Source organism: Silene latifolia, chromosome 10 (assembly GCF_048544455.1).
Source record: "Silene latifolia isolate original U9 population chromosome 10, ASM4854445v1, whole genome shotgun sequence".
Lineage (NCBI taxonomy): Eukaryota > Viridiplantae > Streptophyta > Magnoliopsida > Caryophyllales > Caryophyllaceae > Silene > Silene latifolia.
The window spans coordinates 45,674,629-45,746,717 of NC_133535.1; the positions used below are offsets into that span (position 1 = coordinate 45,674,629).

General features: G+C 38.6%; 2 protein-coding genes and 1 non-coding gene across 3 annotated transcripts; all 3 read right to left on the reverse strand.

The window, feature by feature from the left end:
• Positions 1-31,718: 31,718 nt before the first annotated feature.
• LOC141610134 (small nucleolar RNA R71) lies at positions 31,719-31,825 on the reverse strand. The gene has a single exon (XR_012528031.1). It is a non-coding gene; the product is annotated as a small nucleolar RNA R71 (small nucleolar RNA).
• Positions 31,826-50,387: 18,562 nt separating this feature from the next.
• LOC141607534 (uncharacterized) lies at positions 50,388-51,218 on the reverse strand. Its single transcript, XM_074426891.1, has 2 exons — positions 50,958-51,218; positions 50,388-50,852 (listed from the first exon to the last, which is right to left on the reverse strand). Exons 1-2 carry the CDS (start codon positions 51,216-51,218, stop codon positions 50,388-50,390), a joined length of 726 nt encoding a protein of 241 aa, XP_074282992.1.
• Positions 51,215-51,769, reverse strand: LOC141607535 (protein FAR1-RELATED SEQUENCE 5-like). Its single transcript, XM_074426892.1, has one exon. It carries the CDS (start codon positions 51,767-51,769, stop codon positions 51,215-51,217), a length of 555 nt encoding a protein of 184 aa, XP_074282993.1.
• Between the last annotated feature and the right edge of the window lie 20,320 nt (positions 51,770-72,089).

A 72,089-nucleotide genomic window follows, 5' to 3' on the forward strand; every position in this document is an offset into this window, starting at 1 on the left:
AGAAAGTTTCAAAAACGCGTGTTTGCTTTGCTCTTCGTCGACGACGGCCTCTCGAGATAAAATCTACCATCGATTACGACCCAAGACGGTGTCAACGATACATGTAGGTTGAGGGTGCATCAAATCCTCCTCTTCTCCCTTTTATTTCGTTTGTTTTATGCTCGTTTTTTATTGTCTTTTTTTGTTTGTTTTTTCGTTTGTTTATCGATTGTTTTAATTTAATTATGAAACTAGTTAGTCCGAGTATGAGTTAAAGTACCACCATGAACACCCGCGTTGACTTGAGATGGGAAAAGAAACCGCTACTTCTGTCGGTCGTACACCCCCGTCTCATTTACATATCCTCGTGTTCAAGGTAGGGCATAAATAAAACAAGTTGTCTAACTTCGCTCTTCGCTTTTGACCCCCTTATTGTTTCGGCCAAATCGACATACCCTAGGACCCGTTGTATGTTAGTTTAACCTCTGATTGTTAACCTATGACGTATTTAGATGACATTAAATTAATTTAATAACCTAATTAGACACATTAGGGTGCATCGACATAGCTTTAAAAATCAACTAACAATTCTGTAAATAATTGAACGCATCTTTCTTATCACTTGATTTCTCGCTAGCATAGGAGTGCGTGATTAGCACCTTCCTATTGACACTCGACAAGTAAGCGTTAATCTTATGATATCTGACCTAATTGGACCTTTAGGCCGTGTAGAATAACATACTTTGCGCGACAATCAATCAACTTTGTTTCTAACTCGTTTTCTAACTTGTTTCCTATCCCTTTTCGCAAACATTCGATCTAACCAATGAACTTAACTTAGGAACTAGGTTGGCCTTGTCTTGGCCGTGAGGTTGCCGTGGGTTTGGGCCGTGAGTTGGCCGTGGGTTTTGTCTTTCCTATTTCGTTTCTCTTTCCTTGTTTGTCATTCGTTCTTTGTTTATTTTGTAGCTTGTAATTTATCGTTGTTTATTGAGTTATAATTTTCGAGTTTGTTTTACTTCTTTTGAGTCAAAACCTCGTCAAAAACCTTGGTCTTGTTTGGTTAGACGGTTGTTCCCCAATGCTTGTAGGAGCGTAGTAAACCGCATGTTGTTTAAGGCAACATGGCCCGGTTTATGCTAATGCATGCTTTGGTGCGTAGCCTTATGTCTAATTCGATGAGATTAAGCGCGAGCACGCATTACGAGGAGTGACCCAAGGACCGTGGGTCATGTGAGCCGTGGGCCACCCTCTTGTGCACGGTTTTCTAGGCCAAATGGCCGTGTGTGTTGTCGTGTATTGCGTTGTATGTAGCGATTGTATATAGATCGAGTTGTATCTTTAATTTGTTGTTGTGTCGGCATGAAATGCCTGGTTTGTAATAGGTAGATCCCAACGGCTCCCCCATTCCCCATCAAGCCTTGTTTGTTTCGTTTGAATGTTGCTAGATCAATCAACCCACATGCTAAATTACAACTTTGACAAAGTTAGTTTAGTTGCATCTAAAACGACATAGAAATTGTTGTCACATGATAGGGTTAAAACAACGTTTGCATATCATACATCGTAGTAGCTATGACCTTGTTTGAAATCCATACTTGACTTAGTAGAGGCCGTTATCGACGGGCGGGGTTGGGTGTCCTTATGGGCTTCCCAACACGTACCCTCACCCCTTACTCAAGATCTTTGGTTTGTGGATCCATCTAAATACCATTGGATTACGAGAGTCATTCAAATCGAGTGATATAGGGTACAAGTCTTTATCTTTAATCACTCGTAGTCGATGGGCTTTATGCTTTTCGATGAAAGGTGTAAAGTTGACTTGAACGGTTCCAAGTTCCCAAAAAACTTGATGGCGACTCTAATTTGTCTTAATTCGATTCGAAAGAACCTCGAGTCGATTATGCAGTGTGGATCCCGCGGACGCAGATTCCGAGGGCCTTGTCCACGCTTTGGCGACTCACTGGGAAAAGAGGACTAGTTACATTGTGTTTCTAGGGTCTTTTCCTCCGAGGTGAAACTTGAAAAGAAAGTGTTGGAAAGTAAAACATTACTCATAGTGCTACGATTCATGCATAAACCCTTAAGGACTTTCCCGGGCCGTCCCAGCGTTTCTTCGTGATGCGTGGGGGGCGACGTCCCACTATGCCAGGAAGCTGCACATTGCTCGCTTCCACTCCGCCCCGCGTGGTTCTTGAGGGTGGGGACGATCTTCTAGGTACTTTACCTTAAGACACCTTGCTCTATAAGACCGCAAAAGGATGGAGGGCATAGACCTTCTTATAGAAGACTTGCCGAGACTTAGAGATGTCTAGGAGCATACATCCTTATAACATGAGAATGACAATGTGCAATGTGTTTTCCCGAGTCCTTTTTTTCGAAAATTCCAAGTCCTTTTCAAAACCGAACTTTTGAACAACTTACTTTCGAACCTAGCATGATTTTCAAAACGCGGAATGCTGCCCAAATAGGACTAGGATTTTCGGCCCAAAACAAGCTTTTATAGCCGGCATGCTGCCCATTTCAAATCTCATTTTTCAAATCGATCATTCGTTTTTCAAAATCAATCCAAAATGTTTCTCGAACCTCAACCAAGCATGAAATGCGTCGAGTCGTGTCCGGGTCATGGCCGTGTTAGGCCAGGTTTGTTTCAAGAGTCTAGAACACGACCTTGTTGGGTCACCCAAACTCACCTCTTGGGCTTTGAGTCATGTTGGTCGACCTTTTGGTCTAGAATAGTCCATAAAAAAAAAAACGTCCAAGCTAGGCCTTATGGACGTTTCACTCGAACCTATGGGCTATGTTAGCCCAATCACGGGTTTAGTCACACCAAGTCCAGTTTAGAATCGAGTTATGACAGTTTGAGTCATGTCGTTTTGTCGAGTCTAAAATGAACCGATGTCTAAATCAAACCGTGAGTTGAACCTTTGGTTAGTCAATCTCAAGTCGAGTCTTTGTTCGAGTCAAAGTTAGGGTCGTGTCCTTAAGTGTGCAGGGGCTCTTACTTTAAATATTGACTCAGTACGGGGTTTTCTTGTAGAAAGGCCGCCAAAAACCCGACGTCAAGCAATGGAAGATGCTATCAACAAGCTCACGGAGGCCGTGAACCTCATGATGACCCGAATGGATGTGATCGAGTCTAAGCTGGTTGAAGATTCCTCTTCATCTACCCCACCTCTGACTGATTTGGAGAAACGGTTCAAGTTCATCGAGGACCGTTTGAAGCTCTCCCAGGGGAAGAACATTCACTATGAGAATGCTAGGGCCTATGCCCCAGTTCAGGATAAGTTGCCCATGAACATGGTACTCACTGACATCCCCAAGGTCAAGGGCACCGAAGATCCAGTCCACCATGTTAAGGCCTATAAAGGGTACTTAGCACTGAAGGGAGTACCTGCTGATATGCTCTCTCAAATTTTTGCCCAATCTGCGGGAGAACACCCGAAGGCGTGGTTCTACAATCTTGACCTTAAGAACTTCCCCACTTTCGAAGATATTACGGTGGAGTTCTGTAAGCACTATGCTGACAATGTTGAGATTCAAACCAACATAAGAACTCTGGAGGTTATGACACAAAAGGAGAAAGAGGGCTTTACTGAGTTCCTCGCAAGATGGCGCGCTGAAAGCGTGAAGTTTGCTAAGAAGCCTGATGAAGTTGAAATGGTAGATAAGTTCGTGAAGAATTTACGACCTGTTTACCGTAATGCTCTGAAATACCAAAATTTTGGTTCTTTCAAAGAATTGATAAGGATCGTGATAAAGGTAGAGGACGATGTCCGAATGGCTGAAGCTGAGAAGCCAAAGGGATACCAAGGGGCTTCGTCATCTAAAGCAAAAGTACCCGCAGCGGCCCACTTTGTTGAAACTGTCAATCTCTTAGATGGACAGTCAAAAAGGCCTCCGCGCCAAGCTCCGAGGGTATTCACTGATATCGGGTGCACTTACGCCTATGCTCTCCAAAGGCTCATGGCCCAAGGAAAATTGAAGCCCATTGGTCCAACTCCGGACCCTCCTGCTGATCAACAAGGCAAATGGTATAAACCGAATGCCTACTGTGCCTTTCATCAAGGGAAGGGACACGATACTGAAAGGTGCTTTAGACTAAAGCACGAAATTCAAGATATGATTGAGAACGGAACGCTCCCAATCCCGGCCATAAAGCCCAACAACGTCACCAATCCATTTGGCGACCACACTAACTTTGTCTCTACCGAAGATAGTGTCGATTACTCTCACTTGATTCGCCCATGTCGTCTAAAAGGGGTTTTCGTCGGAAGAATATTCGTGGATTGCTCCGAATTCCTACCAAGCTCGAGAAACGAGATCACATTCGGGGATTTTATTGTCGATTGTACTCCTTACATTCTCCGAAGCGGCAATGAAATCAATGGCGTTTGGGCCGATGACGAGGATGATGTTTACCTCGTCAAAGGTGCGACAATTCCTCACACCTAAGAAGAAATCTTAAAGGTGAGGCAAGATGCCCTAGAGTCAAACCATTTGACTAGATCCGGGCGCCCATATCGTGTGGAGAAAGCTAAGGATATCCCGAGTAAGGCACCTCAAAAGGAGCCGGCAGTGGTCGAAGTTCTTGGTGAAGGGTCGACCTCCGAGGCTTCCCTCATCAAGCAACTCCAAAAGACTAAGGCCGACGTATCTATCTGGCAACTTATCCTGAGCTCTTTCGAACATCGTCAAGCTTTGTTACAAGCTTTGATGAACATGACCGTGTCGTCAAACACTACTCCTGCGGACATGGTCACTCACATCGCCCAGAATCGGCCTCAGATTACCAACGCTGTGACATTCTCCGACGAAGATTTGCCATCGTTCGGGCCTCGACATAACCTGGCCCTCTATATTGCTACCGTGTGTCTCAACAAGCATATCCCTATGACCTTGGTTGACGACGGATCGGCTGTCAACGTACTCCCTCTGAAAACGGCACATATTCTGGGCTTGGAGAAGAATGACTTCATCCCCACTACGCAGACAGTTCGGGCATTCGATGGCACTGTGCGTCGAGTGAGTGGACTTGTCGATCTAGTAGTACAGACTGGGCAAGTGGAAAAGAAAATAAGTTGCCAAGTGATTGACATATGCTCATCCTTCAACTTATTGTTGGGAAGGCCCTGGATCCATGCTGCGAAGGCCGTAACATCAACGCTGCATCGAAAAATCAAGGTCCCACTCAATGGCAAGACCGTCACCATTGACGCCACGCCAATTCTTGTGGCGGAGGAGACATTACTTCTAAAGTAAGGGTCGAAGCTACTAATGACGCATGTGGTTTCGAGATTGTCAACATGATCGAGCTGAACTCCGAAAATATGGATCTATATACGGGAAGTCATGTCTGCGAGGTGATTCTCAAAACTGGGAAGTACTTCGGTTTCTCATTATATCCTAGAAATGAGGAGGCTTTCGAGTTGAAACCACCCGTAGCCAAAGGAGTAACCTTCGGGCTTGGATATGAGCCCACTGAGAAAGATCTACGGGAAAAGAGGGGAAGAACGATCGAAGATCGAGATATTAAAATGGGACCGTATCACCTAACTCTCAATGGTCACTTCGTGAAAGCTGGGGAAGAACTCCCTTGCATGGACTTCCCCGAACCTATCTTTGACCCAAAGAAGAACCTTATGGTCCCAGGAATCGAAGTATTCCAAGATTGCTACTACATCCCCAAGACATTCGACCGTGATGCCAATAGAAACCAAACCGGATCCAATGAATGACGAGAACGCCATGGGTCTCCTTTTCGGTGAAGAGAAGAAATCACCGATACCAAACGAAGATTTGGTAAGCATGATCCTGAGAAGCGAGCGGTTTGACCCATCTACCCTCATCACCGATGTGGACCCTCTTAGGACCAACACGGGATGGCGGAAAACAATCAAGTGGACTGACAACAAAGGACTTCTTTTCAAGTTGACAACGGGAGAAGGAGAGATGTTCAAGCCAGATGATGTTACCGATTCTCGAGTCCGAGTCGGAGTCCGAGTCCGAGTCCGAGTTAGGTCCTAAGATTGAGTCTAAGGAGTCAGGTGTTGAAAATACCCCTCCCCTAGCTTTCCCTTCCTATGCACCTTTTCCTAATGGTGGTATTCCGGGGCCTGTCCCGAATACCCCTATCTCGCCACTGAGCTCTGATCAGTTGGCTCAAATGTTAGCGCATTTCGCGCAATTTCAAATCAATAATAATATGAACCAGTTTGCTTACGACTTGTCTTACTTACATTGCAATTCAAACTTTGAAAATGATTGTTTTAATAATGACATTGGGACTGAGGTCGAGGATGAACAGTTGGTCGAAGACGAAGAAGAAGAAGAAATGGAACCACCTCTACAGTTGATAAAAGGGTTGGAAGAGTACGAACAGAAAACTTCGATCATTAACTCCCTATAAATACCACCCCTTCACCATACAATCATTCCTCTAAGTTCTCCACACATCCAAGCATCACATACAAGCTTTAAACCTCAGAAACAAACCCTAATTGCCTCCCAAAACCCTAAACAAAACCGACATACAAACGAATCGTTTTTGTGTGTCCTCCTCGAAAAGCAACTCGTTCCTCCATCAAACCTCCATCAAAACTTGATTTTCTTGTTCCTAATTAACCACATAACATCCATCTACACATTAGACAAATATTTACGAGCCAAATTACCCTTGAGAGTACACGAAATCCCTCGAAAAAAAGCAGTGTTATACACTCTGTTTTGCGGATTTATTCTTGTCTGTCCAGTTCTGTTTGTGCTCGTTTTTCGTGCCCAATAACCCAAAACGAGCAGGGGTTGCTTTAAGATCCCTGTTCTCCTCTCTTTCTAGTTTTCAAAACATCTTTTAAATCGAATTTTCGTCGTGAAACGAGGGAGATATCATCGTTTGAAAATCGCTGTCCGTAAAGTTTCAAAACGCGTGTTTGCTTTGCTCTTCGTCGACGACGGCCTCTCGAGATAAAATCTACCATCGATTACGACCCAAGACGGTGTCAACGATACATGTAGGTTGAGGGTGCATCAAATCCTCCTCTTCTCCCTTTTATTTCGTTTGTTTTATGCTCGTTTTTATTGTCTTTTTTTGTTTGTTTTTTCGTTTGTTTATCGATTGTTTTAATTTAATTATGAAAACTAGTTAGTCCGAGTATGAGTTAAAGTACCACCATGAACACCCGCGTTGACTTGAGATGGGAAAAGAAACCGCTACTTCTGTCGGTCGTACACCCCGTCTCATTTACATATCCTCGTGTTCAAGGTAGGGCATAAATAAAACAAGTTGTCTAACTTCGCTCTTCGCTTTTGACCCCCTTATTGTTTTATTGCCAAATCGACATACCCTAGGACCCGTTGTATGTTAGTTTAACCTCTGATTGTTAACCTATGACGTATTTAGATTACATTAAATTAATTTAATAACCTAATTAGACACATTAGGGTGCATCGACATAGCTTTAAAAATCAACTAACAATTCTGTAAATAATTGAACGCATCTTTCTTATCACTTGATTTCTCGCTAGCATAGGAGTGCGTGATTAGCACCTTCCTATTGACACTCGACAAGTAAGCGTTAATCTTATGATATCTGACCTAATTGGACCTTTAGGCCGTGTAGAATAACATACTTTGCGCGACAATCAATCAACTTTGTTTCTAACTCGTTTTCTAACTTGTTTCCTATCCCTTTTCGCAAACATTCGATCTAACCAATGAACTTAACTTAGGAACTAGGTTGGCCTTGTCTTGGCCGTGAGGTTGCCGTGGGTTTGGGCCGTGAGTTGGCCGTGGGTTTTGTCTTTCCTATTTCGTTTCTCTTTCCTTGTTTGTCATTCGTTCTTTGTTTATTTTGTAGCTTGTAATTTATCGTTGTTTATTGAGTTGTAATTTTCGAGTTTGTTTTACTTCTTTTGAGTCAAAACCTCTTCAAAAACCTTGGTCTTGTTTGGTTAGACGGTTGTTCCCCAATGCTTGTAGGAGCGTAGTAAACCGCATGTTGTTTAAGGCAACATGGCCCGGTTTATGCTAATGCATGCTTTGGTGCATAGCCTTATGTCTAATTCGATGAGATTAAGCGCGAGCACGCATTACGAGGAGTGACCCAAGGACCGTGGGTCATGTGAGCCGTGGGCCACCCTCTTGTGCACGGTTTTCTAGGCCAAATGGCCGTGTGTGTTGTCGTGTATTGCGTTGTATGTAGCGATTGTATATAGATCGAGTTGTATCTTTAATTTGTTGTTGTGTCGGCATGAAATGCCTGGTTTGTAATAGGTAGATCCCAACGGCTCCCCCATTCCCCATCAAGCCTTGTTTGTTTCGTTTGAATGTTGCTAGATCAATCAACCCACATGCTAAATTACAACTTTGACAAAGTTAGTTTAGTTGCATCTAAAACGACATAGAAATTGTTGTCACATGATAGGGTTAAAACAACGTTTGCATATCATACATCGTAGTAGCTATGGCCTTGTTTGAAATCCATACTTGACTTAGTAGAGGCCGTTATCGACGGGCGGGGTTGGGTGTCCTTATGGGCTTCCCAACACGTACCCTCACCCCTTACTCAAGATCTTTGGTTTGTGGATCCGTCTAAATACCATTGGATTACGAGAGTCATTCAAATCGAGTGATATAGGGTACAAGTCTTTATCTTTAATCACTCGTAGTCGATGGGCTTTATGCTTTTCGATGAAAGGTGTAAAGTTGACTTGAACGGTTCCAAGTTCCCAAAAAACTTGGTGGCGACTCTAATTTGTCTTAATTCGATTCGAAAGAACCTCGAGTCGATTATGCCTGGTGTGGATCCCGCAGACGCAGTTCCCGAGGGCCTTGTCCACAGTGATAAGCAAAAGAAGAAGGGAAATGAAGAGGGGAGGGGACGGGTAGAATAATAATAATAATAATAATAATAATAATAATAATAATAATAATAATAATAATAATAATAATAATAATAATAATAATAATAATAATAATAATAATAATAATAATAATAATAATAATAATAATAATAATAATAATAATAATAATAATAATAATAATAATAATAATAATAATAATAATAATAATAATAATAATAATAATAATAATAATAATAATAATAATAATAATAATAATAATAATAATAATAATAATAATAATAATAATAATATGATTATATAAATGTGGAGTGTGAGAGAGAGGTGATATGTGTTGTCGAAATATGGTTGGTCCGAGTTTAGATAAGATTCACAATTGAAATGCGACGGTCCTTTGCTAGACGGAAAAACGTCTCAAACCTGCTATAATTTAAGACGGGAATTATTATCATTTTTATTACCGTCACTATTATTATCCGACTAAAATATGTATATGTTCTTATATAAATTATGCCTTAAAAATATAATTTAATAAAATATATACATTTTCATACAAATTACGCAATAAATTATAATGTTATAAAAAATAGGCTTAAATTTATAATTAATTAAATTAAGAAATTTGAAAATATAAAATAAATTAATTGAAGGGTTAAATAAATTATAAATGTCAAAAAAATGAGAAATTAACGAGTGTTACACCCTGGACTGTACTAGCAGAAGTAGACAGCTTGGCAGCTGACCCTTGGTTGTTGTTAGCTGCCGGTTTCTGATAAGAGTTTCCGCCATTACAGTTAGATCCACCGTTGTTGTTACTCTAACTTCCTTGGTTATTCCATAACCCAGCCAACCTGTTGCTAGCATAACTCTAAGACGGACCCTATAAGAAACTCCCCTGTGATGGCCTATGAAAACCCCTTCCAACGGCACTGTTACACTCATGTCTCTTGTGGCCCATACCGCCACAGTTGTAGCAAGATATACCCCAGCATCTACTGCCACCACCACGACCACGCCCAAAGGAAGCTCCACTACTAAAACCCGATTCCGATGAGTAAGCCCTCACCTGGTTATGGTTACCCCTCTTGTAACTGGACTGACCACCACCCTTACTCTCAGCCTTCCTCTTCTCGGGACCCCTCCTCTTGTTCTCTTTAGCCATTTCGAAAAATCTCTCAGCTCTCCCTACTCGCTCATAAACTTCCTTAACATTTGTAAGGACCCCAACTGATAGCTTCTCCATTATCTTGTAAGTCAAACCCTTCTCAAACCTCAGTGCCAAGTTCTCCTAATTCAACCCCATATCCTCTGAATACCTAGACTTCTCATTAAACTTATGATAGTACTCAGCCACAGTCATATCCGGAGTCATCTTGAAATCATCAAACTCCTCCCTCAGCTTACTACGAACATGCTCAGGTACAAACTCTCGAAGCATAGCTCTCTTAAACTCACTCCATGGTATAGCTGACTTCCCCTGCCTCACATACAAATCTAGGGCACTCTCCCCTACCTTGTTCCCCCACTCTCCCGCAGCATCTCTCAAGTAAAACGCAACTTGTTCTACTTTGACGTCCCCGGGACAGTGAACCACATTCAAGATATTTTTCATTTTCCTGAGCCAATTGTCGAGCAAAATTGGCTCACCGGTACCCATATACTCTTTTGGGTTGAAGCGAGCTATCATAGTGCTCATCTTGGCAAAGTCCACCCCGGCTTCTTTATCTTTTCGAAACTTCTTTAAGGCATCGATAAGCGCATCTTGATGCTCAAGCATCTTAACTATCTCATCTATACTCATCTCTTGCACCCTAATGTATAAAGCAGATCTCTTTGGCGGCATCTTTAAACTATAAGAGAAAAGACAAATGTAAACACACTTCCCACGGCTCAACGCGTATATGACCTGTACAACCACACTCGATCGAGCAACTAAACCCACTCGATCGAGTTGAGGTCACTCGATCGAGTTGCTCACTTACTCGATCGAGTACCATAACTCCAGAATCTGACCAAAACGTACCACATAATTAACAAACTCGATCGAGTTCCACAAGTACTCGATCGAGTTCCAGCAGCCCCGTTTTAGCTCAAACCAAGACGGAATTTGGAGTGAAGTTGAGATGGAAACCAACATGACTAAAATATGAACAGACAACCCCCAATTTACCATAATAATACTCAAATAAAATTAGAGGAACAACAGCTATAACACCTGTGAATTCGTGACACAAACAACATATATTTCGAGCGGCCCCTAAAACCGAAACAAACATGGGATGCAAGCTATGAAGATACCCAAACATCCATGTAAAATGACCATTAAATCCACACATTCCACCTCATATATGAGAAAGACATAAAGAACCAAACTTTACGACAAATAAAGGCACAAAACCGAGACAAGGAACAAATTTTCGACACTTTGTCGAGTAACCTATCACCGTTACCTTAGCTTCTTCAAATCTCTGAGGAAAACGTCAAAAAGTACGAGCCTCCCTTCAGGTCTTCAAGCTCTTCAACTGAAAGAAAGAAAACGGGTTGCTTGAGTCACAAAACCGAGTTGTCTTAAGATGGCATTTTCGAAATCTCAACAAAACTGAAACTTTCTTACCTAGAAAGAAGGAGGAAGGAAAGAGGAAGAGAATGGTACAAAAATTATGGAATTTGGACGAGAAATGGGGACGGGATCGGAGTTGGAAGGACGACGGAAATATGTTGGAGCTATGTCGTCTGTTTTCTCTGTTTGTTTGTTGTAGGTGATAAGCAAAAGAAGAAGGGAAATGAAGAGGGGAGGGGACGGGTATAATAATAATAATAATAATAATAATAATAATAATAATAATAATAATAATAATAATAATAATAATAATAATAATAATAATAATAATAATAATAATAATAATAATAATAATAATAATAATAATAATAATAATAATAATAATAATAATAATAATAATAATAATAATAATAATAATAATAATAATAATAATAATAATAATAATAATAATAATAATAATAATAATAATAATAATAATAATAATAATAATAATAATAATAACAAAAATTATATGATTATATAAATGTGGAGTGTGAGAGAGAGGTGGTATGTGTTGTCGATATATGGTTGGTCCGAGTTTAGATAAGATTCACAATTGAAATGCGACGGTCCTTTGCTAGACGGAAAAACGTCTCAAACCTACTATAATTTAAGACGGAAATTATTATCATTTTTATTACCGACACTATTATTATCCGACTAAAATATGTATATGTTCTTATATAAATTATGCCTTAGAAATATAATTTAATAAAATATATACATTTTCATACAAATTACGCCATAAATTATAATGTTATAAAAAATAGGCTTAAATTTATAATTAATTAAATTAAGAAATTTGAAAATATAAAATAAAGTAACTGAAGGGTTAAATAAATTATAAATGTCAAAAAGTTTAGAAATTAACGAGTGTTACACCCTGGACTGTACTAGCAGAAGTAGACAGCTTGGCAGCTGACCCTTGGTTGTTGTAAGCTGCCGGTTTCTGATAAGAGTTTCCGCCATTACAGTTAGATCCACCGTTGTTGTTACTCTAACCTCCTTGGTTATTCCATAACCTAGCCAACCTGTTGCTAGCATAACTCTGAGACGGACCCTATGAGAAACTCCCCTGTGATGGCCTATGAAAACCCCTTCCCACGGCACTGTTACACTCATGTCTCTTGTGGCCCATACCGCCACAGTTGTAGCAAGATATACCCCAGCATCTACTGCCACCACCACGACCACGCCCAAAGGAAGCTCCACTACTAAAACCCGATTCCGATGAGTAAGCCCTCGCTTGGTTATGGTTACCCCTCTTGTAACTGGACTGACCACCACCCTTACTCTCAGCCTTCCTCTTCTCGGGACCCCTCCATTTGTTCTCTTTGGCCATTTCGACAAATCTCTCAGCTCTCCCTACTCGCTCATAAACTTCCTTAACATCTGTAAGAATCCCAACTAATAGCTTCTCCATTATCTTGTAAGTCAAAACCTTCTCAAACCTCAGTGCCAAGTTCTCCTAATTCAACCCAATATACTCTAAATACCTAGACTTTTAATTAAACTTATGATAGTACTCAGCCACAGTCATATCCGGAGTCATCTTGAAATCATCAAACTCCTCCCTTAGCTTACTACGAACATGCTCATGTACAAACTCTCGGCGCATAGCTCTCTTAAACTCACTCCATGGTATAGCTGACTTCCCCTGCCTCACATACAAATCTAGGGCACTCTCCCCTACCTTTTTCCCCCACTCTCCCACAGCATCTCTCAAGTAAAACGCAACTTGTTCTACTTTGACGTCCTCGGGACAGTGAACCACATTCAAGATATTCTTCGTCTTCCTATGCCAATTGTCGAGCAAAATTGGCTCACCGGTACCCATATACTCTTTTGGGTTGAAGCGAGCTATCATAGTGCTCATCTTGGCAAAGTTCACCCCGGCTTCTTTATCTTTTCCAAACTTCTTTAAGGCATCGGTAAGCGCATCTTGATGCTCAAGCATCTTAACTATCTCATCTATACTCATCTCTTGCACCCTAGTGTATAAAGCAGATCCCTTTGGCGGCATCTTTAAACTATAAGAGAAAAGACAAATGTAAACACACGTCCCACGGCTCAACGCGTATATGAAATGTACAACCACACTCGATTGAGCAACTAAACCCACTCGATCGAGTTGAGGTCACTCGATCGAGTTGCCCACTTACTCGATCGAGTACCTTAACTCCAGAATCTGACCAAAACTTACCACATAACAAACTCGATCGAGCCCTACAAGTACTCGATCGAGTAGCCCTCACTCGATCGAGTACTCGGCTTACTCGATCGAGTGCCCCAAAACAGCAGCGACTGCCCAAAATTGTCATCTACCCCACTCGACCGAGCTCAGCCCACTCGATAGAGCCCAACCTACTCGATCGAATATCCCCCACTCGATCGAGTCATGCTGACTTTCTAGCTACCTCCATGCTTAACTCAACTACCTTTCACAACTATATATATATATATATATATATGTATATATATATATATGTATATATATATATATGTATATGTATATATGTATATGTATATGTATATGTATATGTATATGTATATGGATATGTATATGTATATGTATATGTATATGTATATGTATATGTATATGGATATGTATATATATATGTATATGTATATATATGTATATATATATATATATATGTATATGTATATATATATATATATATATATATATATATATATATATATATATATATATATATATATATATATATATCGGGATCTCGTGATTTTGGTTCTTACGGTGAGTTGTGAGTTTGTGTGCTCACAAATCTCAGCCATTGGATAAGTGGGAAATAGAGGACTGAGATTAAATCTCCGTAATAATAATAAAGAGAACGCTAAGTCACTGACAAAAAAATCAAATACGCACTTCTCTATAACTTATCTCTAAACCAAGAAAAATCCAAAACAAACCCCATAATCATGCGATTAAACCATAGGATTTGCAGTTTAATTATTATAGAATCAAATCAATACAAATTCCAATTATGTCAAATTCTTTTGATGCATCGGATCAAACAATCAAATCAAAATCACTAAATAAACAAAAAAATAATTCTAATACTAATTGTTATCCGTATTTATATTCGAGCTCGCATCTGGGCCGCTGCGTTGATTGTTTAATTGGAGGTTAATGAAGTGACGGTGGCAGCCATGGTGGCTTGGTTTCGATTCTGTGTTAGGCTGTTGCTGCTTGTGGGAAGGAAGGTTGTGCTTGTGGTGGTGCGCCGACTTAGGCTCTTGATGCTTGTTTACTTGACCGACGGCTTCATAAAGCAGGTCCGATGCGGCATCGTTTTGGAGCTCAGGCGATGGCTCACGTGATGGCGCGTTCGACCACCTGCCGCGATACCCAGAAAGTGTCGATGACTGATTGAATGGATATGCATTGTAAAACTGATAGGATTGATTTTTGTGAAAGTGTCATTTTCGTGTTATCTTTTCTGAAAAGTTGTAGCAATTTGATATTGTAAGAAAATATTTGTTAAAATTGACATTGTTTGGCCATGAAAATAAAAATGGATCAATATTGATGGGATGGAGGTAGTAGACAGTAGTAGTTAGCGCTTGAGGAAGACAATTCGGTACTGTGGAGTGCTGGAGGTGACAAAAATCCGCCTCAATCACCCAGAAGAAAAGGGTGGTGGATTATCTCTTTCGGATTACGAAGGGTCTCCCCATTACCTTTTTTGTTAGTAAATCTCAAATTGGTGTTTGACATCGTCCTGTACAAGGTTTCAAATGGTTTAAATTGTTAATTTGTCATATTTCTTATGATCTTAGTGTTAGACAGATGCTGGATTTTGAAAATCAACTGGTTACATAAAAGGATCCGTATTATGTAATATTCCCAGGTAAGATTCCCCTACTTGTATGATCTTGCTTCTTTTGTATCCTTTGTAACCTTGTATTGATGGCCATAAACTCAGTTTACTTGTTTACTAAATTAGTGATTGAGGAGTTTTTCGAAGTTAAGGAACATGCAGATATTGAAATTGAATGTATCAAATGTAAGCATTAAATCTCGGTTTGGTCGAAGTTGCTTTATTTGATGTCGAATACCTATACGGGTTATCTTTCAGCATCATAGGCTCATAGCAATTTACTGACTGCCATGGTTTGGGATGTGAATTCAAAACGATAATTGTATCAACAAACAATCAGAAATATTCAGTTTGCCTGGTGCGTATGGTGGAGCTGCTTCTGAATTGGGTTCAATAATCAGAGGTGAGTAAATTTCGGGGCTGCGTCGATGTTGTTGTTCATGCTAAGCACTCGCACCAGGCGGTGCGTATGGTGGAGCTGCTTCTCAATTGGGCTTGATTTCGGTGCGGATGCGAGATGTAGGCGGCTGATTTTCTGCCCATTTTTGGGTCAATTGAAGTAGAGCTGGTTATGTATCCTCAGAGGTAACCAGAACAATGGGAGATGCTGGTGATCTTGGTGGTGCTGGGGCTGGTGCTTGGTGAGCTACTGCCTACTGCTGATCTTTTAATTTTTACATCTTCTTGGAGTAAATTGGTAAACTCATCGATAAAAAGTGATGATTGTGTGAGTTGTATGGAGCTCTGTTTTATGGCTAGTATATATCGGTTTAACACCGGAATAACATCACAATAACACCAAAATAACACTAGAATAATAGTCCATTAACACACGGATAACACTACAATAACAGCACAATAACACGGAAAAAAAAAGAGAAAAAAAAATCAAAGTAGTAAAAAAAATCAAAGTGACACCAGAATAACATTACAATAACACCAGAATAACAATACCACCAGAATAACAACACAATAACACGTGTTAAAAAAGAGTAAAAAATCAAAGTAGTAAAAAAAATCAAAGTGACACCGGAATAACATTACAATAACACCAGAATAACAACACAGTAACATATGGTAAAAAAAGAGTAAAAAATCAAAGTCATAAAAAAAATCTAAGTGACACCGGAATAACATCACAATAACACCGGAATAACAATAATAGTAGAATAACAGCACAATAACATGTGGTAAAAAAGAGTAAAAAAATCAAAGTAGTAAAAAAATCTAAGTGACACCGGAATAACATCACAATAACACCAGAATAACAGCACAATAATATGCGGTAAAAAAAAGAGTAAAAAAATCAAAGTATTAAAAAAAATCAAAGTAGTAAAAAAATCAAAGTGACACCGGAATAACATCACAATAACAACAGAATAACTGTAGAATAACAGCACAATAACACGTGGTAAAATAAGAAAAAAAAATCAAAGTCGTAAAAAAAATCAAAGTAACAACAGAATAACATCACAATAACAGCGGAATAACAATAACAGCACAATAACATGTGGTAAAAAAAAGAGAAAAAAATCAAAGTAGTAAAAAATCAAAGTAAAAAAAAAGCACAATAACAGCATAATAACACGAGGTAAAAAAATAAGAGTAAAAAAATTCAAGTAAAAAAAATCTGGTACAAAAAGAATAAGAAAAAAAGGTAACATAATGAGAAAATTAGAGAAAAACATAAGAGAAAAAAAAGTCAAAGTTGTAAAAAAAAGCATAATAACACGAGGTAAAAAAAAGAGATAAAAAAAATTAAAGTAAAAAATAGAGTAGCACTAGAAAAAAAGAGAAAATAAGTAAATGTCAATGATTTTATATGACAGGTAAGATTAGATCTTGGTCATTCATCTCTAATATAATCTAAGAATAGATATTACTAAGACAAACTCACAACTCACCATGTAACCAAAACTCACAAGAACCTAACTCTCTCTCTCTCTATCTCTCTCTCTCTCTCTCTATATATATATATATATATATATATATATATATATATATATATATATATATATATATATATATATATATATATATATATATATATATATATATATATATATATATATAGAGAGAGAGAGAGAGAGAGAAGAGAGTTCTAATGAGTCCTCCTCTACAATTGAGTCCATAAGTCCCTCTAAGAACCTTTGGATGGACACAATGAATGGTTGAGATGCATTTGATTAAGGGCTATTAAAAAGAAAAGGAAAATAATGTGGATGGTTGGATTGAGATGGATGGTTGAGATTGAAAATTACCAAAAAAAATTACCACTAATCAAATTTCTATACACTAATTAATTTTTCTTTCTCTCTCTAGCCCCTAATTAATCAGTTTTGAGTTTAAGATTTCAGAAGTGTAAATGTAATGTTGTATGAGTTTTACAAGTGTAAAGGTGATGTTTTACGAGTGTAAATGTAACATTTTAAGAGTGTAAATTTGATTTTTTGTGACGGAAATTTTGAATTTATATAATTTTAACATTTTACAAGTGTAAATGTGATATTTTACGAGTGTAAATGTAACATTTTAAGAGTGTAAATTTGATTTTTTGTGACGGAAATTTTGAATTTATATAATTTTAACATTTTACAAGTGTAAATGTGATGTTTTACGAGTGTAAATGTAACATTTTAAGAGTGTAAATTTGATTTTTTGTGACGGAAATTTTGAAGTTATATAATTTTAGCATTTTACAAGTGTAAATGTGATGTTTTACGAGTGTAAATGTAACATTTTAAGAGTGTAAATTTGATTTTTTGTGACGGAAATTTTGAATTTATATAATTTTAACATTTTACAAGTGTAAATTTGATGTTTTACGAGTGTAAATGTAATATTTTAAGAGTGCAAGTTTGATTTTTTGTTACGGAAATTTTGAAATTATATAATTTTAACATTTTATAAGTGTAAATTTGATGTTTTACGAGTGTAAATGTAATATTTTAAGAGTGTAATTTTAAATTTTTTGTGACGGAAATTTTGAATTTATATAATTTTAACATTTTATGACTGTAAATTTGATGTTTTGCAAGTGTAAATGTAAATATTTTAAGAGTGTAAATTTAATTTTTTAGGCAATTTTCTATATCAAATTTGAATTTATATAATCTTAACATGTTACCAAGTGTAAATGTGATGTTTTACGTGTGTAAATGTTGTATTTTAAGTGTAAATTTGAAGGTTTAAGAGTGTAACTTTGGTCCTTTGATTGTGACTTTGGTCCTTTATAAGTGTAACTTTTGTCCTTTACGAGTAAAACATTAGTCCGACTACCAAAAAACACCACCATCGTCGTCCTCCACCACCAACTCATATCCACACAAAATATGAGATGTACAGATATACAAGTGTAAATGTAAGGAAATATGAGTGTAAATGTAAAAAAAAATATGAGAGTAAATGTAAAAAATATGAGTGTAAATGTAAGGAAATACGAGTGTAACTGTAAAGAAGTACAAGTGTAAATCTGAAAAATGCGTGTAAATGTAAAGAAATATGAGTGTAAATGTAAACAAATACAAGTGTAAATGTAAAGAAATGTGAGTGTAAATGTAGAGAAATACGAGTGTAAATGTAAAGAAATACGAATGTAAATTTAAAGAAATATGAGTCTAATTCTAATAAATATGAGTATAAATTTAAAGAAAGACGAGATCTGAAAAATGAAAAAGGAACCCAACAAAACCAGATCTGAAAAAAATATATAACAAGACGATTTTTTATAAGACGAGATTTGAAAAATTATAAAACAACCCCCCACAACAAAACAAAACACCACCTTTTTATATTATTAAAACACCACTTTTTCAAAAAAAAAAAAAAACAAAAAGTGGATGACACAAACCTGAAATGCGGACAACAATAAAAACAAAAAAAGCAACGAGAACATGGAAATGCAAGGACACACACCATCGCCTACATCACTACAACAACACTCATTTAAAACAAAAAAAAAAACTGAAAATAAAAATTCAACACAGTACGAATCTGAAAAAAAAAATAAAAAATGAAGAAAAAGAAATGAGGCGTGGTGGTGCGGGTGAGCCGTGGGACTGGGTCGTCGTGGTGTTGATGAAGAAGAATGAAGAAGAAGAAAGGCGGCAGTGGGTGGTGTTGATGGTGGGTCGTGGTGGTGGTGGTGAGCCGTGGGACTGACGTGAGGCGTGGTGGTGCGGGTTGTGTCGAGTTGTGGTGGGTGGTTGTCGGCAGATCTGGCGTGGTGATGTCGGGTCGTGGGAGGTGTCGAGGGTGGTGCGTGAGGGTGGCGCGCGAGTGTGAGGGAAGAGGCAGGTGTGTGTGGGGTGGTGCGTTGTGGGTCAGATCTGGCGTGGTGGACGTCGGAGATTTTTTTTGGGTGGCGCGATGGTGGGAGGCAGATGTGGGAGTCGGGGTGAGTGAAGGAGGTTTTTGTGGGGGGTGTGTGGTGGGCGTGGGGTGGGTGTCGGTGTGAGTGGTGGAGGGCGTTGGGGTGTGGCTCAGATCTGGAGTGGTGAGGGTGGTGGGTCGGTGGTGGTGCGGTTGGTGGGCGTGGGTAGGTGGCGGTGGAGGTGGTCGTGGGGTCGGGTAGGTGAGGAAGAGGAAGAGGGGGGGAATTTTTTTTTTGAATTATTTGGTTTTTGAATTTTGTTGGATTTTTGAGAGGAATTGAGTTTTTTTGGTTTTTAGAGAGATGAGGGGGAGGATAATTATGAGATGAGAGAGAAGTGAGTGGAAAAAGAAGGGTTTTATAGTGAAATTAGGGCTTGATTAGGGATAGTAGTGAGGGAAAGTGATTAATTAGGATTGATCCCCTAATTTTAGCACTAATCCTCCCTTTTTTCCTTTCAATCTCAGCCCTCCATCCTATCTTTTTAAGGGTCCTAAAGAGAACTTATGGACTCAAGGATTTTTGGTGGACTCACTTGATCCTTCTTCTATATATATATATATATATATATATATATATATATATATATATATATATATATATATATATATATATATATATATATATATATATATATATATATATATATATATATATATATATATATATATATAGAGAGAGAGAGAGAGAGAGAGAGAGAGAGATTGGATTTGGTGATTTTGGTTCTTATCGTGAGTTACGAGTTGGGGGAATCTCAAATTGATTAGATTAAATTAGAGATGAGTGGCCAAGATTAATCTTAGTTGTCATATAAAAGCATTGTTATTTAGTTTATTTTCTTTTTTTTTTTTCTTTCTCTCTTTCTCTCTCTCTCTCTCTCTCTTCTTTCCGTCATTTACTATTCTAACTGTTTCCCTCTCTAATTAATACTCCTTATTACTACAAAACCGTTTATATAATAATTTTTAACTGTAAGCGTTTCTCTCTCTTCTATTATTCTTGTGTTATTCTTCTTCAACCGTTCGTCACCTTCGTGTTTTCTCTTCGCCGTTGATCATCTTTCTTCCGATTGAAGGTAATTTCATGACGTTTTCCTCTTTTATTCTGTTATTTTGTTTTATTTCATGCTTTTGTATGCTTTTTTATTCCTTTTTTCAGTTTAATTATCGCTAGGTTTACTTAATCGAGTACTTTAATGTCGTTATTGCGTTTATGCAGTTTCTTCATTGTAATATCATGCTGCATTTTGAATTTCTGCTTTTTCCTGAAGTGATTTGCATGTTCTAGTCGTTTCTGCAGTTTTCTATTGTTTTAAAGTGATTTGCATGTTCTAGTTGACGAGTTGTGTTGAGTATTTTATTATTGATCTCTACACACTTTACTTTTTGTGTTATTCTGCTGTTATTCTAGCGCTTAGTTTGTTGTCAAGTTATTTGTCATGTTTTAATTGTTTACTGTGCTTTTCTAGGGTTTTGTGTTTGTTCGTGTTGTCTTCACTTTTCAGTACTTCTGTTATTCCGCTGTTATACTGGTCCTATGGTGTCATTGCAGCGTTACTCTTCCTGTCATTGTAGTGTTTTTCTTGTTTTTATTTACTGTTATTCTTTTTGTGTTATTCTGTTATTATTCTTGTGGTTTGTTTGTTTGGCTTTGTTTGTTTGTAGGTTTCAGCATCACTAATGGACTTAGTTTGTGAGGGATGGGCAATAAATATAGTGAATGAAGATAAATTGTTATTTGCTAGAGAGTTCGCTACTGAAAAGAAATAAAAATTGGGTTGGTTATTGGACGATAAGAGTGATAAGTGCTTTGAAGTTAATGTACGAGTTCGTCGTCGTAATCAATCAATGTCGGCAGTTTTAAATAGCCAGGACCTAATGGAAAGAGTATTCGATCATGTAGAGACAACTTTGGACAAGAGCAATATGTGTCTTGTTTGTAAGAAATGGTCACAAATGTTCCTATTTCATAAAAGTGCGCCCGGTGTTCACACCGAATATATGAAAGTTCTAACAACAAGTCACAGTGAAGGTTTTAAGATTTTGTCAAGGGGCTCGAAAGTAGTTTCCAAACGATGCAAGTGCTACATGCTTGCAAGTGAGCCAACAAAGGCGGTGTTGCATACTTGCCGGTATATACACGATCATGACTCGATCCTTGATGCACTTGTATCTGAACGGATCAGGCTAATTCACGAGTACTTTGAAACACACAGGGACTATCCTACTGCTTATGATCTTGCTTACGAGTTGTATTATAAGTCAGTCGGTGTTGTTGACCTTGACTGACTTTTTACGTTATGTCATGTATTTTCGGAAGTACATTTTGGTTCTTTCTCGGAAAGAATGTATTTTGGGTATTATGTAATTTGAAACTGTCTCTGGTTTGTAATTTAGTACGTTATTTTGTTTTATGAAGGCTTATGTAGGCCGTATGTAATTTTGAAACTGTCTTTGAATCTTTATTCAAATAGGCTTTCTTTTGATTCTCTTTGTGTTTTTCTTTACACTTCCGTGTTCTTCTTTTTGTGTTTTTACTACTGTATTATAAGGGTTCTGTTATTAGTTTGACTAATTGTTAGTGTTCTGTTATTCTGCTGTTACCGTACTCTCATCATGCCGTCATTATTAAAAAGTCCAGCCGAATACCTATTTATCATTGAAAGTGATCCTTATTTTTATTTTCTCGATAGTACAACTGAAAATGAAGTTAAAAATCAAATCCGCAGCTTCATCAAAGTCTACTCAACCGTCATCATCAAATTCTCCAGGTCCGTCTCCATCCAAATCCCCTCTCACATCTCCATCAAAGAGCACTGCTTCTCAGAGAAGGAGTACTCGTAGTCAAGAAATATGTACAACCGAACCACCCACTAAAAAAACCAAACAAAAGGCTGAGACTCAAGTTGCGAAGTTGTCGTCTAGTCCACCAAAGACTAGTAGTAAGTTGGCTAGGAAAGTTAAGCATGAGAAGGGAATTGTGATAAGTAGCAGCAACCAACCTCGTCAAGATGCCGCAGAAAAATAACCCGGTGTATGTACTATTTATTCTACTTTTATTTTGCTGTTATTTTGCTATTAATATGTTATTTTTCGTGTTATTTTTTGCTGCTCTCCTGTTATTTTGCTATTATTCTACTGCTTTGCTTTTGTTATCTTAAATGTTTTAATGCATTGCATATTTTTTCCCCTTTGTGTACATAGTGCCGATCCATTTGTTAGCTGCTGTCGGCCTGCTTTTCTTCTCAGAGTTATTGAAGCCCTCACCGAGGAGCAGAAGGAGGCTGTTAGAGAAATGGGATTCGGGGGTTTGCTTGAGTTGAAGCTTTCTTCCCTCCCCCATACCATGTTCCGGGAGATTATATATGCTTTTAGAAGTGGGAAGTTTTTTGAAATATCTGAAACGGAGAAGTACGAGTTGACTGCAGATGATGTGCACGATGTGTTTGGTTTACCAAATTCTGGACCAAAATTGGATTTGGTTATTACTGGGTTTCTGGGTTCTGCAGACGCTGATGGAGAAGCTTTGAAGCGTGCTTGGCGTGAGAAGTATGGTATCGCCAATAACAAAAGTGGGATACCACTGAATAAAGTTCAGGAGACCTTGCTAGAGTCTTTGGTTGAGGATGATGAGTTTAAGAAGGCTTTTGTTCTGTTTGCTATGTCGTGTTTCGTTGCTCCTGTGTCGGGTTTTGTGGTTGATCTTAGACTTCTAAGCGCTGTGGAAGATGTTTCTAGGATCAAGGAAGTTAAATGGTGTCAGTTTGTCTTCTCAGAATTGGTGACTTCTGTGCGTGAATCCCTTAACGGGAGGAAAAATATTCGTTGTTGTCTAGTGCTGTTGGCTATCACCTATTTTCACCGTTATTTCTTTAGCGGTGATCAGGTGAATAATGAGCTACCGCTCATTAAACATTGGGATTTTAAGTCTTTTAGTGAGAGGTTGCAGCGTGAGGCAGCTGCTGGTGCTCTGGGCACTGGGGAGCGTTCAGACGTTGCTTTCCCATTGTCTCATCCAAACATCGTTGGCTCTGGTCAACGTAGTCAACGTCGATGTCTTGTGCTGGATCTACCTCATGATATTCTTACGGATGAGCAAGTACAGTCCACAGCGGTCGACGTAAGCACCTGTTTGATTGTTTTTAAACGAATCATTCTAAAATGTTATTCTGTTATTGTCTTTAAGTATTAGTTGTCCTAATGCTATTATTTTACGATTATTCCACTGTTATTCCTCAGTTTTCTGCTTTGTCATTCTCTTTGTTATTCTATTTTTCATTCCAATTGTTACTCCACTTTGTTCTTCTCTTTGTTATTCTACTATTACTCCATTGTTATTTACTCTGCTTTGTTAGTGTCTTTGTTATTCCTTTGTTATTTTATTACTCCACCGTTATGCTCTTTTATTCTACAATTAATCCACTTATTATCTATTCTCACTGTTAGTGTACTATTATTCCTCTGTTATTCTACTATTATTGTACTTTTATTATGTTTTGGAATTCAGTTTTAAGTAAAATTTTGGGATTTTATCTTACAGGATGTTCATCAACTTATACTGCTTAATGAGAGGGACTCTCAGATTTTATGCCGCCGATACTTCTAACGGGCAGAACTAATAAAGTCGAAGATGATGAAGAAGAACCAGCAGGCTATGCGTCAAGCACCTGGTGCTAAGTTGCCCAGCCAAGTAACCCGACGAGCTGCTAAAGAAAGCACGACTGAACAGTCAGAAAAAGTGCATTGTGAAGGGTCGGAGAATTTGGTTGCCACCCCATCTTTCTTCACGAATCAAGTTATCCGTGTGTTGGACGAACGGGTTAAGCATGTATTGGCTATGCAAGCGGCAAATAAATCGCGATCAACTATTCCTGAAGAACCAGCTTCCAAAAAAGCTAGACATGAAGATGTCATTATTGAACCTCCATCATTTAATCTGTTTTCTCAATTTTATAAGGAGTGTGTCGGGCTTTCGGATGTGCATCTGACTATAGCTGAAAAGAAGGGTGTTGAACATAGTCCCGTCATTCAACAAAGTGCAAAGGTGGGGACTCCACAATTGTCACCGCTCGGTTTATTTAGATTCTATTACGACGGATATCTGTGCTGACATTCAGTTTCGTTATGGAGAGCCAGATGATGTTGGTGAGAAAGTAGTTGATGTGGGGGACATTACCATTGATGTGGAGGATGTTAACAATGATGTGGAGGACGTTAACATTTAAGTTGAAGACTATCTTGTTGATAATCCGCCAGAGGACGTGCCTAATACTGTTGAGTGTACACCGGTAGAGGTTCAAGCAACTCAAATTCAAAAGACTGATGCTTGTTTGCCTGAGACAGAGGTGACGGATACCGGTGCTGACATTCCATTGCCTAATGACACTCAACATTCCACTCAAATTGGCAGTGAAGCATTTGTGACTGCAGAAGAGGAAGTAGCGGATGTGGTGATGTCTTGTCATGCAGACTTGTTGCTTGGGGCTGCGTCTGAGATAGATAAATCTGATAAACAGGATGGCGAGGTTGTGTTGGAGGCTGGTACTATTGTTGGTGAGGCTGTCCTAGAGGACAATGGCGTTGCTGGGTTGAATGCTCCTAATATCGGTACAAGTTATTTGCAGCACTCTGCTGCACATGAGGAGCTAATGTTGTCCGTTGTGCTTGAGAATTTCGGATGCACCTATGTTTGTGGTAATGTGGATCCTCAGCTAGTTGTCCTGTCAAAATCAATGATAACAATGGGACATGTTTTCAACCCAATGCTATCCAAGAGGAAAGAGGTTGCAGACTACTGTTTCTTGAATGATCATAATATTTCCCAAGGGTAAGACCTCCTTTTTATTTTAAAAAATATTTCCCTTTTTGTTTAAAATATTATTCTACTTTTTGTTCTTCAAAAATATATTTATGTGACTCTTATTTTTCCTGTTTATTCGGTTTTTAAGGGAGAATCTTGTCACTTGGGGTGTTCATAGCTACCTGAATCGAGAGGATATGGAATCCATGGTTCCAAACTCAATGATAATGCTTGGTGTTGTGGACTGGTGGTCTCTCTTTCTTAATGATACTTGTATAAGAGGAAGTCCAAGTCGACTTTTCTTTGGGATGGGTGCAACGGTTAGTTATTCTATCTTATCGTGTCTTTTACTTTATTTTTCATTTTGCATCACTTTTCAACTATTTTCTCCACTTTGTGTTTAGAGTCCATTGGGGCGAATTTGTATGCCGTCGAAACATGAGAAGGCTTCCAGGAGTGATTTATGTGCGGAAGTCATATTGTCATTTACTGTGTTTGTAAATAACAACAAGAGAGATTGTGATCTTAATTCTGATATGGTATGTTTCTGTACTTGTGTGTATTCTACTATTATTCTACTGTTACTCTACTATTACTCTTCTATTGTTCTGCTGTGTTTCTGCTTTTTTTTTTTTAAAACCACATAATTAGTAACAATTTTTTTGGCCAAATATTTTCCCAGATTCTCATCCCAATTCTTTTGTATGAGCACTTCAGCTGTTTGTGCATCAATTTCAACGCGAAGAGGGTTGAATATCTTGATAATGTATTTCAAGAGGCGTTGTTTGCTGATGATCAACAACCGTGTGTACGTTTGGTGTATTGTCAAACTGTTGTAAGTTATTTATTGTGCCTAATTTTCTCTTGGTGTTTTGCCTAGTTTGTTTAAGTATTGTTGATAATTATGTTTTATTTTTCCTTGCTTATTTGAAGGTGAGCTTGATGTCTGATTTCTTGGTCAAAAAAGGAGTTGTCCGAGGCGGGGAGGTTAAAGATTATAAAATTGTCAACGTCCCTTTTACCTGGCAAACCGCTGCGATTGAAAATTTGGACTGCGGTGTATATATGATGTTGCACATGCTCTTTTACCGTGGAACTGTTTTTGATTGTGACTTTGGTAATTCTGATTCAAGAGCCCTTTACCGCGCCGAGATCGCCTTGTTGGTGTTTCTCGATATGAACTAGTCCAGGGAAGATGTGTTGAAAACTTTGGAGGAGTTGAACAGGACAAGAAAGGAAACCCTGAGTGTGCTTGAAGAGAAACGGCGTATTGAGGATACGGAAGCGAGGGTTTCTCAAAGCGCTAAGAAACGTCGTAGTTCTGGCAGGGTGAAAACTGTTGATAAGAAGGTTAAGACGACGCAACCTGTTGTCGAGCCCGTCGCTTCTCCTACTGTCGTTGATAGCACTAAATTCTCTATAAACACCCCTACTGCCAGCCGTCAAGTGGGAAGCATGGGTGTGGATAGCACCGTGAGTCCAAAGTCGGCTTTGGGTAGCCGTAAAAGGGTTAAGTCAGACGATGGGCTGGGTTGCTCTATGGATTGCGGGCCAGAGGAAAGTAGTTTTTTTGCGGTGTCGGATTTGTTTCGGAAGAACAAAAAACAGATCTCTGAGATGCCGAAGGTGCGGAAGCAAGTGGTGGACTTTGTTCTTCGTGAAGACGCTCACTTAAAAAAAGAGTAGGTGTCGATTTTCATTTCTTTGATTGTGGTGTTCCTGTTCAGTTAGTCTTTCTGTTTCCCACTGTTATTCTGCTGTTAATCTGCTGTTATTATGCTGTTATTTTATCAAACTAGTATCAGCAATTCCACTGTTAGTTCCCTTTGTTATTCTGCTGTTATTGAACTGTTATTCTACGGTTATACCACTATTATTCCGCTGTTAGTCCAGTGTAATTCCACTGTTAATTCCTTTTGTTATTCTGCTGTTATTGAACTGTTATTCTACTGTTATACCACTATTATTCCGCTGCTAGTCCACTGTAATCCCACTGTTAATTCCCTTTTGTTATTCTACTGTTATACCACTATTATTCTGTTGTTATTCCACTATTATTCTCTTTGTTATTGTTACTGTTATTATCAACTCGTTATTCTCTTGTTATACCACTGTAATACCACTGTTCTTATCATATGTTATTTTTTGTGAATGCAGTGAGATGTTAGTGTTGTACAACGACGACGTCGGCGTGTTTTTGGACATGAGGATATTGTTTCCATTGTAGATGCAGCTGCTATGATGTCAACAAGAGTAGTCGATGTTTGATCGATTCTTTTGAATTCGTTGGAGTTTGAGGAACGTTCAGAACCAAGCTCAATGTTTTTTGGACTTCGTCATATGGTATTTTGTTTTTTTTTCTTTGCTATTTTGCGTTATTACCTACATATTTACTCACAAGTAGTGATATAAATTTAACACTTGCGCACTATTTTTGGTTTGTTTATGCTTTCTGTTTAGGAGGATGCTCTTTATTCACTCTTTATGTTAATGACTATGTGGCTTTATTTTTAAGACCGCATGGTATGATCTTTCCAATCTCCTTTTTCCTCTTTATGTTAATGACTATGTGGCTTTATTTTTATTGATGCGGTATAAACAATGTGAATTTAGGACTTGCATCTAGATTATATGGCATATTAGTTGATAGAATCATATGCATTAGGATGTATAAATATTAGTTGCATCATAGCATGTAGTTTGCATGTTAGAAAATTTTGCGAAACCGTCTACTTGGGAAGCTTGACAAGTGTATATAGGCCCTAGTAGATGCTTTTTCTTCTTAAGACTTTGCTTGTTAGAATACTTATAAAACACCCTAGGATGTGTCATGCTAGTATCCTTTGACCCATGGATTAAGGCCTAGTCAAGAGTACCTCGTGGTGTGATAACTCCTTGGCTACCGTTTATTCCAAGGTGACCCTTGAAACCATGCAACCATCATTCATCCATGTTCTACCACATTTTATAATCAAAGGGAATGGGCAAAAAAAGAAATTGTTCAATTTTGAGTTTAAGAAATGAAATTAAAAGTGAAAGAAAGTTTGCAAAATGCATCAAAAGAAAAGAGGAGCAAAAATAGAACTCCTATGTTTCAAATATAAGCCACCCTCGTTAGTAATTGGGGTGACTTTGAAAATGTTCAAAAAGAAATGCAAAAAGTTGAAATTGTCAAGTATTGAAATGCCAAACATCAAAAGAAATGACAAAAGAAAGTGTTCTCAAATGTTATATGCCACAAGAAATTGGAAGGAAAAACAAAAACAAAAGCAAACTCCCAAATGAAACTCAAACTCTATCGATCCCTTTATCCATTGTATCCATTTTTGTGCATGGTAGAGAGGGGACGACCCTTCTTCTTGTCTAGGCAAGAGGGGGAATTCCGCAATCCTCCAGTGTTTCTAAACACCATAGGGAGTCTATTCTTGACAAAAGCATTTAACGATTGAGGACAAAGGTACCCTAGCTTGACACAACTTGGAGGTGATTTATTGGTATCCTTCTAGGCTTAGTAGTTTGAAGAAATTGCATCTATAAAGGAGTGTGTACCCTTGAATTGCTTCCCTTGTAGATAATTTCCGCCACTTAGATGAGGAAAGTGGCTATTCTTTTGTAGATGCATCCAATACTTGTTTTGTGTGCTTTAATGCTTGGATGTATCGCCATTTTGGCAAGACCCACCTTGCCTTGCAAGAAGGCATCCTACCTCATGGTTGTCTTGTTGTGAGTTGAAGGGGCGGAGTGAGACCCGCTAATTGACTCATATCGGCTATATTATTAGGATATTTGATATGACCATAATTAGAGCATATTTAGTCCCCGAATTAGCCTTGTTCCTATGCTTTTTAGTGCATATTTGGGTCATTTATTGTCTTTAGTCCTTTGTTTTGCATATTCTTTGAGGTTTTGATCCCTTGGTAGGAAAGGAGTGCAAACCTTGCATTTTCATGGCAAAATAGAGCTAAATTGATTAAATTCAATGACCAAGAATCAAAGAGAAGACAAGACTAGAAGGCCTTTGTACATACTATAGTAGATGGGCAATGATGAGAAAAGATCCTTGCATCCCCGAGGAAATCCTCAAGGATTCTATGAAGAAAAAGGAAGAAAAGAAGAAAGAAAGTAGCTGTAAGGCAATCCGAGCGGATTGTCCACAAGACGCCCATCCAAGAGGTACAATTCGAGCGTCTTCCCCCAGTGGACGCCTGTCCAGAGCCACCACAATCCGAGCGGATTGTCCTGAATCCGCTCGTCCAAAAGAAGCACAATCCGCCCGTCTTCCCCACCTGGACGCTCGGATTGCGTGACAGCTAAAATCCGTCTTCAACTTGTTCTATGAAGGATACGCATATTTTTCCAAGACCGGCGAAAAAGATACCGGAGTCTCCCTGGAGACCGGCGATTCCTCAAGGACTTAATCGTCATTTAAGCCCTTAGTAAACCCTAATTTATGTACCTAATCCCCACTATAAATACCCCATTAGTCTAATTAGAGAAGCATGTTCTTCTTGGCAATCTTTAGTGTAGTTAATATCAATCAAATCTCTCTTTAATCTTGTAATCAACATTTAATCAAGTTTTAATACAAGTTTCATTTCCTTAATCTCTCTCTTGTTCATCTTTCATTTTGGGTAATTGAAGATTATTTGGGTTATTATTGGGAGATTTAAAACCTTCCAATCAATCATCAAGTACTTCTATTATTCTTTGCTTTATTATTGGAATCATTAGTAGGTATAATTCTCTTAATCCTTTCTTAATTATTGTTATTTATCTTCATTTATTCATCATGTTTTACTTTGTTGGTATGATTGACAACCTTGCTAGCATGTTCAACATGATAATGAGTGAGTAGTTTCCTTAGTTAGGGTTAATGGGTAATTAGGGGAAACCAACATGGGGGATGATTCATGCTTAAATTAATATGTTTTCATGGTTTATTTGTTTGCTTGTTGTGATCTCAACTCATGCACATGTTATGTTTGATTAAATGTGAGCCTATGAATCCTTGCATTTTTTACCCATCACTTACGTTTTCAATGAGACTTGTAAGACATAAACCAACTCGAGTCTCATTAGACCATGCATGTAGTTGAGTACGGAAGACTAAGTCGACTTGTAGGTGTTGTACAATCTAAACGATTCGGCTCCGGGACCCAAACTTTCCTAGGATTGTAAGACATAAACCAACTCGATCCATCACAACAATAATTGCTTGCTTATAATTTGAGAATATGTTTGTATGATCAATTCCCATGAATCCCCTATGACCCCATGACACCCTAGTGCCTTTTATCAATTGTTTACATCTCTTTTAATCATCTTGCTTGTTTACTTTCATTGCTATTTAGTCTAGTGACCTTCTATTCAAACCCCAAATTGTGACACCCCTTGACACCACTAGTTGCAATTGAAAATCTCATCTCAATTCCCGTCCCTTGGGATCTGACCTTTACTTGCCTCTTTACTAATTGTAGAATTGTTTGTGAAGTTATCAATATAGTTTTGGTCTAGGTGCTCCTAACGACAAGTACCGAAAACTAAACCTCCAAGTGAGTCCGACCAAAAATGGCGCCGTTGCCGGGGACGGTGTTAACTTTATTTAGATTTTCTTAAATTGTTATTATTTGTGTCTTTCTTTGCCTTGGGGAAGTAAAACTCCTCAAGGTTTGTTCTAATTGTTTTCGAGTTGTTTGATAATTTGCATGTCTAGAAGATCACAAGGTAACTTGTTACCCGTTGATCACGAAATTGAAAGAACTTTGACAACCAATAGAAGACTTGCTAGGAGAACTTTGAGAGGTATTAGTGAGGTTGTAGATATTCAACCAAATACTATTGAGTTCGTCAACCCTTTTGCAAGAGAAGGTGAGGAGAACCCAACAATCAACCCACAATGCCTAAATTTTCATCACATTCCGTACCAACCGAGGAGAACCTACTCAATGGTACTCCCACACCACAACACTTAACCGGAAATTTCATTGCTAAATCCGCATTTATCCAATTAGTCGAAAGAAGCCAATTTGGTGGGATGCCTAGTGAAGACCCTCACTCTCACATGGAGGCTTTTTGTGACTATTGTGATGCGATTTCACAAACCGGTGTAACTCAAGACCAAATTCGATGGGTCTTATTCCCTTTTTCTCTAATTGGCACCGCCAAACAATGGTTGAAAGGCCTTGATAAGGCTACTCTCGGAATTGACTCTTGGAAGAAATTGGCTCTAGCTTTCTACAAAAAGTTCTATCCACCGGAAAAGACTAACATGCTAAGAGCTCAAATTACGGGCTTTAAGCAAAGGGATGAAGAATCTTTGTATGAAGCTTGGGAGCGGTTCAAAGGAATTTGTCGGTCATGTCCTCATCATGGACTTAGTGAGTGGTTCTTGGTACATCAATTCTGGAACGGTCTTTATGAAGACTCAAGAAACATTCTCAACATGGGATAAAATGGGATGTTCACCGAAGTTGACGATAATCAAACTTGGAACAAAATTGAGGAAATGGCGGTCCATAATTCACAATATAGTAGACCTCGCAAGGCTACTAGAGGAGGAAAGCATGAAGTGGACTCTATTACTCAATTGGGTGCTCAACTTAGCTCCTATATTGATACCATAAACTTGAAGTTTGAGAAAGCAATGGCTAAACTTGAAGAAGCCTCAAAATCACCAAAGCATCATGTCAATGCCATGACGGCATCTTCATCAATCCCAAGTGGGATATGTGAGAATTGTGGAACTTTGGGACATGACCAATGTGAATGTAGGGGAACAAATGAACAAGTGAATGCTTTTCAAGCATACAAGAGTGGTACCCCTTATTCAAATTATTATAATGAAAATACCAAATTCCACCCAAATCTCTCATACAAAAGCCAAAATGTTCAAAACCCTCAACCAACATATACTCCACCTCCCATGAGAAACCAAAATCAAAGACCCTTTTACAACCAAAACCAAGGTTACCAAAATCAAACTCCATACAATCAAAAAAATGACCAAGGCTTTGATGTTCAAAAAGCGGTCATCCAAATGCAAAAGAATCAACAAGAGTTTTTCACTCAAATGCAAAAGGATAGTCAAGCAAAATAAATCACCATCAACAACATCCTAGCCCACACCAAAATGTTGAAAACCTAATTGACTCAACTAGCATCTTCAAGCTCACAAAGACAAAAAGGGCAATTACCACCTCAAGGTAATCCCCCGAGACATGAAACGGTTAGTGCCATTCACTTGAGGAGTGGTACAAGGTATGAAGCACCGAAGAAGCAAGTTAAGGATGAAGTTGTGGAAGCTAGTGACAAAGAATAAGTTGTGCAAAACTCCAAGAATCGAGAATCATCAAAAGAAGAAGTTTCAAAGAAAAATGAAGATAAGACCAAGGAGAAGGAGCCCATTGTGATTAGACTTCCTTTTCCAAGTCGTCAAGTCAAGCCCAAATTTGATGACCAACTTGGAAAATTTATGGAAATTGTGAAGAATTTGGAAGTCTCGATTCCTTTCACGGAATTAATCAATCACGTGCCGGCCTATGGAAAGTACATGAAAGACATCCTTACGAAAAAGAAGTCTATCCGGAAGCTTGAGACTATCGCCTTCACTAAGGTGAGTAGTGCAATCCTTCAAGGGAGTTGACCTCCAAAACTTAAAGATCCGGGAAGCTTCTCAATACCGTGTACCATTGGCAACACCACGATCAACAAAGCCTTATGTGATCTAGGGGCTAGTGTGAGTGTTATGCCGTATTCGGTAAGTAAAAGGTTAGGGATGGGAGAGCTTAAATGCACCAATATCACACTCCAAATGGCCGATAGATCTACGAAGACACCATTAGGGATATGGGAAGATGTTCCCGTAAGAGTTGGGAAATTTTTCATCCCGGTGGACTTTGTCATTGTTGACATGGAAGAAGACTCCAATATTCCAATCATTCTAGGTAGACCTTTCTTACACACCGTGGGTGCGGTGATAGATGTGAAGCATGGAGAGCTCACTCTAGAAGTGGGAGATGAGAGCATAACTTTCAATCTTGACAAAACCATGAGAGCTCCCCATTTGCATGAACCATGTTTTATGGTTGATCATTATTGCCGGAAGGATGATAGGAAGAAGTTGGAATTTCCATGGAAGAAGAAAATTGAAGATGCTCCATTTAAAGAGCAATAGAATAGCAACAAAGAGAGCTTGAAAAGCTCACCCATGACAAGTGAAGAAGATGGCCCCATTGACCAAAACAAGAAAGAAGGAGAGTTGTCTCTATCAACTCAAGAGATTTTTAATGACCAAGTAGACGAAGTTTGTGGTCTTTGGGACGATGAATTTGAAGGGATTTTTAATCCCTATATTGGCAATGCTATCGATCAAGACCAACATGAAGAGCAATGAGTGCAAAGATCTATTGAGGATCTTTATCATGACAATGAACAAGCTTTTGATTACTTCTTCAAGGTGTTGAGTAACATCAACAACACCTTGGACATGCCCCCATGACATCTCATAATTGATAAGAGTTTGGTGGAGTCCTCTCCAAACCACCATTTGTAAATATTTCTAACTCCTTAACTTGCATTTTAATTCTTACATTGCATTTTTGTCATTTTTTGATTTTTATGCTTTGATCAAGATATTTATCATTTTTGAGAGAAGTGAGGGAGGGACTAATGATTTTATTGATGTGTAGTGCTTTAGCTTAGTGTGGGGATAGCAATTGCCTAGGCTAATCATGCCTTAGTAGTGCCCCTACAATGAAGAACACGGAATTTGAAGAATGAAAATGACACGGGATATGCAAGTACACGGATGAAACTGAATCCGGGTAGACCAGGTGGAATCCGAGCGTCTTCTAGGGAATCCGCTCGTCTTATGAGAATGCAAGCGTCATCAGGAGAAGCCGTCCGTCCAATTGAGCTGCAAAATTGAAAATTTTGGTCTGTTAGAGATTCCGAGCGTCTCAGCTGAGAAGACGCTCGTCTGAAAGAATCCGCTCGGGTTTGCAGGAAGACGCTCGTCTTTTTGCCAGTGCAGATTAAGAAATTTAGCTGTAACAAAATCCGCTCGTCTCTGAGGGAATCCGCTCGTCTTACCTGCAGAATCCGCTCGTCTTCACTGAAAGACGCTCGTCTTTAGGCGGGTTTTCCTGAAGCCAAATTGAGCAGAATCCGAGCGTCCCGAAGGGAATCCGCTCGTCTTCCACCCGCAGTTTTGAAAATTTCGGGTATTTTAAATACCCCTTCCCACATTCATTCATTCATTCTTTCATTCAAACACTACCCATAAACCCCAAAACCCTCATCTTCTCCACCACCAAAAACAAGATTTCCTCAACCAAACTCAACCAAATCAAATCAAAACTTCCTCATAACAACAATCAATCACTCCTTTACCAACAATAATCAATCTAAGCACCAAAATCTTTAACCTTTGAGTCGATTTTTGAAGAACAAAGCAAAATTCTTTCATCTTAAAATCGATTTGGGTATAATTTGAAATTGAAGATTTTCAATCTTTTCGTGGTATAATCATCAATGGCAAGAACAAAAGGATCAACAAAGGCACTCAAGGCAAAGGCACTCTAAAAAAGACAACAATGCCTTCAAGCAAAGAAAGATTCAATTGCTATGGTGGTTGCTAGCACAAACTTGGAAGCAACAACATCAACAACTCTGGATGATTCATGCTTAAATTAATATGTTTTCATGGTTTATTTGCTTGCTTGTTGTGATCTCAACTCATGCACATGTTATGTTTGATGAAATGCGAGCCTATGAATCCTTGCATTTTTTACCCATCACTTACCTTTTCAATGAGACTTGTAAGACATAAACCAACTCGAGTCTCATTAGACCATGCATGTAGTTGAGTAGGGAAGACTAAGTCGACTTGTAGATGTTGTAAAATCTAAACGATTCGGCTCCGGGACCCAAACTTTCCTAGGATTGTAAGACATAAACCAACTCGATCCATCACAACAATAATTGCTTGCTTATAATTTGAGAATATGTTTGTATGATCAATTCCCATGAATCCCCTATGACCCCATGACACCCTAGTGCCTTTTATCAATTGTTTACATCTCTTTTAATCATCTTGCTTGTTTACTTTCATTGCTATTTAGTCTAGTGACCTTCTATTCAAACCCCAAATTGTGACACCCCTTGACACCACTAGTTGCAATTGAAAATCTCATCTCAATTCCCGTCCCTTGGGATCCGACCTTTACTTGCCTCTTTACTAATTGTAGATTTGTTTGTGAAGTTATAAATATAGTTTTTGTCTAGGTGCTCCTAACGACAAGTACCAAAAACTAAACCTCCAAGTGAGTCCGACCAGATCACTACTCTTGTTTCTGCATCAATTTTATGAATGAATCGATTGATTTTTTGGACAACATGACTCACGATGCCAAAAAATTAGCCGAGTACAGAAGATTGGCCGAGATTGTGGCAAACTATATGTATGTTTTTATGGAGGGTCATAATGTTATGAAGTCTCAAGATTGCCGCAATTTTGAAATCGTTGATGTTCCTTTTAAATGGAAAAAGAAGGAACTGTTGAATTCCGAGTCTGGGTGTTTCTTGCTGTACACGATGGCCGAATATGGTGGCAGCGTGTTTGAGTCCAATCTTCACAGCAAGATTGCTCGTCGAAGCTTCTGTGTTGAAATATCGGCTTCCCTGATCTTGGTAGATATTAATATTTATAGGCAAGTAGTTTTTGATAAAGCGACGGCTTGTGAGAATCAAAGGCCGAAGATGTAGGATTTGGGGTAAGCTAGGAACAAGTTGAAAGAATTGAAACCCCAATCATCTGCTGCTAGTGAAGAATCAGGCGTCGTAGTGAATGTTGTACCTTTGACTGTTGTGTATCCAGGAAAGTCAGACTAAGTTAGTGTAAACTGTTTATTAAACAATTAGTGTGCTGTTATTGCACTGCTATTCTATATAATAACTAGTTTATTGTGCTGTTATTCCCGTATTATTCTGGTGTTATTCCAGTGTGTACTCTAATTTAATTGAGTTTTCATATTACTTGTACTTTTTTCAAACACCATCCATTTTTACTCTAATCCCCATGTTATTCTGTTGTTATTGCAGTATTGTTCAGCATAATGAACAGTTATTCTGCTGTTATTGCAATATTAGTCTACAGTTATTCGACTCTTATTCTAGTTTAATTAAGCTTTCCTATTACCTTTGTTTTCTACAAATACTATCCATTTTTATTCAAGTGTAAATTTAGTCAAGTGTAAAAGCAGTGGTTTAGACTGCTTTTATTCCACTGTTATTCTACCATCATTCTGTTGTTATTGCAGTATTATTCCGCATAATAAGGAGCTACTCTGCTGTTATTGTCCTATTAGTCTACACTTATTCTGCTGTTATTCCACTAGTATAATTAAACTTTACAAACACTATCCATTTCTACGAAGAATATCCATTTTCTATTCAACTGTCAATGGCTGTTTTTTCTCAACTGTGATTCTATTCTTATTGCACCGTTATTCTGCTGTTATTGCACTATTATTCCGCATAACAAGTAGTTTATTCTGCTGTTATTGCAGTATTACTCCACAAAAGGACTAGTTTATTCCGCTGTTATTCCACTGTTAGTCCAGCATTATTTTGTTAAAACTATTCATTTTTATTCAAGTGTAAATTTAGTCAAGTGTAAAAGCAGTGGTTTAGACTGCTTTTATTCCACTGTTATTCTATCATTATTCTGCTGTTATTGCAGTATTATTCTGCATAATTAACAGTTATTATGCTGTTATTGCACTATTATTCTGGTAAAGACTTCTGTTATTCCAACATTACTTAAACATAGTAGTAAATAGTACTTAAAGATAGTACTTACATAATAAACATTAACGTTCTAAAATATTAAAGCCATTATTTTTAAAGCAATAAATATTTTAAACATATTTTAAAGCAGCAGCCCTTGACCATCATCATTAGATTTTTATATCTTTATTCTATTCTCTGATGCATGCGCGCAGGTCCTTGGACAGTGCTCTCAACTTCCACCGACTCATCCTGAAAAGGGTTTTTGTATCCTACTATAAGTTCCATGGCTTTCAGAACTGGTGTCCAATTGGCAGAGATTGAATGATAGACTTCAGTGTAATACTTCTTCAAAGCATTCACACAAGCAATGAATTGATTGTCCATGTCGGTTTCTGTGTAGTTTCTATTTTTCTTTTCCTTCAACTGTCTACGCATACGTTCATTTTGAAGTTCAGCAACCTTCAACTGTGTCCTAACATTGTCGACCTCTCTTATTAAGGCCTCTTCCCGGTTTTCTGCTGCCTCTACATTTGTCCTTGTCTCGATCAACTCTATCGAAAGGGACTCTATCTTCCGTTTCGCTTCATTGATTTCCTCTCTTGTTGCGGACCTTTGGTTATCGTCAGTTACGTCACTCATTCTGCAGCATTGGAAGTATGAAACTTTTTGCCTTATAAAAAGATGTTTAAAATATTTCAACCAAATTAAAAGCATACCAAAGCAGAAGAAAGAGAATTACCTTTTCTGCAGCATCCAGTATAGTGTAGACAGTTAAGAAAAATAAACATCAAAGAAAAATAAAGAATAGAAAGATAAGAAATTACCTTTTTGCAGAGGAGATAAAGTTATTTTTTGGAATGGACTTTTTCAGTGTGTGTGTTTGTTTTTTTACTCGAAATAGCTGTATTTATAGGGGCTTGGGGAATACAAACAGTTTTTCTATAATAAAGTATAGAAAGATAAGAAATTACCTGCTGTTGAGTTTATGGATTCAAGTACCTAAGAGGGGGAGGGGGTGAATTAGGTACTATTTAAAAATTTAACTTCAACTTTATTGATTTAAAGTGAGTTATAAGAACAAAAGAGATGAGAGAATACTTCGAATAATATTGCAAGATTAAACGAGTATTGAAATGAATGTTTGCTGAAGTATGAAACTAACAATTGTTCTGACTGTAGCTATTTATCTCAGTTTATGGAGGACAGACTGCAGACCAAATGTGAGAGTATAATGAACTGTTACTTCGAAGGTTAAGCAAAGCAAAACAAACAAAAATAAAAGAGCAGCGGAATAAAATAAAAGATCAAACACGAGATTTTGAATTGGTTCGGCAAATACTCAAGTGCCTACGTCCAATCTACTGTTTTTATTGATTTCTTTTAGTGATCTACTCCGACTACTAAAAGACCCGTACAATAAAACACAACAACCTACTCCGTTTGTGATACAAGTCCAAGAACTACTCCGTTCTTATGACAAGCCAACTCGCAACCTACTCCGGTTGCCAAAGAGTTGAAGACTACTCCGTCCTAAACTCTACTAACACACTTAGAATGTTATAAGGATCAAGTTTTCACTAACTTATTCTTAACAAAGAATAGAGATGGACAACTTTTACAAGATCAACAATTCATAAGCAAGAGAGTTTAGTATGTTAAAGTAATAAAGAGCCATGATTGTAACAACTTGAAGACTTTTGAAAGTTTTGCAAATAAACACTCGGTTTTTAAAGCTTTGAAAAACAATTTGCAAACTTGAAATGAATCTCAGAAAAGTCTTGAGATTTTTATGGAGGAATGGCTCGCCTTTTATAGAGGAAGTGAGTAAGGGGGTTGCTAGGGTTTTGAAGGGTCAAAGACCACACATGTGAAGAGCTTCAACAACCACCCAATACTTGCACCAAAGAAGGTTCTTTTGCAAAGGCAAGAATAGAGAAAGAGTGTTTGAAAGTTATCCATAAAAGCTCATGCAAAGTCAGAAAACAAAGAAGGAAAAACAAGTCACATGATGACAAGTTTACACAAATATGGCAAAAAGCAATTCTTGTTTTCTAAAAGACCAAAGGGTCAAATTTGCACAAAGAGGAAACATTTTGAAAATGATAATTATTCAAACCACTCTTTATTGAAGGCCAAATCCTAATAAAAATCTGAAGTTTATCTTTCAAAAAATAAGAGACACGAAAAGACTTTTGAAAGATAAAAGGATAAAAAGAATTCAAGTGTTACGAATTTAGGCAACAGTCCAGGCAGCTGTTACTTTGTAAAAGTAAGAGTCGTCTTGACTGTTTCTATTACTCTAGGATACTCTACTTTCTCACTTGTACATTAGATGATACTTAAGACTCAATACAATGGGATGATTAACAACTTCAACACTTCTTAATCCATGCTTGATTTAATCATTAATCCTGAAAAGGTAAACTAAGATAACACAAATCAAATGGGCATGTTATCATCAATTTAAGGAACCCAACAAATTCCCCCTTTGATGATGACAAGCCCCAAACGAATGTATAAGCAATGTAAACACCTTAATTCAAGATTTTAAATAAGCAAGATCAAATGAGAGAGACTATATTACCTTATATAAAGCAAGAACTAGAATCAAACTAACCATGACAATTTTACATTGCCCCAAAACAAGATTCAAAGCTAAGAAGGTTAGGCTTAGACATTAGTTAATCAATATGCAATGAGATTTAAGAGCATGAGTTTACCTTTTCCCCCTCTTGACATCATCAAAAAGGATAGGGATGTCAAAGGCATTAGAGTGCAAATAACCACAAGAAAACACAAAAAGACACATATAACCGTGACAAGATAACAAAGTCAACACAAACATACGGTTTAAACAAAGTCTAACCGTAGTTCACCACGGCTAAAAGTAGTTTAAGATACATCACCAAGCATAAAACAACGAGTAAAAAAAAATAGTCTTAGAAGGGCACAACAAGGTGGGACAAAATGAAAAGTCAAGGATAAGGTCAAGGGGCCGAAATAGATGGGATAGGCTAAGGAGAGGAAGCTTGGTCACCATCCGAGCCACTACCCAAGGGATCATCATCCAATGGAGCATCATCACCATGTTCCTTTGTTGAGACAAGAGTGGATATGATGTCCACTTCACCACGAATGAGGTCCACGGTGGAGGCAAGAGCCGAGATGGCCAAATCCTTTTGGCTAGCATCGTGCTTAATCCAAGCACTTAACTTAGCCACAACTTGAAGAACTTCCCGCATACTACCCGTATTCACTTGACTAGACGACCCACCCTCAGGATCCGTCTTAATTTTCACAGAGATCAATTCATCATTTTCCACTTTGATAAGCATTTTCCCCATTTAACCATCACTCATGATTGCACACATGTCTAATGACCCCAAGCTAGAACTCACTAACACCCCATGTGCCTTGAGCACGATTGACAACCACATTCCATAGGGTAAGTGTAGCATGCTAGAAGAGGGTTTACGGAGTTTGGTCGAAATAAGATGAAATCGCTTAAACATTAACCCAACTAAGTTCACCTTCTTGTGAGTTGCAATGTGATAAATTAGGTATTGTTGGGATATGGAGAGTTTTCCCCGGTCACCCGAAGGGTAAATGGAACAACACAACATGTTAAAGACAATTCGAAGAGGAGGGGGTATTTGGGTGTTGCTCACGGGACCACAGGTGACTGTTTTAGGACAAACGACTTGGGCGACTCCTAGGGGTGAGGCGTAAGGTAAGGCAATCCAGGTTTCAGAGGGGAGATTATCATAACCTCCGGTTGAAATATTAAGGGCGGTAGCAAAATCTGATTGAGTCAGTTTCAGAGGCTTACCATTCACCTTAGCCGTGAGGAAATCACCCGATTTATCCACTCGGACGGATGCAAAGAATTGAATCACCTCACTCACAAAGACCGGTTCACGTAATTCCAACAGTTTCTCCCAACCTTGAGCCAAAATCATGTCACGGACAGTGTGAAAGGCGGGAGGCTCGAACCAAGATTGATTTTAAACCCGAGGAGAATGGATGGCTTTGGGATTCATCAACCTCTCACAATTTTTGTAGATGGAGGTAGGAAGATCTAGACTTTTGAGATGATCCCAAACAAGAGCTAAATCCCATTTAGAGACTAGGGATACCGAATCAGAGGGTGAAAGGTACACTAATTTCTTCTTTGTTGGTTTCGATTTTTTCAAGGGTGGTTCACTGGGTGTTTCAACAGGGGGATTGATAGTGGGGTTTTCAATGTTGCTTTGCTCGACACTTTCGGAGATAGGGGGTAATTGGGATGAAGAGGCTTTATCTTTCCTTTTGTTGTTTTTCTTTGCCGGAATCGGATCTGACTCGGCAGACTTAGTCGGATTCTCATTCAAATCGATTTCAGTTTCTTCAATATCATCAACATTCACCGTAACCGTTTCAGAGGAAGAGCTTGGGACAGTAGTACTCTTCTTCCGACCTCCTCGAGTACGACGCCCGACCATGGTTGAGATGGGGATGTCGTCAGATGGGACCGATGATGGTGGGACAGTGGAGAGAGGTGTTGGATGAGGGTTTGGTAGTTCTGGGTTCGGTGATGGGGTTGGAGTCGTGGTTGAGGTTTGTGGAGGAAAGGCATGGGAGACTTTTTGGGTAGGCATATTTGGAGTTGTTGTTGTTGGTGGGTCAGATGTGACAGGTGGGGATGTCATTTTTACTGGTTTGACGGGTATAGGGGTATTGAAAGAGGTCTTGACCATGGTGGGTTAAAGGTAGGTGAGATTTGAGGGAGTTTATGGATTTGGGAGATGAAGGGATAAATGGGTTATGGGTGTTCGGTTGGTTTGAGGGAGTAAATGGCCCAATAAATGTTGTAAGTGAGGTAGTTGGCCCAACCAATTAATTTCAATCACTCGAAATAAAAACGCAAGGTAGTATATTATAAACGTAAATTTAGATATGAGGTTGAGTGATTACCGATTCACGAATACGGTGTCAATTTTTGGTCTAAAAGTGATGTTAATGCACTTAGAATATTTAATAACATATATCCAATTTTAATTTAATCAATTAAGGAAATTTGTAAAACTCACACTAAAAATCACAAGCAATTAATTAACCCAATTTCTAGTCTAAATTTCTCAAAATGTTCTCTTGCGAGTGGCTTAGTGAAAATATCGGCAATTTGATTTTCGGTTTTGCAAAAGATAAGTTTAACATGTCCTTTTTCCACATGATCACGAATAAAGTGGTGACGAATATCAATATGTTTGGTTTTAGAGTGTTGAATAGGATTTTTGGAAATATTTATTGCACTCGTATTATCACACATTATGGGAACGGAGTCAAAAATAATACCAAAATCCAAGAGTTGTTGTCTTACCCAAAGTAATTGAGAACAACAATGTGCGGCACTAACGTACTCACTTTCGGCCGTTGAAAGAGCTACCGTATTTTGTTTCTTTGAGCCCCAAGAGATCAAACAAGGACCCAAGAATGTTGCAATTCCGGAGGTGCTCTTTCTATCATCCGTACATCCCGCATAGTCCGCATCCGAAAAGCCTATGAGATCAAAAGGACAATGTAAGGGATACCATAAGTAAAGATTTTTTGTTCCAATCAAATACCGAAGAATTCGTTTAACGGCTTTAAAATGTGATTCTTTCGGATTTGCTTGGAACCTAGCACATAACAAACACTAAAGAGAATGTCGGGACGACTTGCGGTCAAGTAGAGAAGTGAGCCTATCATACCTCTATACACCTTATCACTAACATTCTTACCGAGTTCATCTTTGTCCAATTTGGACCCGGCTACCATAGGTGTATCATGAGACTTACCATTAGTCATCCCAAATTTCTTAAGCATTTCCTTAATATACTTTTGTTGATGGATCTTGATTCCATCCTTTGATTGCTTAATTTGGAGCCCAAGGAAAAATCCTAGCTCACCCATCATGCTCATTTCAAACTCCGATTTCATTAGTTCCGAAAAATATAAGTAAAGGAGTTCATTTGTTGCACCAAATATAATGTCATCAACATATACTTGTACAACCAACAACAGTTAAATGTCACCGTGACTTTAAGAACAATGTTTTGTCAACGGAGCCTCTTTTAAAACCATTTTCAATAAGAAACTTAGACAATCTATCATACCAACACCTTGGTGCTTGTTTTAAACCATAAAGAGCTTTGTCTAATTTGAAAACATGGTTAGGCAAGTCATTGTTCTGAAAACCCGGTGGTTCCTCTACAAAGACATCTTCTTCCAAATATCCATTTAAGAAAGCGGTTTTAACATCCATTTAGAAGAGTTTAATGCCTTTGTGAGCCGCAAAAGCTATAAGCAATCGTATGGCCTCAAGTCTAGCTACCGGTGCATAGGTTTCATCGTAATCAATACCCTCTTGTTGGTTATAACCTTGCACCACTAGCCTAGCCTTGTTCCTTACAATTTCTCCCAAGTCATCAAGCTTGTTGCGAAAGACCCACCTAGTACCAATGACAGTACGATTAGGCGGTCTAGGGACTAAGTGTTATACCTTGTTTCTTTTGAATTGATTGAGTTCTTCTTGCATAGCAAGCAACCAGTCTGCATCAGTCAAGGCGACTGTTACATTTGAAGGTTCAATTTGAGAAAGAAAGGCATTGTGGGCACAAAATTCATTGAGATGAGCGAGATTTTTGAGGGATGATCTTGTTCTAATTCCCGAGTTGAGATCACTTGTGAGATTAGTGAGTGGATGAGAACTTTGGTGTTTCCACTTCTTTGGAACAACGGTTTCTTGTTCCCCCTCAGCAGCATCAGTCATAGTGACTGTTTCTTTTGGCCTGGAGGAATCTTCATCCTCATTGTTTTGGGTTAATTCAGTTCTGGAGGTGGAGGCAACAGTCGTTGGGTCTATTGCTTCTATAGAGGAAACAACAACATATGTGCTACGTGTTCCCCCTGAGTTGCTGATCTCCTTTGAAGGTGACAGTCCCTGTGTCTGTTGCAAGTCAGCGTTGGGAGCTTCTTCATTCTCGAACACGAAGTCTTTTCAAACAAGACCAATCTCAAACTCATCGTCATCATCATCTTCATCATCCACGTTTTGTACCTGTCCAAGCACACTAGATTCATCAAAAATGACATGGATGCTTTCTTCAATTACCAAGGTTCGTTTATTGTAAACTTTTTAGGCCTTGCTATGATCGGAGTAACCAATAAATACTCCTTCATCACTACGTGGATCGAACTTATCCAAGTTGTTTTTACCATTGTTATGAACAAAACATTTGCTTCCAAAACATCTAAAATATGAAATGTTGGGTTTTCTTCCACGTAGCAATTCACAGGAAGTTTTATTCAATATACTCCTTATCATGACACGATTATGAATGTAGCAAGCGGTATTTACCGCTTCGGCCCAAAAGTTCTTAGGCAACTTACTTGATAATAACATTGTTCTAGCCATTCTTTCAAGGGTTCTATTCATCCTTTCAACCACACCATTTTGTTGTGGTGTTCTAGGAGCCGAGAAGTTATGGTCTACACCATTGTCATCACAATAAGCACCAAATGATGAGTTTTCGAATTCGGTTCCGTGATCGGTTCTCATTGAAACAAGTTTTAAATCAAGTTTATTTTGAATCTTTCTTAACCAAATTAGAAACTCGTCAAATGTCTCATCCTTAGAGCTTAGGAAGAGTGCCCAAACGAACCTAGAGTAATCATCAACAATGACACACACATAACGACTACCACCTCTACTTCTAGTTCTCATTGGTCCACACAAGTCGATATGTAAAAGTTTTAAAGGTTGAGATGTACTCACAATTCTTTTGGATTTAAAGGAACTTCTAACATGTTTCCCTTTAGCACATTCATCACATACTTTATCAATGTCAAACTTCATGTTGGGAATACTTTCAACTAAGTCAAGTCTTTTAAGGGTATTAAGAGTTTTTGTACTACCATGACCAAACCTTTTATTCCATAACCAAGGATCATTGTTCATTACACTCATGCAAGACATGGTGTGACCAGATAGAGTGTTCAAATTAGTTAAGTATACGTCTTTGACACGTCTTCCTTCGAGTATTAGTTCATTAGTAGTGGCATCAAAAATTCGACACATATTAGCACTAAATTCTACAATATTACCCTTATCACAAAGTTGAGAAATGCTAAGGAGATTATGTTTCAAACCTTTGACAAGCTGCACGTTATCGACACAAAGTAATGGTGACTTACCAACTTTTCCAATGCCAATTACTTCACCTTTCTTGTTGTCAACAAACCTTACCGTGCCACCATTGTATGCCTTGAGTGAGAGGAATTGGCTTCTATCACCCGTCATGTGACGAGAGCATCCACTATCCAAGTACCAACTGCGGCCGCCTCTCACCAAGCCCTACACAAGATTAGATTTTGAGTTTAGGAACCCAAACAAACTTGGGTCCCCTTTTGTGATCAACATATCTTACGGTGTCTTTCCTAATCCATATTTGCTTAATTATTTTGATGTTCTTGTTAATGTCATGAAATCTTTTTCTACAAGTGTTGAGGACATGACCATTCTTACCACAATAATTGCAAATAATGTATTCGGGAAGACCAACGTACTTTCTCCTTCTAAAATCAGTTTTAGGCTTACGGATGTAACAAAATGGTCTGACTGTTCCATTTGAACCCCAAACCAGCAGTTTTGTTACATCTCTCGGTTTGATTCGTGAGGAAGTTTAACACGGTTTGACTTCCTTCCCATTTTTCAGTGATGTTTTTAGCACTAACAAGTTCATTGGTCAAGTCATTGACTCGTGAGAGGAGATGCAATTTCTTTTCTTTTTCCCTCTTGAGTTCATCATTGTTAACACTTTCTAAGGACAACCTTTTCTCAACTATGAAGTCATGGGTGTGGTTGTTGAGTTTAGACACGAGATACATGATTCTTTCTTTGGACTCTTCATATTTAGACGTCATCTCATCAAGACGTTTGTTTAGATCAACGAATTCATCGGATCTATGATGAGAAGTAGATCTAGAAGTGCTACATTCGGGCATACCCTTTTGAAGAAAGTTAAGCCTTTCATGCAGAACTTCTATTTCTTTCTTGAGACAAGCTATCTCACCTTTTAGACACTTGTTTTCATTCACTAAGCATTCAATCTTCTCGTTGGACTTGTCTAAATGTTTGTCAGAAGCAACAGTCTTAGAGACTGTTTCTCTTAGGTCAATTATCTCAACCACTAGGTCATCCAATTCATCTTTGATAGCATCTTTGTCCTTCAAAAGGTCATCACGTTCCTTTGTTAGCAAGGAAACTTGCATCACCAAGGTGGTGTTGACATTTTCAAGGTCAGAGACACCCAAGGGGATCATCTTAAAACACTCAAGTTCTTTAGTCAATTGTTTGTTCAATTTGTTGACTCTTTTTACTTCATCATAAGCCTTAGAGGTGACAGTGACACTGTCTGTTGCTTTCAGTTCATTTTTAAGGTTAATGTTTTCTTGAGCAATTTCTTCAATTTCGTCTTGCATGATATCAAGCCTATCATTTTGTGAACGACACTTATCAAAGAGTTTGTCAAGAAGCTTACATACCTTTTCTTTGGAGTAAGATCTAACCTTGGCTTTTAGATGCTTTACCTCATTGTCGGAGTCCGAGTCGGAATCATCGGGGTAAGCCATGAGACATCTAAGATGTTCAATTTTAGAATTTTTTGAGACTTTGTCCTTGAGATTACTTGTAAGACACATTTTAGACTCTAGTTGCTCCTCGATGAGTTCCTCATCTTCCTCGGAGTCGGACATTCCCCAAATAGCACTCATGACTCTATGTTTATAGTCCTTTTTAACCTTTTCTCTTCTTTCCTTAGATTTGATTTCATCCCACTTGGGACATTCTTTAATCTGGTGAGTTTTATCACCACATTTAAATCATCCCACGGTGGAGTTAGGTCGTTTCTTAGGAAAGCGTTTTTTCGAGTAATTATTAGTGAACCTTTTGTTTCCTTGGCCATTGACCAACCCGGCTAGATTCCTTGTGAACATAGCAAACTCGTCTTCCTCCTCATCTTCTCCATCACTGGGAGAGGATGTGAGGGCGAGACTCTTTCCCTTTGAAGACTCACTAGAATGTTTATCGACTCGTGAGCCATTAGTGATCCCATTAGTTCATGAAGAGATAGGGTTGACAAGTCTTTAGCTTCCTCTATGGCGGTGACTTTGGGTTGCCATTTAGAGGTTAGACTACGAAGGATTTTTCGAATGATGTCCTCGGACTCGAAATTCCTTCCTAGACTTTTAAGCTCATTAATAATACAAGAAAAACGTGAAGAGAAACTATTTAAGGACTCGTCTTTTGACATTCTAAACATCTCATATTGTTGCATGAGAAGGCCAATACGGTGTTTTCTTACTTAGGATGTCCCTTCATAGGCAAGTACAAGGGAATCCCAAATAGATTTTGCCGTAGGACATCCGGGGATTCGACTAACTTCCCCCTCACCAACACAACGTTGAAGAATCGACATTGCTTTGGAATTCTTTTTGGCGAGTTTGAAGTCATTCTCATTGTAATTTCTTTCCTCTTTTGTCTTGGTGAAACCGTTTAGGATATCGGTTTCCTCAATGGCAAAAGGTCCATTTTGGATGATGTTCCAACATTGATAATCGATACTTTTGATGTAATGTTCCATTTTGAGTTTCCACCATCCAAAATTCGAACCTGTAAAGACCGGGATCTTGGAGTGTTTCTCGGAATCCATTACCCACGAATCAAACTCTAAGGCGATTAGCCTCGATCAAGAGCACGAGGCTCTGATACCAATTGTTGAGTTTATGGATTCAAGTACCTAAGAGGGGGAGGGGGTGAATTAGGTACTATTTAAAAATTTAACTTCAACTTTATTGATTTAAAGAGAGTTATAAGAACAAAAGAGATGAGAGAATACTTCGAATAATATTGCAAGATTAAACGAGTATTGAAATGAATGTTTGCTGAAGTATGAAAGTAACAATTGTTCTGACTGTAGCTATTTATCTCAGTTTATGGAGTACAGACTGCAGACCAAATGTGACAGTATAATGAACTGTTACTTCGAAGGTTAAGCAAAGCAAAACAAACAAAAATAAAAGAGCAGCGGAATAAAATAAAAGATCAAACACGAGATTTTGAATTGGTTCGGCAAATACTCAAGTGCCTACGTCCAATCTACTGTTTTTATTGATTTCTTTTAGTGATCTACTCCGACTACTAAAAGACCCGTACAATAAAAACACAACAACCTACTCCGGTTGTGATACAAGTCCAAGAACTACTCCGTTCATATGACAAGCCAACTCGCAACCTACTCCGGTTGCCAAAGAGTTGAAGACTACTCCGTCCTAAACTCTACTAACACACTTAGAATGTTATAAGGATCAAGTTTCCACTAAGTTATTCTTAACAAAGAATAGAGATGGACAACTTTTACAAGATCAACAATTCATAAGCAAGAGAGTTTAGTATGTTAAAGTAACAGTAGCCATGATTGTAACAACTTGAAGACTTTTGAAAGTTTTGCAAATAAACACTCGGTTTTTAAAGCTTTGAAAAACAATTTGCAAACTTGAAATGAATCTCAGAAAAGTCTTGAGATTTTTATGGAGGAATGGCTCGCCTTTTATAGAGGAAGTGAGTAAGGGGGTTGCTAGGGTTTTGAAGGGTCAAAGGCCACACATGTGAAGAGCTTCAACAACCACCCAATACTTGCACCAAAGAAGGTTCTTTTGCAAAGGCAAGAATAGAGAAAGAGTGTTTGAAAGTTATCCATAAAAGCTCATGCAAATTCAGAAAACAAAGAGGGAAAAACAAGTCACATGATGACAAGTTTACACAAATATGGCAAAAAGCAATTCTTGTTTTCTAAAAGACCAAAGGGTCAAATTTGCACAAAGAGGAAACATTTTGAAAATGATAATTATTCAAACCACTCTTTATTGAAGGCCAAATCCTAATAAAAATCTGAAGTTTATCTTTAAAAAAAATAAGAGACACGAAAAGGCTTTTGAAAGATAAAAGGATAAAAAGAATTCAAGTGTTACGAATTTAGGCAACAGTCCAGGCAGCTGTTACTTTGTAAAAGTAACAGTCGTCTTGACTGTTTCTATTACTCTAGGATACTCTACTTTCTCACTTGTACATTAGATGACACTTAAGACTCAATACAATGGGATGATTAACAACTTCAACACTTCTTAATCCATGCTTGATTTAATCATTAATCCTGAAAAGGTAAACTAAGATAACACAAATCAAATGGGCATGTTATCATCAATTTAAGGAACCCAACACCTGCCTACCAAAAAAAAAGATAAGAAATTACCTTTTGCAGAGGAGATGCAGAGTTTTTTTTGGAATGTACTTATTTAGTGTGTGTGTGTGTGTGTGTGTTTTTTTTTTTACATGCAATAGCAGTATTTATAGGGGCTTGGGGAATACAAACAATTTTTCTGTAATTATATTAGATTAGGTTAGGTAACTATTTTCAACTATTACTAAATATTACTAATACTAGGTTAGGTAACTGTTTTTCTGGAATACAAACAGTAATAAAAACTGAAAAGTGGAACTGCTTTTTATAAATATTACTAATCTGTTATTATTAAACTATTATTGTAGAGTGTAAATGCAGTTTTATTTTGTGGGTGGTTTGTGGAAAACAGTCAGATAATATTAACAAAAAAATTAAAGTAACTAGTATTAATTCTCATATAATGTAGGTCTCACCTTATTATCTAGAAGTAACATTTTAGGATAAAATGTAATTCAAACAATGACAAATATAGTAAAAGTCTTTGACATTTAGGCGAGGTCTTCATCGTAGCCGTTGTCTTTTGCGTCTCTTTTGTCTTTCTCAGTTCACGCATCTGATTCATATTCCTGCAATTTTTGCTTAGTATTTGTCATTGAGGTAAAGTAACAATTAAAGGAAAAATAATAACACATTAATAGCAGAATAGCAGTAGAATAACACAACAGCAGCAGAATAACAGAGTAACACCGGAATAATAGGGGAATAACAGTAGAATAAGAGGATAACATTAGAATAATAGGAGAGTAATAGTTCAGATTCATACCTCTTCAGTTTCTGATTCTTCTTAAATCATCGTCATCGAAGGGGACTTTCAAAGAAAAGGAAGATTACAAGTTCTCTTTGTTGTGGTTCACCCACTTCTTGCAGTTACCGCATCTTCGCTTCCTCTTTTCTGGCTTGCTCTTGGCCTTTTCTTTCGATGACCTCAATCTTTTGCCACTGCCTTTATTCTTGGCATTGTTTGGCGGTCGAAGGTCAATATCATTTGAAGCTGTGATGCCAAGAAGATCCTCGATTTCCTGGTTTTTAGTTTTCGGTTCAATTGGTCCTGTGATGTTCTCCCTGAACTGTGTCGGGGTTTTCTGTAGTTGCTTCATCTGTTTAACCGTAGCATAATTTTCCATCACCCCGACAGTTGCATAAATCTCAGACCAAACCTTTGACATCTCAGCTTTCTTGATGTCAGCTTCGTCAATGTCTTCTATGACCTTTCCATTTTCATCTTGGACAATTGGCCTGTAGGATTTCTTTGTCCATCGAGCAAGGACATAAGGCTCAGGTATCCTGTGTACCTGCCTACCATTCCACACCCACAGTATATGCCGACAGACAATGTCATGCCTCTAAAACAGCTTACATGCATATTTGCTCTCGTTAGTTTTGGTGTTAAATTCCACTCGGAAGTTTCCGTGCTTCAGTCCATCACGAACGTCATGGTACTCCACTGTCCCTACTGTTGTCAAACCCCCGACCCCCATGCTGTATATCGCATGTTTGACTTCGTTCTGAAAGTCTGCAAAGATAGGATGTGTGTAGACTAGTGAGGCATGCATCTCTACCTTCATCGGCCCTACTTTCTCGAGCATACTATGCTCGTTGGCAGTGTCCATCCTCCTTTGTGAATGCCTTTGCTGTTCTATTGCAGAATTGTACCTCATCCAGAACTCAACAAGGGTTCCAAAGTGGCTTTCAAACCATTTGAAATAGCTGTTTGAACTTTCGGATCTCTGGGATGACGCAGCAAACAACCTAGAGGCATATCGCGAAAGTAAGCCGGTATCCACTTTTGTCTGATTGCGAATACATACTTCAACCACCGGTTGCTTTGCATACCATGTGCTTCAATAACGGTTTGCCAGTTTTGTTCAAATTCTTCTGGTTCTAAGTCGACATCCCAAACAACGGCATTTATGTCTGTCATAAATTCCATGTCATTGCAGATTGCCCTTCCCACCTTCTCAGGCCTTTTCTGCATGATATGCCACATGCAGTACTTGTGCACAAAATGCTTGAAGACATTTGGGCATGCCTTTTTAATTCCAGGGCATTGGTTTGTAATTATACACTGAGGTTGCTGCTGCCCCACTGCTTCGAGGTATTTTTTAAAAATCCACTCAAATGAATCCTGACTCTCGAAGTCAAGTAATCCAGCTGCAAAAGTTACCGTCTTCTTATTGTGGTCTACTCTGGTGAACGGAGTAAACACCATGAAATATTTGTTTGTCCCATAAGTAGGGTCAAACGAGATCGTGTCTCCATATAACTTGTAGTTGTTTATCCCTTCCTTATTGATCGGTCCGTTTCGTGTTCACAAATAAATAGATGTGGTCTTTGGTCACGGTCGAATCAAAACACAATTTATAGCTTAACAAGCAACTCTACAATTAGTAAAGAGGCAAGTAAAGGTCGGATCCCAAGGGACGGGAGTTGAATTGAGATTTCTATTCTAACTAGCGGTGTCTAAGGGGTGTCACAAGTTGGGTTGATGTAGAAGGTTACTAAACTAGAATATCAATGAAAATAAACAAGCAAGATGAATAAAAAGGGGTGTAAATAATTGATTAAAGGCACTAGGGTGTCATGGGATCATAGGGGAATCATGGGATATGATCATACAAACATGTTCTCAAATTATAAGCAAGCAATTATTGTTGTGATGGATTGAGTTGGGTTATATCTTACAATCCTAGGAAAGTTTGGGTCCCGGAGCCGAATCGATTAGATTGTACAACACCTACAAGTCGACTTAATCTTCCCTACTCAACAACATGCATGGTCTAATGAGACTCGAGTTGGGTTATGTCTTACAAGTCTCATTGAAAAGATAGGAGATGATAGTAAATGCAAGGATTCATAGGCTTAGCATTTCATCAAGTATAACATGTGCATGAGTTGAGATCAAAACAAGCAAGTAAATAAAGCATGAAAGCATATTAATTTAAGCATGAATCATTCCCCATGTTGGTTTCCCCTAATCACCCATTAACCCTAGCTAAGAGACTACTCACTCATTATCATGTTGATCATGCTAGTAAGGTTGTCAATCATACCAACAATATGAAACATGATGAATAAATGAAAGTAATTAACAATAATTAAAAAGGGATTAAGAGATTATACCTACTAATGATTCCAATAATAAAGCAAGAATAATAGAAGTACTTGAATGCTAGATTGAGAGGTTGTCAATCCCCCAATAATAACCCAAATAATCTTCAATTACCCAAAATAAAGGATGAACAAAAGAGAGATTTAAAGAACTAAAACTTGGATTAAAACTTGATTAATACTTGATTACAATATTGAAGAGAGATTTGATTGATATTAACTACACTAATTATTGATAAGAAGAACATGCTCCTCTAATTAGCCTAATGGGGTATTTATAGTGAAAATTAGGGAGGATGCATTAGGGTTAACTAAGGGCTAAACTAGTAATTACACTTTTTAAGTTGAGCAAGGAGGACCCGGTATTTTCTGAGAGAAGGGCTTCTCTTTTCGTAGCTTGAAGAAGGCAATCCGTCTTTGTGAAGAAATCCGGGCGGAATAAGGTCGGGACGGCCGGATTTGGGCGATGGAATCCGAGCGGATTCTGGGAATCCGGACGGATTGTTGAGGGGAATCCGAGCGGATTCGAGGCACGGGGCGCTCGGATTGTGCGGGGCTGGACGGGCGGATTGCTTTGGCAATCCGCTCGGATTGTCGATCAATAGTAACTTCTTCTTTTCTTCCCTTTTCTTCATAAATTCCTTGGGGATTTCCTTGGGGACTCAAGGATCTTTCCTCAACATTGCTCTTCTACTATGATATGTACAAAGGCCTTCTAATCTTGTCTCTCCTTGATGCTTGGTCATTGGATTCGATCAATTTAGTCTCGTTTTGCCATGAAAATGCAAGATTCTTACTCATTTCCTACCAAGGGATCAAAATCTCAAAGAATATGCAAAACAAAGAACTAAAGATAAGAAATGACCCAAATAAGCACTAAAAAGCATGGAAACAAGGCTAATTCGGGGCTAAATATGCGCCAATTATGGTCACATCAAATATCCCCAAACCGAACCTTTGCTCGTCCCGAGTAAAGAGGTGACAAAGACTAGGACCAATACTAACCTATCCTAATAATATAGCCGATATGAGACAATTAGCGGGTCTCACTCCGCCCCTTCAACTCACAACAAGACAACCATGAGGTAGGATGCCTTCTTGCAAGGCAAGGTGGGTCTTGCCAAAATGGCGACACATCCAAACATTAAGCACACAAAAACACATAATGGATGCATCTACAAAAAGAATAGCCACTCCCTCATCAAGTGGCGGAAATTATCTACAAGGGAAGCAATTCAAGGGTACACAATCCTTCATAGATGCAATTTGTTCAAACTACTAAGCCTAGAAGGATACCAATAAATCACCTCCAAGTTGTGTCAAGCTAGGGTACCTTTGTCCTCAATCGTTAAATGCTTTTGTCAAGAATAGACTCCCTATGGTGTTAGAAACACTGGAGGATCGCGGAATTCCCCTTCTTGCCTAGACAAGAAGAAGGGTCGTCCCCTCTCTACCATGCACAAAAATGGATACGGTGGATAAAAGGGACCAATATAATTTGAGTTTCTCTTTGGGAGTTTGCTTTTGTTTTTGTTTTTCCCCCCCATTTCTTGTGGCATTTGACATTTGAGAACACTTTCTTTGCCATTTCTTTTTGATTTTTGGCATTTCAATACTTGACAATTTTTTTTTTTGCATTTCTTTTTGAACATTTTCAAAGTCACCCCAATTAGTAACGAGGGTGCCTTGTATTTGAAGCTTAGGAGTTCTATTTTTGCTCCTTTTTTTTTTTTTTCTTTTGATGCATTTTTGCAAACTTTCTTTCACTTTTCATTTCATTGAACTCAAATTGATTTCTTTTTGTGCCCATTCCCTTTTTGATTGACAAAATGTTGTAGAACATGGATGATGGATGTATGGGTGCATGGTTTCAAGGGTCACCTTGGAATAAATGGTAGCCAAGGAGTTATCACACCACAGGGTACTCTTGACTCGGCCTTAAACCATGGGTCAAAGGATACTAGCATGACACATCCTAGGGTGTTTTACAAATATTCTAACAAGCAAAGTCTTAAGAACAAAAGGCATCTACTAGGGCCTATATACACTTGTCAAGCTTCCCAAGTAGACGGTTTCGCAAAATTTTTCTAACATGCAAACTACATGCCATGATGCAACTACCATATAAACATCCTAATGCATATGATTCTACCAACTAATATGACAAACAATCTAAATGCAAGTCCTAAGTTCACATTGTTGTACCGCATCAATCAAAATGAAGCCACATAGTCATTAACATAAAGAGGAAAAAGGAGATTGGAAAGATCATACCATGCGGTCTTCAATATCCTCATGTCTCGGATGTGGCGTAGTCAATCAATGTGAACAAGGATAAAACAAACACAATATATACAAAACAATATATACAAAGGAAATGAACTTGTTTTTGGGTTTTCAATTTTTTTCAATTTTTATGATTTTTGAAGTTTTTCAATTTTTATGGGTTTTTTGAATAAGAGTTAAATGTTAGAATTCCAATCCCCACACTAATATGGGCTTTGTCCTCAATGGCCAAAATGATGGAAATTATGCAAAGATGATGCATGATTTCTATACTAAATGCAATTCTATACTAAGCTACACTACATGATGCATGGTTTTTGTTATGACGGAGAGGATAATTTAGATTACCTCCCATTGCGTATGCATTAACTTCCCCAAACCGAGTGAGACACTATTGCTAATGTCCAAGGATGGGTATAGTTCATGCACACACTATGCTATGCATGAAACTAGTTTGTCATTTTGGATTTTACAAATGGGAACAGTAGAATAAGAACACCTCAATGGTACCGAGGTGTGAGTCCTTTGATGTTGCTAGGACTACTCCAACAATGATCAAAATGAAATAAAATACAAAGAGACAAGACACAAACTTCTTTTCATGAAAAAGAAAGATAAAGAGGAGAGATGAGAGAACTTCACTTGAACTTAGGTGGCCGCTCATGCTTTCTCCACCTAGTGATGAAGTAGTCTCCTAGGCATCCGCATCATCTCCCTCTATATCGCTATCCCAAATATCCTTTGAAGCATCACTTAAACTTGGATCCATGAATTCATCTTCACTCTCAAGCTTCACCGTATCACCTCCACAAGAATCGCCACTTTCCTCCCCTTTGCGACCGTTCGCCCCTTCATTAGCCTTCTCCGAGTTGGGAAAGAGCAATTCCATTTGAGCCCATGAGGGGAAAGCTCCTTCCTCACTAATCCGTCCTTTTTGAGCCATCTCATAGTATTGGGGGTAAAGAGCATAATAAGTGTCCACGGAGGTCTCATATTGACGGTAGTGTAAATCTTGCAAAATTCCCGTGACAAAGTCGTCACGGGGGAGGGTGAAGGGATTTGGATGGTTATATGGTTGGTAGGGAAAGGGGTAAGGAGGCACTTTTATCTTCTCATTTTGAGTTTGTTGTTCTTGTTGTTGTGGTGGTGGATTTTGTGGAGGTGGAGTTTGCCTTGTTTGACTTGGGATGAGGTAGGAGGGCATTGGGGACAAGCTTCCTCTTCTTGGGGAGATCCGTGGTAGATCGGTTATTGGGAGATAGATTGGATCGCTCCCTTTTGTCAACCACTTTATCCGCTTATCAACCCCCTCAAGGGTTATCCAATGGTGTTGGACGACAAGTAGATCTTCATTTATTCTCGTTCCCCCCGTAAGTGGAGTGTACTCATTGTTCTCATTGAACCTTGGGTTAAAGTGCTTTGCAAGTCTAGTTATGAGTCCACCATTTACTATGTGCTTCATTCCATCATCATCTCCATTTCTAAACCTTGCCCACTTCTCTAGCAAAACTAGAGGTGCATTGAAGTGATACCTATCTCTCCCTTGAATGTTGAGGTATTATTCCATGAATACAAGGTCCAATTGGTTGACGATGGCCGGACCTCGGCGGGCGAAGAGAGTACCCGAAAGAAATCGATATGTAAGCCTCAAGATCGGGTTTTGGATGTGAAAAGCAAGGCATTCCTTGGTAAGAATGAAATCCCGGCCCGTCATGGCCCTCCACAATGGTGCAACATTATACTTTTTGGGCTTTGATGTTCGGGTAGGAGAGACATCAAGTCCGAATACATTGGCAAACTCGACAAGGGTCATCATCCTAGAAACATTTTCCAACCTAAACTCTATGCATATCACTTTGTTTACGGTTGTAATCTTCAAAAAGCTTAAGAATTCTAGCACAAGGGACCGATAGGTTGGTTCATACATGCGAAAGAGAGTTGAAAGACCAAAAACCTCGAAAAGTGCTTCTACTTGGTGAAAAATCCCAAGCTTTCTTAAGGTAGCATGACAAAGAAATTTAGTGGGAAGAATATTCTTACTTAAGAGTCGGTGGAAGACCAATCGCTGCACATCATCAAGGAATTCCACATTCGAGAAATCATCGAGCCTTGTGAGATCTAAAATCTCTACATGTTCCCTTCTAATGGTGTTGAGATGTGAGGTAGAGGAACTTCCCACCATCCTTGGTCTTCTTGCACTTCTAAAGGAGGATCTCCTTGGTGCCATTCTTGCTTCTTTTGTTGGGTTCTTTTGATTTGAAGATTGCTAAGGATGTTCCTTGTTGATTGAGAATTGGAAACCCTAGAAAATTGGGGATTTTTAATTTTGAGGGTAAAGAGAGTGATTTGGATATGTATGGGAGTCATAAGGAGATGGGTTTTATAGGGTAAGTGGAAGGAATAGTGATGTGTCAAAGTATGTGTGGTGGGGGGTATTTTAATTAGGAAGAAGTCGGGTCAAGACGCTGTGAGAAGACGAGCGGATTCGAGGTGAAGACGCTCGGATTCTCGCTTCACGGGACGGGCGGATTCTTCACAATCCGCTCGGATTTTGGCACAGAGAAAAATCCCAAAATTTTGACGCCATAAGACGGGCGTCCCGAGCATAAGACGCTCGGATTCTTTCATGGTGGGGCGGGCGTCTTTTTGAGAAGACGGGCGGATTCCAGTACAGATATTTTTCTTGAAATGCATAGGTAGAAAAGACGGGCGTCTTTCTTCAAATCCGGCCGGATTCCTCAAGACGTACGGATTCTTTACAGGACGCTCGGATTCGACCTCAGTCCAGCAATCTTCAATTTCTCAGCGTAGCTGGACGTACGGTTTCTCCACTATACGCCCGGATTCTGACAAGACGGCCGGATTCTCTGGAATCCGCACGGATTCTGGCTGCGAGTTTTGACTTCTTCTCCTTTTTTTAGATGCATCCCCACACTTGGGCATTTGTCCCTTCCTTCATTCAAAAACTCATTAGTGACCCTCCCTCGCTTACGCTCATGAAAAGAGTCTATGCTACTTATTAAAACAAATGCAATAAATAAATACAAGTTAGAGGGTTAGTATATTTACAAATGGTGGTTTAGGGAGGACTCCACCAAACTCTCCCTTAGATGGTCCTTTCAAGGGGAAGGAGGCCCGAGGTAGGTAGCCTCGACCTCTCCAACAAACGCTCCTTCATAGTAGGGCTTCAACCTTTGACCATTTACCTTGAATTTGCTTCCATCTTCCGCCTTGAGTTCGAAATCTCCATATTTTCCAACTTCGGTTATCACATAGGGACCCATCCATCTAGAGTTCAATTTTCCCGGAAAGAGTCGGTAGCGGGAATTGAATAGAAGGACTTTGTCTCCCTTATGCAAGGCCTTTTGTCTAATTCTTTTGTCATGAAGCAATTTTGTCCTTTCTTTGTAAATCTTTGCATTCTCATAGGATTGTAGTCGGAATTCTTCCAACTCTTGGATTTGAATCATCCTCCTTTGACCGCTCAATTTGAGATCAAGATTGAGTGCTCGGATTGCCCAATAAGCTTTGTACTCCAATTCAATTGGCTAATGACATGCTTTTCCATATACAAGCTTGTAGGGTGAGGCTCCTATGGGAGTCTTGTAGGCCGTCCTATAAGCCCAAAGAGCATCATCAAGCTTTGTGCTCCAATCTTTCCGAGTCTTGTTCACAACTTTTTCAAGGATTTGCTTGATCTCTCTATTTGAAATTTCCACTTGACCGCTTGTTTGAGGATGATATCCCAAGCCGGTTCGATGTTGAACACCATATTTGGTCAAAAGGGATGCAAGCTTTTTCTCATGGAAATGTGTTCCTCCATCACTAATGATTGCTCTAGGAACTCCAAATCTTGGGAAAATTATCTTCTTGAAAAGCTTGGTGACCGTTTTCGCATCATCATTTGGGGTGGCAATTGCCTCCACCCACTTTGAGACATAATCGACGGCCACAAGGATGTACTTATTCCCATTGGATGTCACAAAGGGCCCTTGGTAGTCAATTCCCCAAACATCGAAGATTTCTACCTCTAGGATGCCTCTTTGTGGCATTTCGTTCCTCCAAGATATATTCCCCGTTCTTTGACAAGCATCGCAATGAATGATGAATTCTCTTATATCTTGAAACATTGTAGGCCAATAGAAGCCCGATTGGAGAATTTTTGCAACGGTTCTCCTTGCTCCATGGTGCCCACCGTAGGGTGATGAATGACATCCTTCCAAGATTCCTTGGATTTCCCATTGAGGGATGCATCTCCGGTAGAGCCCATCACTACACTCCTTGTAGAGGTTTGGGTCATCCCAAAAGTACCTCTTCACTTCGAATAGGAATCTCTTCCTTTGGTTGTGGTTCAAGTTTGGAGGGAGCACTTTTCCAACAATATAATTGGCATAATCGGCAAACCATGGGGTGATGTGCCTTTCAAGTTGTGTTTGAATAGCCATCAAAATATCGTCGGGAAATGAGTCATTGATCGGGGTTTCTCCATTTTCATCATGAAACCGGATTCTTGACAAGTGATCCGCTACTACATTCTCGGCTCCTTTCTTGTCTCTTATTTCCAAGTCAAATTCTTGAAGAAGCAAAATCCATCTCAACAATCTTGGTTTTGCCTCCTTCTTTATCAAGAGATGTCGAAGAGCACGGTGATCCGAAAATACAATCACCTTGGATCCAAGCAAGTAGGAACGGAATTTATCCAAAGCATATACAATGGCAAGAAGCTCCTTTTCGGTTGTATCATAATTTACTTGAGAAGGGTCGAGGGTTTTGCTTATGTAATAGATGGCATGAAGAGCTCTCCCTACCCGTTGGCCAAGAACCGCTCCAACGGCGTAGTTGCTAGCATCACACATAATCTCGAAAGGTAACTCCCAATTCGGGGGTTGAATGATTGGTGCCGAGATTAATGCTTCTTTGATTCTATTAAAAGCTTCAACACACTCGTCGAGAAATTGGAATTGGGCATCCTTAAGCAAAAGTTGAGTGAGGGGTTTTGCTATTTTCGAAAAATCTTTTATGAAACGACGATAAAAACCCGCGTGACCGAGAAAACTTCTCATCCCTCTAACATTCACGGGAGGTGGGAGTTTCTCTATCACCTCAACTTTAGCTTTATCGACCTCGATGCCCTTTTCCGAAATCAAGTGACCCAAAATAATTCCTTCATTGACCATGAAATGACACTTTTCCCAATTTAAAACAAGGCTAACATCTTCACATTTTTGCAATACAAGAGAAAGATTATGCAAGCATGAGTCAAAGTCCTTTCCATAAACACTTAAATCATCCATAAAAACTTCCATTATGGTCTCTAAGTAATCGGAGAAGACACTCATCATGCATCTTTGGAAAGTGGCGGGGGCATTACATAATCCAAAAGGCATCCTCCTATATGCAAAAGTGTCATAAGGGCATGTGAAGGTGGTCTTATGTTGGTCATCCGGGTGTATAGGGATTTGGAAGAATCCCGAATACCCGTCAAGGTAGCAAAAGAATTTGTTAGAGGCTAACCTCTCAAGCATTTGGTCAATGAATGGTAAGGGGAAGTGATCTTTTCTTGTTGCGGAGTTTAATTTCCGGTAGTCAATGCACATACGCCAACCGGTGATCATTCTTGTGGGTATTAATTCATTCTTTTCATTTGTCACTACCGTGGTACCTCCTTTCTTAGGTACCACTTGGACGGGCTAACCCACAAAGAATCCGATATGGGATATATGATTCCCGCATCAAGTAATTTCATGACTTCTCCTTTGACAACTTCTTGCATGTGGGGGTTCAATCTTCTTTGGGGTTGAATGGTAGGTCTATGGTCGTCCTCTAGATGAATTCTATGCATGCAAAAGTCGGGACTTATCCCCTTAAGGTCATCTAGACTATAACCTATAGCCTTCTCATGTTGTTTCAACACATCAAGCAATTTTCCCAATTGGTCATCATCAAGTCTATCATTAACAATCACGGGTTTGGTCTTTGATTCATCAAGGTAAGCATATTTCAAATTTGGGGGAAGGGGTTTCAAAGTAGGAGTTTGTACCTCAATTTCTTCCTTTGGAGTTTCATTGAGAATTTGCTCCATCTCCATTAGACATTCCATTCTCATAGCATACTCAACTTCACTTTCATCAACCTCATCATATTCAAATCCCATGATGGGTTCCTCTTGCTCTTGAGTTTGCAAAATATCCTCTAGGATGGATTGCTCATCCTCTACTGGTTGACATGCTTCTACTAGAATATTATGCACCAACTCGGATTGTGCATAAGTAAGTTCCTTGTTAGCTAGAGCGGACTCAAAGAGATCCACCTCCAACTCCCAATACATGCTCTTAGCCTTACTTGCTTCTAAGGCTTCTAGTGCTTGCATGGGATCCTTGAAGTAAGGGATACTCAAGTGGTCCTCTACAAAACAGTCTATGAAATCCATCTCGCAAAATATCAAACAACTCGAAAAATGATTAGAACAAACCTTGAGGATTTTTACTTCCTCAAGGCGAAGAGAGACACAACTAATAACAATAAAAAGAAATCTAAATCAAACAAACACCGTCCCCGGCAACGGCGCCATTTTTTGATCGGTCCGTTTCGTATTCACAAATAAATAGATGTGGTCGTTGGTCACGGTCGAATCAAAACACAATTTATAGCTTAACAAGCAACTCTACAATTAGTAAAGAGGCAAGTAAAGGTCGGATCCCAAGGGACGGGAGTTGAAATGAGATTTCTATTGTAACTAGCGGTGTCTAAGGGGTGTCACAAGTTGGGTTGATGTAGAAGGTTACTAAACTAGAATAACAATGAAAATAAACAAGCAAGATGAATAAAAAGGGGTGTAAACAATTGATTAAAGGCACTAGGGTGTCATGGGATCATAGGGGAATCATGGGATATGATCATACAAACATGTTCTCAAATTATAAGCAAGCAATTATTGTTGTGATGGATTGAGTTGGGTTATATCTTACAATCCTAGGAAAGTTTGGGTCCCGGAGCCGAATCGATTAGATTGTACAACACCTACAAGTCGACTTAATCTTCCCTACTCAACAACATGCATGGTCTAATGAGACTCGAGTTGGGTTATGTCTTACAAGTCTCATTGAAAAGATAGGAGATGATAGTAAATGCAAGGATTCATAGGCTTAGCATTTCATCAAGTATAACATGTGCATGAGTTGAGATCAAAACAAGCAAGCAAATAAAGCATGAAAGCATATTAATTTAAGCATGAATCATTCCCCATGTTGGTTTCCCCTAATCACCCATTAACCCTAGCTAAGAGACTACTCACTCATTATCATGTTGATCATGCTAGCAAGGTTGTCAATCATACCAACAATATGAAACATGATGAATAAATGAAAGTAATTAACAATAATTAAAAAGGGATTAAGAGATTATACCTACTAATGATTCCAATAATAAAGCAAGAATAATAGAAGTACTTGAATGCTAGATTGAGAGGTTGTCAATCCCCCAATAATAACCCAAATAATCTTCAATTACCCAAAATAAAGGATGAACAAAAGAGAGATTTAAAGAACTAAAACTTGGATTAAAACTTGATTAATACTTGATTACAATATTGAAGAGAGATTTGATTGATATTAACTACACTAATTATTGATAAGAAGAACATGCTCCTCTAATTAGCCTAATGGGGTATTTATAGTGAAAATTAGGGAGGATGCATTAGGGTTAACTAAGGGCTAAACTAGTAATTACACTTTTTAAGTTGAGCAAGGAGGACCCGGTATTTTATGAGAGAAGGGCTTCTCTTTTCGTAGCTTGAAGAAGGCAATCCGTGCTGTGAAGAAATCCGGGCGGAATAAGGTCGGGACGGCCGGATTTGGGCGATGGAATCCGAGCGGATTCTGGGGAATCCGGACGGATTGTTGAGGGGAATCCGAGCGGATTCGAGCACGGGACGCTCGGATTGTGCAGGGCTGGACGGGCGGATTGGCCGGCAATCCGCTCGGATTGTCGATCAAAGATAGTAACTTCTTCTTTTCTTCCCTTTTCTTCATAAATTCCTTGGGGATTTCCTTGGGGACTCAAGGATCTTTCCTCAACATTGCTCTTCTACTATGATATGTACAAAGGCCTTCTAATCTTGTCTCTCCTTGATGCTTGGTCATTGGATTCGATCAATTTAGTCTCGTTTTGCCATGAAAATGCAAGATTCTTACTCCTTTCCTACCAAGGGATCAAAATCTCAAAGAATATGCAAAACAAAGAACTAAAGATAAGAAATGACCCAAATAAGCACTAAAAAGCATGGAAACAAGGCTAATTCGGGGGCTAAATATGCGCCAATTATGGTCACATCACTTATCAGCCAAAATAACCTTCGTCAAGCATTTATTCTCATCCTGATCATAAGCAAAATAGAACCCCTTTGTTTCAGCCAGCATTTTGAAATGCCCAATGAACATTTTAGCATCCTTATCCCCAATGTAACACTTGATATTTCGTTTGAAGTTTTTGAAGTCAAGCAAAGAGGCACCGATATTCTGATAACCATTTGAGTATTCCTTGAGAATTCTGAAGCTCAATGTTGGACCTCTGTTGAGCTTAGTATGATCAATAATGATCCTCTTAATGTAGTCATGGACGTCCCTTGAGAGCTTTTGGAACTCTCTGTTTTTTACAGAGTAAAGAGAGTGATTGTGAACATCTACAAAGACGTCCACAATATATCCAGCCTGTCTGTCGTCTGTTTTTTCACAAGTTCTCAACCTCATGTGCACCTTGCAGCCACACCTTGTCAAAGCATGCTTCTTTGGTTGTCTAATTCTTCGCTCTTTGTTCTCTGCTGTACTCAAATTACCAGCTTCGTGATTTGTTGCTTCAAGTCGCAGTTTTCTTTTCATATCTCTATACCCTTGTCTGTTACAGACCAGTGATTTGACGCTGACGCCCCCCTTACATTTCGCATTTGTGTACCTTCTCACATCAAATCCGCAAGCCAATGCGTATATGCTGTAGAACTGTACTGCATCCTCCAAGGTAAGAAAGAACATTCCACGTTTAGGCGTAAAATCAGTCTCAATAGTCCTTACCTTTGCTCGTACCCACTGTCTGCTTTGTAATGAAGAGTTGGAACAAACTCGTCTTTTTCTTCGTCTGAACAGGTTAGGCTGGTGAATATATTGTTATTAGAAGAATCCCCAATAGCTGAGACTGCATTGTCTTCAACAATAGAGACAGTAGAAAGATATGGGACGGTAAATTATTATAATGAGTACAGTCAGTGGACAACAAAATGACAATAACATCACAATAACAGTAGCATGGGGGAGAGATCAACATTGCAATAATGTGACAATAACAGTATGATAACAGCAGCTGGGAAATAGACCACAATCAATAACATCACAATAACAGTAAATGTGTTTTTCTTATGCTACTCTCTTATCAGCCGTATATTTTCATGCTAATGCACAATAATATCACAACAATAGTACCATAATATCAGAATAACAGTACAATAATATCATCATGTTTCTCTACTTTTACAATAATAGTACAATAATATCAGAATAACAAGATCGATTCTCTCAGTATTATAATACGATAATATCTTGTATTTTTTATGCTACTCTTTTACAAGCCATATATTTTCATGCTACTACACAATAATAGCACAATAATATTACATTAATATCACAATAAAAGTCCAATAATATAATCATGTTACTGTACTGTTACAATAATAGTACATTAATATCAGAATAACAGTTCTCTTTTTCTACTCCAATACAAGCCAAATAGTACAATAATATCAGAATAACAACTGAGAAACACATAGAAATCTATAATTGATTGATAAACAACGGCGGATAAAGAGATAACAATCAATAACAGTATTACCTGTTTCCATATTTACTGTCGAGTTGATTTCTTCGCTACAGTTGTTATTAATATCGTTGTCCATCTTTTATACCTGAAAACAGTAAAATCAAGTATTCAATTCAATTAAAATCAACGAATTTCACGAATTTTACATTAATTTCGAAAATACGATTGAATACACTAAAAATCAACGAAAATATATTACCTGTAATTCGATTGCAGCTAAAAATCAACGAATTTGTGTAATCTTATTAGGTTTTTTATGAGATTTCTATAGTCGGCGTTCTGATTTTTGTGTTCCTCTGTTTCTGATTTGTAGAGAGATGTAGAGAGAGAGAGAATATCGTTTGAATGAAGTTTCTGTTTTTATGTTTCAGCTGCTTTTGTATTTTTCGATTTTTCCTTTTTTTTTTTCCTAATTTATCATTTAATCTCAGCCCTTGATTTCCCCAACTCACACCTCACCATAAGACCCCAACTCACGAGATCCCGCCTCTATATATATATATATATATATATATATATATATATATATATATACACACACACACACACACACACACACAATAACGCAATATCCTATTCACATGTTTCTATAAAGCCACATTATAAATCACCATCATGCAACCTCATTATTCACAACAACATAAAATCATATGAACTATCTCACCTTTTCCACCACATCCGCCATAGCTCCACAATCATTTATCCATAAATTCATACATTAATAAGCACATAGCGATTCCATGACACCCTATTGTGACCGGTTCAAAGTTGTAGGGCGAGTTCGCGACTTTAGGACGTCTCCCAAGTCTTTGCATTAGCTTCTAACAATTCCTACACGGATTCATTTTATTTTGATTCCCTAGATTCATTGGGTTCATTAGTTATAGGTTCTAAAATCGTCGCTCTGATACCACTTTTTAACACCCCCATACATTAAAGTGCCTTACCAAGACCACCTAATGCATGGAAGTACTACCATCTCGGTTACCCGAGGCAATGTATATCAAATTGACCATAAAGAAACGTACTTAATTAAGTAAATGAGTTTAAGTGTTTACAACCATCAAAATCCCACAACTGTTAAATGAAATACAAATGTTCCAAAACCAAATCCAACTAAATGAAAACGAGTTCAAAGACACAACAGAAGACTCTAGTGACATGTGGTGACTCCATCCCAGCTATCCCTCACGCAATCCGTCTCATACCTGCTCAATAACTGCTCACCATCCCCGAATGGATCACCACAGTTTTTAAAACATTTAAACGGTGTCAGTTACTGATTACACAAAACAAGATACGCAATATACAACACCCAGATCACCCAACTCCGTCATATCTCTACACACCTGACTACACACTAAAGTGTGCAGTACTGCCAGACTACCCATCGTAACAGATATTCCACGCCGCCAGTGAGGGACCGTAGCCGTACCCACCAAATCCCCCCTTATCTATTCCGAGAGAAAACCCAAGTTCCTCAATGTGCACATCTCCTCCTGTGGCGGGTTCCACAGAGGGCGAATCAAAGGCGTGAAGCCACTCCCGCAAGTGACTCTACTCATCCGAGGACACGCCTCGCGAACCACAGACAAACATAGCCAACCAAATTATACAACAACAATTACCAATACGATAAAGATCAACAATAGTAAACAACCAACAACAATTCACCATCAAAACCATGTAATCAATAACCGAGTAGGGAAACCCTACCTGGATTAAGCAAATCACCAAGACCTTCACAATCAGCTTTTGAAAACTGCTCCTCTATGAAATCACCTCCTATAACCACACAATCATATAATTACTATTTAATACACATCATACTCACAAAATCCCGCAAAATACCCAATTAGGATTTTAAACAAAATCAACGAAAAGACATAAAAACTGTACAAGGATCTTACCCACAATACGATGAACTCAACAGCGTAAATAACACAACGATCCGACAACTTTAGCCCTTAAGTTTCGATAGAAATGCGAAGAAGAAAGCAACGTAACTTTGTTGAGGTTTCGAGAGATTTAGAAAAAGGTAAAGAGTGAAAAAGAAACTGACGGAAGTGTTTATATATCATTCTCGTATTGTTAACAAAACCCGGCAAAACAACCCGTAAAACCGACTTACTCGATCGAGTCACTTACTCGATCGAGTGACCCCCACTTGATCGAGTGTCACACATACTCGATCGAGTACCCATCAGACAGTGTTCTTTTTCTTAACTAAAACTCACTTACTCGACAGAGTAAGCCTTACTCAGTAGAGTACCCAACAGCACAGAAAAGCGTAGTATTACAAGGATACCATCAGCTGAGGATAAAATATGAAGATATACCAAAGACAGCGTTCAGAACTCGATTTGGACACTACGAATTTGTGGTCATGCCTTTTGGGTTAACTAATGCACCAGCAGTGTTTATGGACCTAATGAACTGGGTATTTTGTCCCTATCTTGACCAATTCGTTGTTGTTTTTATCGATGATATTTTGGTATAATCTAAGAAAAGGGAGGAGCATGCGGAGCATCTGAGGATTGTATTGCAAACTCTGGGAGATAACTAGCTTTATGCCAAGTTGAGCAAGAGTGAATTCTGTTAGAGAAGGCGGCATTCTTGGGTCATGTGGTATCCAATGAGAGAGTTACTATTGATCCTACCAAGATTGAGGTTATGTATTAGTGGGAAGCACCAAAGAATGTTGCAGAAGTAAGAAGCTTTCTGGATCTAGCTGGGTATTACCGAAGATTTATGAAGGACTTTTCAAAGATAGCTAAACCATTGACGGCATTGATGAGTAACGAGAACAGATTCACTTGGGATGAGGCTTGTGAAACAACATTTTTTTACCTTGAAAGATCGTCTGACTACGGCACCTGTCTTGGCCTTGCCTGAGGGAAGCGAATGCAATACCTCAGATATTTGAGTTGTTGGGTACTCTATCGAATAAGACTTACTCTGTCGAGTAAGTCGTTTATAGATTCTGGAGTACATTCTGTTTTGAATGTACTCGATGTAGTGGAGACAACTCGATCGAGTAGGCGATACTCGATCGAGTACGTTAGTTTCTCGATCGAGTTACTTGGGTTCTATGGAATTTTCGGCCGGGTTTGATAGTAAACGTGGAGAGGTATTTAAAGTTGATCGAGAGTCTTTGTCACTTTTACATTTTTTTTTCTAAATTTTTCACAAGAAAACTCTATGACGTTCAGTTCTCTCCTCTTTTTGCTATCAAATCAGGGCTAGGGTTGTCGGATTTCTGAGATCGTTATACCCTTGTGATCAACATCGTTTGGGTAAGTCACTTGTATAATTTTTTTGTCAGTATAATAGATTTGTCTAAACCCTAATTTGGGTATTTTGGGGGGTTTTTGGTGTAATTGTTGTTGTGGATCGTAATTGTATGCATTATTGTTATAGGGGGTGATTTGGTAGAAGAGGCTTTTTGATCTGATGTTGTTGTTGTTGTTGGTGATTCCATTTTAGGTAGGATTTTCCCTACTAGGTTGTTGTATAATTGATTTAAGTGCTATTGTGCTTGAATCATATGATTCTTTCTATGGTTAATTGTATTTCTTGGTATTGGCATGATTATCTGTATTGTGGTTTTTGGTTGTAATTGTATGTGGTTTACGAGGTGCGCTCTCGGCTGAGTGGAGTCATTTTCGGGAATGGCTTCACGCCCTTGATCGCCCCTTGTGGTTTCCGTCACAAAGGGTATGTGCACATTAATGGTCACTGGGTTATTCACTCTACGGTTTTGAGCGGGGCTTAGGTGGTAAGGCTGCGATCCCCACTGGCGGAGTGGAATATCTGTTGCGATGGATATTTTGGCAGGTCTACACACATTAGTGTGTAGTCAGGTGATTGGTGATGAACTGGAGTTGGAGCAATGTGCTTATGTAATTGGATGTTGTTGTATTGCTTATTTTGATTATTCAGTAACTGACCCCGTTTAAATGTTTTGAAAATTGTGGTGATCCATTTGGAGGGTGGTGAGAAGTTGATTAGCAGGTATGCCTTGGATTACGCGCGGGGCCTTGCTGGGGACGGAGTCATCACTTAATGAGTCTTAGTCTTCCGCTACAGTTAATGACAGTCTTTTATTTCAGTTTGGATATTTGTTTGAGACAGTTGTATTATATTTCCAGTTTTGGTTTTAAGTTATATGCACATTTAACTTTTGAACTTAAATTATGTTTTGGAATGGTCACTTTTGATTACTATACCTCGGGCGACCGAGATGGTAGCATCTCCATGTGCTATGGGGGTCTTGGTAAGGCACCTTGGTGTATCGGGGTGTTACAGCGAAAATTTTGAGGTATACACCGACGCTTCTAAGTATGGATTGGGCTGTGTACTTATGCAGAATGGTAAAGTTATCGCGTATGCCTCGCGGCATCTGAAGCCTTATAAAGAAAACTACCCAACTCATGATCTGGAATTGGGAGCTATGGTTTTTGCATTGAAGTTGTGGAGACATTACTTGTATGGCGCAACCTTCAAGGTATTCTCTTATCATAAAAGCTTGAAATATATTTATACTCAGAAAGAGCTAAGTATGAGAGAGAGGTGATGGATTGAACTGATCGGGGACTATGACATGGAAATCATCTATCATGAGGGCAAACCAAATGTGGCATCTGATCTATTAAGCAGGAAATCAGTACATGCTTTATGGATGGATATGTCACAAGTTAGGCTGCAAGATGAAGTCGAAAATATGGGAATTTCTATGATAAAAAAAGGGGATGTGGTAAGTGACTTAACTGTTGAATCAGAACTTTATACAAATTTTTGAAAAGCAAAGTGTTGACTCGAGTTTGGTCGGTTAACGCACCATTATGGATAGAGGAGAGCCATCAAGGTTTTAAATTCATATAGATGGTAGCCTAAGATTCAAAGAGAGATGGTATGTACCAGATGACGAAGAGCTAAAGCGAAATATTTTGACTGAAGCACATAATACTCCTTATTCTGTACATTCGGGGGAAGATAAACTTTATAAAGATCTTAAGAAGACCTTTTCGTGGCCGGATAAGAAGAAGGATGTGGTAGAATTTGTGGCGCGATGTTTGAGTTTCTAGCGAATGAAAGGAGAGCATAAAAGACCGCAAGGTAAGCTGCAATCCTTAGATGTGCCGGAATGAAAGTGGGAAAGTATTTCCATGGATTTTATTGTGGGGTTACCTCGTACTCAGAAGGGAAATAACATGATATGGGTTGTAGTGGACCGTCTTACCAAGAGTGCTCATTTCATACCTATGAAAGATACTTGGAACAAAGTTGAGCTTTCTAAGGCTTATTGCAAGTGTGTGGTGAAATTACATGTTGTGCCTAAGGGTATTGTATTTAACAGGGATTCGAGATTTATTTCGCAATTTTGGTAGGAGTTGCAGAGTGTCATGGGTACTACCTTGAAGATGAGTACTGCATTTCATCCAACTAAAGATGGGCAAACTGAACGAGCTATCGAAACCTTGGAAGATATGCTGAGAGCTTGTGTGCTAGGATTTGGTGGATCATGGGAAGATAGATTGGACTTGATAGAATTTTCATATAATAACTGCTATCAGGCTATTATTGGGATGACTCCATTTGAAGCCTTATATGAGTGGAAATGCAGAAGTTCTATGTGTTGGGATGATGTGACCGATTTAGTAGTGTTGGGACCTTAGATGATTTTGGAGATGGAAGAGCAAGTGCACATTATTCATCAGAAAATGAGAGCAGCACAGGATCGTCAAAAGAGATATGCTGATTTGAAGAGGAGTGACATGGATAAGGTTCTATTAAAGGTGTCACCAATGATGTAATACCTCAGATTTATGATCTGTTGGGTACTCTATCAAGTAGGTGATGGGGTGTGATGTCGTCGGGTCACATCCAATCAAACACATTTATAATACTCAACAAACAACTAGTTATTGGTTAAGTCGAGGTCGATCCATGGGACGGTGTGCTTTGGGTTCTAAGTCTATCTATCTCAATTTATGCTAGTGTCACAATTGATGGGGTTTGTAGTTGTGTCTAGACTAATACAAACAATAAGGTAAAACAAACATTGAACTAAGAAATGTAAACAAAAGACTAAGAGCACTAGGATCTAATGAGGTCATAGGGGATTCATGGTGTTGATCATACAAACATGTTTACAAAGTTGCAAGCAATTAATGTTGTGGAGGAACCGAGTTGGTTTATGTCTTACGGTTCATAGGAAGGATTGGGTCCCGGAGCCGAATCGATTAGATTGTACAACACCTACAAGTCGACTTACTTTCCTCCTATTCAACTTCTATGCATGGTGTAACAAGACTCGAGTTGGTTTATATCTTACAAGTCAAGTTGAGTAGATAAGAGATGGTTGTAAATGCAAGGATTCATAGGCTTAGCATTTCATCAAACATAACATGTGCATAAAGTTGGCATCACAACAAGCAAGCAATTTGATTATGAAAACATATTAGATTAAGCATTAATCAATCCTATGTTGGTTTCCCTAATTACCCATTAATCCTAGCCAAGAGACTACTCACTCATTATCATGGAGAACATGTCATTAATGGTGTCAATCATTACAACAAGTGAAAACATGATAAGAGAATGAGGAAATAAACAATAAAGAGTAAAGGGTAAAAGATTTATACCAAACTTGAGATGATTCCAAATAGTAAAGCAAAGAATAATATAAGAAACCTGATTGATTGATGAAGGGTTGTCAATCCTCCAATAATAACCCAATAATCTTCAATTACCCAAAAGTAACAAACTTGAACAATAATTAAGGAAAGATTAATGTGTATTTTGTGGAAAGATTCAAGAGTAATCTATTCTAATCTACTCCTAATCTCCTCTAAGAAGAATTTCTAATGTGGAAGCTTTTCTACCCTAAGGAAGCTTTTCTACTCTAAAACATTCTCCTTTGATTATTTACAAATGGGGTATATATAGTAGAGCTTCATTAGGTTAACTAAGGCTAAACTAATAATTAACATTTGTGAGTTCTAAACAGGGAAATGCTAGTCTTTCGAGAGATGAGCATCTCAGCTGAAGAAGCCACGATCCGCTCGGATTGTTGTAGAGGTGGACGAGCGTCTTTGGGCATATCCGCTCAGATTGTAGCAAGGGAATCCGAGCGTCTTCAAGGCTTGGACGCTCGGATTCAGGCTCTTGGACGGGCGTCTTGTCTCTTTGGCCGCTTGGATTCTGCTTCAGAATCCTTCTCTTCGATTACTTCTCATTATTGTAAGATTAGTCTTTAGTTCTTGCCT

Coding starts and splice junctions, on each gene's coding strand:
- LOC141607534 (XM_074426891.1), bottom strand. CDS start 51,218: ATGAGGTACAATTCTGCAATAGAACAGCAAAGGCATTCACAAAGGAGG. Junction 50,853..50,957: donor TGAAGCACGGAAACTTCCGA/GTGGAATTTAAC, acceptor AATGGTAGGCAG/GTACACAGGATACCTGAGCC.
- LOC141607535 (XM_074426892.1), bottom strand. CDS start 51,769: ATGGTGTTTACTCCGTTCACCAGAGTAGACCACAATAAGAAGACGGTA.